This window comes from Lolium perenne, chromosome 7, assembly GCF_019359855.2.
Source record: "Lolium perenne isolate Kyuss_39 chromosome 7, Kyuss_2.0, whole genome shotgun sequence".
NCBI classification, from domain to species: domain Eukaryota; kingdom Viridiplantae; phylum Streptophyta; class Magnoliopsida; order Poales; family Poaceae; genus Lolium; species Lolium perenne.
In genome coordinates, this window is record NC_067250.2 from 125,722,363 (window position 1) to 125,794,451 (window position 72,089).

General features: G+C 43.5%; 1 protein-coding gene and 1 long non-coding RNA gene across 11 annotated transcripts; both read left to right on the top strand.

The window, feature by feature from the left end:
• The first annotated feature begins 36,092 nt into the window (after window positions 1–36,092).
• Window positions 36,093–37,218, top strand: LOC127318434 (uncharacterized). Its single transcript, XM_051348918.2, has one exon. It carries the CDS (start codon window positions 36,117–36,119, stop codon window positions 37,020–37,022), a length of 906 nt encoding a protein of 301 aa, XP_051204878.1. The 5' UTR covers window positions 36,093–36,116; the 3' UTR covers window positions 37,023–37,218.
• An 8,587-nt stretch (window positions 37,219–45,805) lies between these two features.
• LOC127318552 (uncharacterized) lies at window positions 45,806–51,828 on the top strand. 10 transcript variants are annotated; one of them, XR_007861914.2, is made up of 5 exons: window positions 45,806–46,783; window positions 47,782–47,969; window positions 48,286–49,035; window positions 49,371–50,083; window positions 50,931–51,828. It is a non-coding gene; the product is annotated as an uncharacterized lncRNA (long non-coding RNA). The 10 variants fall into 10 exon arrangements; XR_011747880.1 differs by lacking the exon at window positions 45,806–46,783 and having other exon boundaries at window positions 46,810–47,969; XR_011747884.1 differs by lacking the exons at window positions 45,806–46,783; window positions 47,782–47,969 and adding an exon at window positions 50,619–50,694 and having other exon boundaries at window positions 47,976–49,035.
• The last annotated feature ends 20,261 nt before the right edge of the window (window positions 51,829–72,089 follow it).

The window sequence follows — 72,089 nt, forward strand, 5'->3', positions numbered from 1 at the left end:
CGTGGTGTCGGTGGTGGTGGAGAAATCCGGCGGAGCTTCGCTTAAGCGTGCGGGATGTGGTGGAGGAGAGAGACCGCTAGGGTTTGGGGAGAGAGGGGGGTTGGGCGCCGGCCCTCTAAGGGGTGCGGCCAAGGCTGAGCCAAAGAGTGGCTGCCCCCCTCCCTCTCCTCCTCATTATATAGGTGGAAGCCCCAAGAGTTCTAGTCCAAGTCTTCGAATAAGACCCAACACTAAAACCTCCCATATGTGGGAAACCTACTCAAGGAGGGAATCCCACTCAAGGTGGGACTCCCACCTTTCCTTGAGGTGGGGTGGCCGACCACCTCTAGGTGGAGCCCACCTGGGACTCCTCCTTTAGGGTTTGGCTGGTCAAGCTTGTGGAGTCCTTCCGGGACTCCACCTTCCATAGTGCGTTTCTTCCGGACTTTTCTAGAACCTTCTAGAACCTGCCATAAATGCACCGGATCATTTTCAAACTTGGAATATGACTTCCTATATATGAATCTTATTCTCCGGACCATTCCGGAACTCCTCGTGATGTCCGGGATCTCATCCGGGACTCCGAACAAATATTCGAACTCCATTCCATATTCAAGTTCTACCATTTCAACATCCAACTTTAAGTGTGTCACCCTACGGTTCGTGAACTATGCGGACATGGTTGAGTACTCACTCCGACCAATAACCAATAGCGGGATCTGGAGATCCATAATGGCTCCCACATATTCAACGATGACTTTAGTGATCGAATGAACCATTCACATACGATACCAATTCCCTTTGTCACGCGATATTTTACTTGTCCGAGGTTTGATCTTCGGTATCACTCTATACCTTGTTCAACCTCGTCTCCTGACAAGTACTCTTTACTATGAAGTGGTATGTGGTCTCTTATGAACTCATTCATATGCTTGCAAGACATTAGACGACATTCCACCGAGAGGGCCCAGAGTATATCTATCCGTCATCGGGATGGACAAATCCCACTGTTGATCCATATGCCTCAACTCATACTTTCCGGATACTTAATCCCACCTTTATAACCACCCATTTACGCAGTGGCGTTTGGTGTAATCAAAGTACCTAATCATCCATTAATCAACAAGCTAGTTAAGAGGCATACTAGGGACTTCTTTGTTGTCTACATATCACACATGTACTAATGTTTCGGTTAATACAATTATAGCATGATATATAAACATTTATCATAAACATAAAGATATAAATAATAACTACTTTATTATTGCCTCTAGGGCATATCTCCTTCAATAACACATATGCTTTATTACTACCGTTGACAAAATTGTTTCTTGTTTTCAAAATAAAAGCTCTAGCACAAATATAGCAATCCATGCTCCCCTCTTCGAAGGGCCATTCTTTTACTTTTATGTTGAGTCAGTTTGCCTACTTCTTTCTATCTTAGAAGCAAACACTTGTGTTAACTGTGCATTGATTCTTACATGTTTACCTATTGCATTTGTTATATTGCTTTATGATGACAACTATCCATGAGATATACATGTTACAAGTTGAAAGCAACTGCTGAAACTTAAATCTTCCGTTGTGTTGCTTCAATGCCTTTACTTTGAATTTATTGCTTTATGAGTTAACTCTTATGCAAGTCTTATTGATGCTTGTCTTGAAAGTACTATTCATGAAAAGTCTTTCCTATATGATTCAGTTGCTTAATCATTGTCTTTACCATTGCTTTGAATCACTTCATTCGTCTCATATGCTTTACAATAGTATGATCAAGATTATGTTGGTAGCATGTCACTTCAGAAATTATCTTTGTTATCGTTTACCTACTCGAGGACGAGTAGGAACTAAGCTTGGGCATGCTGATACGTCTCCAACGTATCTATAATTTCTTATGTTCCATGCTTGTTTTATGACAATACCTACATGTTTTGTTCATACTTTATGTCATATTTATGCATTTTCCGGAACTAACCTATTGACGAGATGCCGAAGTGCCAGTTCCTGTTTTCTGCTGTTTTTGGTTTCAGAAATCCTAGTAAGGAAATATTCTCGGAATTGGACGAAATCAACGCCCAGCATCTTATAATTCCACGAAGCTTCCAGAACACCGAAGAGGCGCCAGAGGGGAGCCCTGGGGCCACCACACGTGTGGGCGGCGCGGCCCAAGGGGGGGGCGCGCCCCCCTATTGTGTGGAGCCACCAGACCCCCTCCGACTCCGATTCTCCGCCTATTTAAGCCGTCCTGACCTAAAAACTTTGAGGGAATAAGCCACGGTACGAGAAACCTTCCAGAGCCGCCGCCATCGCGAAGCCAAGATCTGGGGGACAGGAGTCTCTGTTTCGGCACGCCGCCGGGACGGGGAAGTGCCCCCGGAAGGCATCTCCATCGACATCACCGCCATCTTCATCACCGCTGCTGTCTCCCATGAGGAGGGAGTAGTTCTCCCTCGAGGCTAAGGGCTGTACCGGTAGCTATGTGGTTAATCTCTCTCCTATGTACTTCAATACAATGATCTCATGAGCTGCCTTACATGATTGAGATTCATATGAGCTTTGTATCACTATTAATCTATGTGCTACTCTAGTGATGTTATTAAAGTACTCTATTCCTCCTCCATGATGTAATGGTGACAGTGTGTGCATCATGTAGTACTTGGCGTAGTTTATGATTGTGATCTCTTGTAGATTATGAAGTTAACTATTACTATGATGGTATTGATGTGATCTATTCCTCCTTTCATAGTCTGATGGTGACAGTGTGCATGCTATGTTAGTACTTGGTATAATTGCGTTGGTCTATCATGCACTCTAAGGTTATTTAAATATGAACATCGAATGTTGTGGAGCTTGTTAACTCCGGCATTGAGGTGCTCTTGTAGCCCTACACAATTAGTGGTGTTCATCATCCAACAAGAGAGTGTAGAGTGGTTTTATTATGTGATCAATGTTGAGAGTGTCCACTAGTGAAAGTATGATCCCTAGGCCTTGTTCCCTAATAGAAAAGCTACACCACAAAGATTCCTATCTCCCACGTCAACTGCACGCCAGCAAGCATTTTCTGGCGCCGTTGTCACCGTTTGTTTACTATTCCACTGCATGTTTACTCGATGCCATATTTTATTCAGATTGCTATTACCACTCATATACATCCATATTACTTGCATTTTACTATCTCTTCGCCGAACTAGTGCACCTATACATCTGACAAGTGTATTGGGTGTGTTGGGGACACAAGAGACTTCTTGCATTGTGATCGCAGGGTTGCTTGAGAGGGATATCTTTGACCTCTTCCTCCCTGAGTTCGATAAACCTTGGGTGATCCACTTAAGGGAAAACTTGCTGCTGTTCTACAAACCTCTGCTCTTGGAGGCCCAACACTGTCTACAGGAAAAGAAGTGTGAGTAGACATCATTGTTCTCCGAGCTGGTGCACTTGTTTCCCTTTTTCGCCGATACCACCGATGGATCGGGTTTTTTTGCCCGCACCATATCGTCATACGCCCTTTCAATAGAACACCTATAGTCAGATGGCGGTGATGGTACAGGTCATATAGATTCTCAATGGTACACACAACTTTCATCGGACCTAGAGTCTTCTCAAAAGGTATCTCTGACACTTTCTTAGCAAAATGGGCATCCACCTCCGACTTAGAGGTTTCGATGCATTCCTCTATAGTTTTTTCCCAAGGTAACTTCTCAATAGGCGACAGTGGTTTCTCCTTTCTAGGTCTCTTCTAGGTGGCGTATCATCCACTTAACGAGCGTTGTCTTCCGCGGAGGATCTCGAGTTGGTGGACTCTCGCTGGGGTCCCTCTCAGGTAGGTGTGGAATTTGCTGGTCATGTGGACTGCTACCAGGAGGAGTCGATGGCCATTGCTGCTCATGTGGAATTTGCTACTCATGTGGACTGCTACGAGGAGGAGTCGGTGGCCTTGGCAAAAGGACGATGTATTTCTTGGACATAGCCTTGATATATAAATATACACCTCGCCGGAGTTTGTTAAGGACACTTCGTTGTCTCTTATTTATTTAGACTCAAGTCCCTCACCGACATCGTTCATAAATTGTTAGACGAAATCATCGTCATCTCCATTGGGTTCTCCATAGGGTTCCGGTCCACGGGCACTCTCATATATCATTTTCTGCACCATTTTGCTCCTCATCTTAGATGAAGGTGACGTCCTCCATAGCTCAACGTCACTACAAAATTAAGTGTAGTTATTTGATTCATCATGATATGATCATAACAGATTGCTAGATGGATAACAATTCAAGTGAAGAAAGCAATAACCAAACACAAGATTAAGAGAGTGTGCGAGGCCTTTCACATATATACTTAGGAGTAACATATATTATTGCAATTGTACAACAATGCTAACGATATGAACCCACTGAAGCCCAAGTCTTTATATTTTCTAGGAGCTAACACGTGCGGGGCAAGACTCTCAACGACATCGCCGAGGTGCTGAGGGTGGCGCCCATCGACGCAGTCCCCGCTCCCCGGATGCTCCTTCTGCGGACCGACCTCGCGATCTGCCCCACGACACACCCAACCACCTCTCTCTTCTCCTCTCCGGCGATGCGCGCCCTGCCTCCGCGACTGCCTCCTCGTGCTCTCTCGCTGCGTTTTTATTTCTTTCTTTCCAAACACCACCGTTCCTCCTCTCACCACTACCTCCCTCGACTAGTCTCACACAAACACTCGGCGCTCCTCCTCGATGTCACGACGGCAGGGCCCCTTTCACCACGGCGACACCAACATTAACGACGACGGCGGCAGCGGCCTGTCTTCGTCGTCCTCGGCAACAGCGACGGTGGTCGACCACGCGGAGTGCACGGCGCGGTCATGCCGGTCGTGCGTGGCGGTGTCGCGCTCGGGTGCTGCCCATGTGCGGAGGCTGCGACACGAGCGAGGCAGATAGGGTGTGGCTGGAGCACAGCATTGGCGTCTACGGCTTGGGAGTTTGCGACATTTCGTCGAACACCCTAGGGTCGGTGTCAACGAAGCCCCGGAGCGCGGCGTTTGCGTCTGCGGTGTGGGCATATGCGGCGTGGGCGTCTGCGGCGTGGCTGGCGTCGGCATGGCGAGGAGGCGTGGCGAGGCGGCGTGGCCGGCGTCGGCGCCGGACTACTGCGCTTGCCGGCGCGCGACCTCCGGAGGGAAACAAGGGGAGAGGAGCGGGGGCTAACCTGCACCGGCTAGCGGGGGAGTGGCGGCGACTTGGCACCGGGGAGCGGATAGCGGTGGACGACGTGGCTGCGGATGGCGGCGCGACATGGCTACGGAGGCGCGCGGGCGAAGTGTCGTGAATTTTGCCTTTTTGCCGCCGCTAAGTGGAGAGAACCTTTGGTGGGTGGAACCGGTACCAAAGGTCATTTTTTCTATTTTCTTTTTCTTTTTTTGTTTCTTTTCTATTTATGTTTCTTTTCTTTTTCTTTTTCTTTTTCTTCTTCTTTTTCTTTTATGTTTCTTTTTTCTTTTCTGTTTCTGTTTCTTTTTCTGTTTTTATTTCTTTTTTCTTTTTTCTGTTTCTTTTCTATTTCTTTTTATTTTCTATTTCTTTTTCTATTTCTTTTCTGTTTCTTTACTTTTTCTATTTCTTTTATATTTCTGTTTCTTTTCTTTTTTTGTTTCCCGCACGATGCCGCGCGGGAGGGTGATACGTCCAATTTGCATCACTATTTTATATCATAATTTGCTGTTATTCATTGATATATTTCATATTTGGAGATGATACTTATGTTATTTCATCTATTTTGCATGTTTCATGACTATTGGAGGATCGCGCACCGGAGTCAGGATTCTGCTGGAAAAAGCGCCGTCAGAATGCAATATTTCGGAAGATCAACAATTGACGAAAGTTATATGAAAAATCCTATTTTTCCAGAAGATGACGAGAGCCAGAAGGAGGAGCCGAGGAGGGCCACCATGGGCCCCCCTCACAGGCCGGCGTGGGCCCTGCCCTGGCCGCGCCGCCTTGTGGGGAGGGCGCCCATAGCCCCCTCTGGCCCCCTCTCCTTCGCGTATTTCTTCGTCCCGAAAACCTAAGCTCCAGGGGGTAAGTCGCGAAGAGTCACAGCCGCCTCTGCGGGGCGGAGAACACCAGAGAGAAAAGAGCTCTCCGGCAGGCTGAGATCCGCCGGGGAAATTCCCTCCCGGAGGGGGAAATCGACGCCATCGTCATCGCCATCGAGCTGGACATCATCTCCATCACCATCATCATCATCTCCATCATCATCACCGCCGTCTCCACCGCTGCACATCGTCACCGCTGTAACAATTTGGGTTTGATCTTGATTGTTTGATAGGGGAAACTCTCCCGGTGTTGATTTCTACTTGTTATTGATGCTATTGAGTGAAACCGTTGGACCAAGGTTTATGTTCAGATTGTTATTCATCATCATATCACCTCTGATCATGTTCCATATGATGTTTCGTGAGTAGTTCGTTTAGTTCTTGAGGACATGGGTGAAGTCTAAATGTTAGTAGTGAAGTATGGTTGAGTAATATTCAATATTATGATATTTAAGTTGTGGTGTTATTCTTCTAGTGGTGTCGTGTAAACGTCGACTACACGACACTTCACCTTTATGGGCCTAGGGGAATGCATCTTGTACTCGTTTGCCAATTGCGGGGTTGCCGGAGTGACAGAAACCTAAACCCCCGTTGGTATATCGATGCAGGAGGGACAGCAGGATCTCAGAGTTTAAGGCTGTGGTTAGATTTATCTTAATTACTTTCTTGTAGTTGCGGATGCTTGCAGGGGGTATAATCACAAGTATGTATTAGTCCTAGGAAGGGCGGTACATTAGCATAGGTTCACCCACACAACACTTATCAAAACAATGAAGATTAATTAGCCGTATGTAGCGAAAGCACTAGACTAAAATCCCGTGTGTCCTCAAGAACGTTTGGTCATTATAAGTAAACATACCGGCTTGTCCTTTGTGCTAAAAAGGATTGGGCCACTCGCTGCAATTATTACTCTCGCACTTTACTTACTCGTACTTTATTCATCTGCTACATCAAAACCCCCTGAATACTTGTCTGTGAGCATTTACAGTGAATCCTTCATCGAAACTGCTTGTCAACACCTTCTGCTCCTCGTTAGGATCGACATTCTTACTTATCGAAGATACTACGATACACCCCCTATACTTGTGGGTCATCAAGACTATTTTCTGGCGCCGTTGCCGGGGAGTGAAGCGCTATTGGTAAGTGGAATTGGTAAGGGAAATTTCTACAGTTTGTGCTGATTTTATTTCTGCCTGCTGCCATAATTCATTATGGAGAGATCTTCTCTTGAGTTTTTATTTGGAAAATCTACTACTACTGCAAAGGTAGTGGATGAGGCGCTAGGTGAGGAAGAAATACCATACAAAATACCTATGAAAATTATTGAACGTGTAGTGGATAACCGTTATACAGGGGATGGAACTTTCCACCCTGGAGATCATTTACTGTTCTTACATGAATTATGCGGTTTATTCAAGTGTGCAGGTATTGCTATGGATGAAGTGAGGAAGAAACTATTCTCTATATCGCTGTCTGGTAAAGCGGCGCATTGGTATAAATTACTGGATAATGGGGATTCTCTTGAATGGAATGATATTGTGCCCCGGTTTTATTCTAAGTTCTATCCCCAAGTGAAATTCACAAAGATCGGAACCGCATATATATTTTTTGGCCTCATGATGGAGAGAGTATTGCCCAAGCGTGGGGGAGATTGAAGTCTTTAATGCTCAAATGCCCCATTCATGAGCTTCCTGGTAATGTTATTATTGATAATTTCTATGCAAGACTTTCTTTTCAAGACAAGACCTTGCTGGATACTTCTTGTTCTGGATCATTCACGCGCAACAAAGAAGAGTTTAAAAGGGACCTTCTTAATCGGATCCAGGAAAATACTGAAGGATGGGAGAACGACAAAGATAGAGAATCAGGTATAAATTATGATTATAAATGCATTGAAGCTTTTATGGATACTGATAAATTTTGTAATATGAGTGCTACTTATGGTCTTGATTCTCAAGTTGCTGCAAATCTTTATAAAGATTTTGCCTCTCATTATGAATTGCCTAAGAAGAACTTTGATAAGTATCATGAACCGTATAAAGATAAAATTGATTCATCTATAAATAAATGTGTTGTAGTTGAAACTATTGATCATGTTATTCCTGAAGCTTATATTGAAAAAACTCCTTTCCCTGCTAAAATGAAGGAGTACTCGGTTATAAATAGTGCGTTTCATAAAAGTGAAAAGAAACCTATAGAACAAATAAAAGTTGAACCTGCTGTTGCAATAGTTAAAGATCTTGTGACTGAAAACGTGGAGGATGGTCATATTATTTTCTGTGAAGATGCTTCTAATATTGTTTCACATCCTAATAAGTCTAAGAAAGCTAGTGTTCCTATGCTATCTGTTAGAATTGGAGATCATTGTTATTATGGTTTATGTGATATTGGTGCAAGTATTAGTGCTATTCCTTATGAGGTTTACACGGAGATTATGCACGAAATTGGTTCTTGTGAACTTGAAGATATTGATGTGGTTATTCGGCTGGCTAATAGAGAAACTATCTCTCCAATTGGTATTGTTCGAGATGTGGAAGTTCTATGCGGTAAGATTAAATATCCTGTTGACTTTTTGGTACTTGGTTCTGCTGCTAGTAAATATTGTCCTATCATTTTTGGTAGACCTTTTCTAAATACTTGTGGAGTTGTTATAGATTGCAAAAAAGAGAAAATTTTGACTAAATTTGCTGGTGAATCTTATGAGTTTAACTTCTCTAAATTTGCCAAAACTCCTTATAAAGCCGATTTGCCTAATAATGATTTTAGAGTTGAACAGTGTGCATCTATTGCTCTTGCTCCTAATAATCCTTTGCAGCAACATTTGGAGAATAGTGAGAGTGAAGTTTTTAGGGAAGAAAGAAATGAGCTTGATGAAATTTTCCTTCGTCAACCTATTCTTAAGCATGATTTACCGGTAGAAGATCTGGGTACAACACCACCACCAAAGGAAGATCCTCTCTTTGATTTAAAACCATTGCCTGATAATCTTAAATATGCTCATATTGATGATAAGAAAATATATCCTGTTATTATTAGTTCTAAGCTTTCAGAGTTTGAAGAAGAAAGGTTATTAGAAGTATTGAAGAAACACCGAGGTGCTATTGGCTACACTCTTGATGACTTGAAGGGGATTTCTCCCTCTATTTGCCAACATGCCATTAATATGGAAGATGATGCGAAGCCTGTTGTTGAACCTCAGCGTCGTCTAATTCCTAAGATGAAGGATGTGGTAAGAAATGAGGTATTAAGACTTCTTGAAGCTGGTATTATATATCCTATTGCTGATAGTAGATGGGTTAGTCCTGTGCATTGTGTTCCTAAGAAAGGAGGAATGACAGTTGTGCCTAATGATAATGATGAGCTCATACCTCAAAGAGTAGTTGTAGGGTATAGAATGTGCATTGATTATCGAAAAGTTAATAAGGTTACTAAGAAAGATCATTACCCTTTGCCTTTTATTGATCAAATGTTAGAAAGGTTATCTAAAAATACTCATTTTTGCTTTCTTGATGGTTATTCTGGATTTTCACAAATTGCTGTTAAAACTAAGGATCAAGAAAAAACCACTTTCACTTGTCCCTATGGAACTTATGCTTATAGACGTATGCCTTTTGGTTTATGTAATGCCCCTGCTACTTTTCAAAGATGCATGTCTGCTATTTTTCATGGCTTTTGCGAGGGTATTGTAGAGGTATTCATGGATGATTTTTCTGTCTATGGGAATTCTTTTGATAATTGCTTAGGAACCTTGATAAAGTTTTGCAGAGATGTGAAGAAACTAACCTTGTTCTTAATTGGGAGAAATGCCACTTTATGGTTAATGAAGGAATTGTATTGGGACATAAAATTTCCGAGAGAGGTATTGAAGTTGATAGAGCTAAAGTTGAAGCAATTGAGAAGATGCCCTATCCGAGGGATGTTAAAGGTATTCGTAGTGTTCTTGGTCATGCTGGGTTTTATAGGAGGTTTATTAAAGACTTCTCCAAGATTTCAAAGCCTCTTACTAATCTTCTTCAAAAAGATGTACCTTTTGTTTTTGATGATGATTGTAAGGAAGCTTTTGAAACTCTAAAGAGAGCCTTAACAACTGCTCCTATAGTTGAACCTCCTGATTGGAACTTACCATTTGAAATTATGTGTGATGCTAGTGATTTTGCTGTAGGCGCTGTTCTTGGACAGCGAGTAGATAAAAAATTGAATGTTATTCATTATGCTAGTAAAACTCTTGATGCTGCTCAAAGAAATTATGCTACTACTGAAAAAGAATTGTTAGCTGTAGTCTTTGCTTGTGATAAGTTTAGATCCTATATTGTCGATTCAAAAGTTACTATACATACTGATCATGCTGCAATCAGATACCTAATGCAAAAGAAAGATGCTAAGCCAAGGCTTATTAGATGGGTACTTCTGTTGCAAGAATTTGATTTACATATTGTAGATAGGAAAGGTGCTGATAATCCTATTGCTGATAATTTGTCTAGATTGGAAAATATTGCTTATGATCCTGTTCCTGTTAATGATAGTTTTCCGAATGAACAATTGGCTGTAATAAAGGTGAGCTCGCGAGACAGTCCTTGGTATGCTGATTATGCTAACTTTATTGTTTCCAAGTACTTGCCTCCAACCTTTTCAGCTCAGCAAAGGAGGAAATTCTTTTATGACTTGAGGCATTATTTCTGGGATGACCCACACTTATATAAAGAAGGAGTGGATGGTATTCTGTGAAGATGTGTCCCCGAATATGAACAACAAGAGATATTGAGTAAATGTCATGGTAGTGCTTATGGAGGACATCACGCCGGAGATAGAACCGCACAAAAGGTTCTACAATCAGGTTTTTATTGGCCAACTCTCTTCAAGGATGCAAGGAAGTTTATTTTATCTTGTGATGAATGTCAAAGGGTTGGTAATATCTCCAGACGCAATGAAATGCCTATGAATTATACTCTTGTTATTGAACCGTTTGATTGTTGGGGATTTGACTTCATGGGACCCTTTCCCTCTTCAGAAGGTAACACTCATATACTTGTTGATGTCGATTATGTTACTAAATGGGTGGAAGCCATACCTACAAAAAGTGCTGATGGTGAGACCTCTTTAAGAATGCTTTTAGATATTATTTTTCCTCGATTTGGAGTTCCTAGATATATTATGACCGACGGAGGTTCTCATTTTATTCATGGTGGTTTTAGGAAAACTCTTGCTAAATATGGTATTAATCATAGAATTATCAAATAGAGAGAATAAAGCTATCTTGCAAAAGACTGTTAATAAAACTAGAAAGAATTGGGCTAGTAAATTGAAGGAAGCACTATGGGCTTACAGAACTGCTTATAAAAATCCCATGGGTATGTCACCGTATAAAATGGTTTATGGAAAAGCTTGTCATTTACCTTTAGAACTAGAGCACAAAGCTTATTGGGCTGTTAGAGAACTAAATAAAGATCCTAAACTCGCCGGTAAGAAGAGGTTGCTGCAATTGAGTTCTCTAGATGAATGGATAAGTGAAGCTTATGAAAATGCTAAACTCTTTAAAGAGAAAGTTAAAAAATGGCATGATAGAAGAATTATCAAAAGAGAATTTAATATTGGGGATAAAGTCCTATTGTATCGGTCTCGTCTCAGATTCTTTGCAGGGAAATTACTCTCGAAATGGGAAGAACCATATGTTGTTGAGGAGGTGTATCGTTCAGGAGCAATTAAAATTAGCTCTCTCCAAGGCAATGCCACACAAGTGGTGAATGGACAAAGACTCAAGCATTATATCTCAGGTGATTCTTACAATATAGATGTTGATGTTATTCGAGTAGAAACACCGGAGGCCTTCATTAAAGGTCAAATTGACAGTCCGGCAGAACTCGACTTTGAATAGGTAACAATACTGGTAATAAAAAGTTCGCAATTTACTTTCTGAACAATGTTTTTGGTATTTTTGGAAAATATGAAAAATTACGAGATCGAAACAGAGTGGAGGAGACGCACGAGTGCGTGCCCCCATAGGCCGGTGCGGGCCCCAGCCTGGCCGCGCCGCCCTATGAGCTGGCCGCCTCGTCGCCCCTCTCCGACTCTGGTTCGACCTGGTACTTTCCTTTTGCCGTGAAAATTCCTGCTATATAATCCCCCGGACCCCTGGAGGTCCGTATATCGTTTTCTCGACGTGTTTTGTTTCGAGTTGTTTCTGCCAAGATTTGCTTCGGATCTAGAGCCATCATGTCTTTGTCGGAAACTCCGAAGGACAGCTCCTGCAAGGACGTTGACAACTTGTACATAAACGAGCTGAGGATGCACCCCAAGGAGTTGCTGCTCGTTGATGGAGAGCTGCAGATCAAAGATGTCCAGGGTCCTAAAGGAGAAGGAAGCTTGGAAGACAGGATGGAGAAGCTAGAACAAGAGGTTTTCAACTACAAGAAGATGGCTGAGCATGAGGTGGACATCTTCCACAAGATTGTGTCTGAACTTATTGATGCACACGAGAAGGAGACTGCAAAGCTATGGGGCGACATCCTCTCACTTCACGACACTGATACGCATACAGCACGCGTCCGTTGGGAACCCCAAGAGGAAGGTGTGATGCGTACAGCGACAAGTTTTCCCTCATTATGAAACCAAGGTTTATCGAACCAGTAGGAGCCAAGAAGCACGTTGAAGGTTGATGGCGGCGAGATGTAGTGCGGCGCAACACCAGGGATTCCGGCGCCAACGTGGAACCTGCACAACACAACCAAAGTACTTTGCCCCAACGAAACAGTGAGGTTGTCAATCTCACCGGCTTGCTGTAACAAAGGATTAGATGTATAGTGTGGATGATGATTGTTTGCAGAGAACAGTAGAACAATTGCAGTAGATTGTATTTCAGATGTAAAGAATGGACCGGGGTCCACAGTTCACTAGAGGTGTCTCTCCCATAAGATAAATAGCATGTTGGGTGAACAAATTACAGTTGGGCAATTGACAAATAGAGAGGGCATGACCATGCACATACATGATATGATGAGTATTGTGAGATTTAATTGGGCATTACGACAAAGTACATAGATCGCTATCCAGCATGCATCTATGCCTAAAAAGTCCACCTTCAGGTTATCATCCGAACCCCTTCCAGTATTAAGTTGCTAACAACAGACAATTGCATTAAGTATGGTGCGTAATGTAATCAATAACTACATCCTCGGACATAGCATCAATGTTTTATCCCTAGTGGCAACAGCACATCCATAATCTTAGAGGTTTCTCTCACTCCCCCAGATTCACGGAGACATGAACCCACTATCGAGCATAAATACTCCTTCTTGGAGTTACTAGCATCAACTTGGCCAGAGCCTCTACTAATAACGGAGAGCATGCAAGATCATAAACAACACATAGATATAAATTGATAATCAACATAACATAGTATTCTCTATTCATCGGATCCCAACAAACACAACATATAGCATTACAGATAGATGATCTTGATCATGTTCGGCAGCTCACAAGATCCGACAATGAAGCACATAAGGAGAAGACAACCATCTAGCTACTGCTATGGACCCATAGTCCAGGGGTAGACTACTCACTCATCACTCTGGAGGCGACCATGGCGGCGTAGAGTCCTCCGGGAGATGATTCCCCTCTCCGGCAGGGTGCCGGAGGCGATCTCCTGAATCCCCCGAGATGGGATTGGCGGCGGCGGCGTCTCTGGAAGTTTTTCCGTATCGTGGCTCTCGGTACTGGGGGTTTCGCGACGAAGGCTATTTGTAGGTGGAAGGGCAGGTCAAGGGGCGTCACGAGGGGCCCACACCATAGGGTGGCGCGGCCAGGGCTTGGGCCGCGCCGCCCTATCATCTGGCCGCCTCGTGGCCCCACTTCGTTAGCTCTCCGGTCTTCTGGAAGCTTCGTGTGAAAATAGGCCCCTGGGCGTTGATTTCGTCCAATTCCGAGAATATTTCCTTACTAGGATTTCTGAAACCAAAAACAGCAGAAAACAACAACTGGCTCTTCGGCATCTCGTTAATAGGTTATTTCCAGAAAATGCATAAATATGACATAAAGTATGCATAAAACATGTAGATATCATCAATAATGTGGCATGGAACATAAGAATTTATCGATACGTCGGAGACGTATCAGCATCCCCAAGCTTAGTTTCTGCTCGTCCCGAGCAGGTAAACGATAACAAAGATAATTTCTGGAGTGACATGCCATCATAACCTTGATCATACTATTGTAAGCATATGTAATGAATGCAGCGATCCAAACAATGTAAATGACATGAGTAAACAAATGAATCATATAGCAAAGACTTTTCATGAATAGTACTTCAAGACAAGCATCAATAAGTCTTGCATAAGAGTTAACTCATAAAGCAATAATTCAAAGTAAAGGAATTGAAGCAACACAAAGGAAGATTGAAGTTTCAGCGGTTGCTTTCAACTTATAACATGTATATCTCATGGATAATTGTCAATGCAAAGTAATATAACAAGTGCAATATGCAAGTATGTAGGAATCAATGCACAGTTCACACAAGTGTTTGCTTCTTGAGGTGGAGAGAGATAGGTGAACTGACTCAACAATAAAAGTAAAAGAAAGGTCCTTCAAAGAGGAAAGCATCGATTGCTATATTTGTGCTAGAGCTTTGGTTTTGAAAACAAGAAACAATTTTGTCAACGGTAGTAATAAAGCATATGTGTTATGTAAATTATATCTTACAAGTTGCAAGCCTCATGCATAGTACACTAATAGTGCCTGCACCTTGTCCTAATTAGCTTGGATTACCGGGATTATCGCAATGCACATGTTTTAACCAAGTGTCACAAAGGGGTACCTCTATGCCGCCTGTACAAAGGTCTAAGGAGAAAGCTCGCATTGGATTTCTCGCTATTGATTATTCTCAACTTAGACATCCATACCGGGACAACATAGACAACAGAAAATGGACTCCTCTTTAATGCATAAGCATGTAGCAACAATTAATTTTCTCATATGAGATTGAGGATATATGTCCAAAACTGAAACTTCCACCATGGATCATGGCTTTAGTTAGCGGCCCAATGTTCTTCTCTAACAATATGCATGCTCTAACCATTAAATGAGTGGTAAATCTCCCTTACTTCAGACAAGACGAACATGCATAGCAACTCACATGATATTCAACAAAGAGTAGTTGATGGCGTCCCCAGGAACATGGTTATCGCACAACAAGCAACTTAATAAGAGATAAAGTGCATAAGTACATATTCAATACCACAATAGTTTTTAGGCTATTTGTTCCATGAGCTATATATTGTAAAGGTAAAGAATAGAAATTTAAAGGTAGCACTCAAGCAATTTACTTTGGAATGGCGGAGAAATACCATGTAGTAGGTAGGTATGGTGGACACAAATGGCATAGTGGTTGGCTCAAGGATTTTGGATGCATGAGAAGTATTCCCTCTCGATACAAGGTTTTAGGCTAGCAAGGCTATTTGAAACAAACACAAGGATGAAGCGGTGCAGCAAAACTCACATAAAAGATATATTGTAAACATTATAAGACTCTACACCGTCTTCCTTGTTGTTCAAACTCAATACTAGAAATTATCTAGACTTTAGAGAGACCAAATATGCAAACCAAATTTTAGCATGCTCTATGTATTTCTTCATTAATGGGTGCAAAGTATATGATGCAAGAGCTTAAACATGAGCACAACAATTGCCAAGTATCACATTATCCAAGACATTATAGCAAATTACTAGATGTATCATTTTCCAATTCCAACCATATAACAATTTAACGAAGAAGAAACTTCGCCATGAATACTATGAGTAAAGCCTAAGGACATACTTGTCCATATGCAACAGCGGAGCGTGTCTCTCTCCCACACAATGAATGCTAGGATCCATTTTATTCAAACAAAACAAAAACAAAACAAACCGTCGCTCCAAGCAAAGCACATAAGATGTGATGGAATAAAAATATAGTTTCAGGGAAGGAACCTGATAATGTTGTCGATGAAGAAGGGGATGCCTTGGGCATCCCCAAGCTTAGACGCTTGAGTCTTCTTGATATATGCAGGGGTGAACCACCGGGGCATCCCCAAGCTTAGAGCTTTCACTCTCCTTGATCATGTTGTATCATCTCCCTCTCTTGATCCTTGAAAACTTCCTCCACACCAAACTCAAAACAACTCATTAGAGAGTTAGTGCACAATCAAAATATACATGTTCAGAGGTGACATAATCATTCTTAACACTTCTGGACATTGCACAAAGCTACTGAAAGTCAATGGAATAGAAATATCCATCGAGCATATCAAAACAGGCAATGCGAAATAAAAGGCAGAATCTGTCAAAACAGAACAGTTCGTAAAGACGAATTTTATTGAGGCACCAGACTTGCTCAAATGAAAATTCTCAAATTGAATGAAAGTTGCGTACATATCTGAGGATTACTCACGTAAATTGGCATAATTTTCGGAGTTACCTACAGAGAATTTGGCCCAGATTCGTGACGGCAAAGAAATCTGTTTCTGCGCAGTAATCCAAATCTAGTATGAACCTTACTATCAACGACTTTACTTGGCACAACAATGCACAAAATTAAGATAAGGAGAGGTTGCTACATTAGTAAACAACTTCCAAGACTCAAATATAAAACAAAGTACTGTAGTAAAAACATGGGTTGTCTCCCATAAGCGCTTTTCTTTAACGCCTTTCAGCTAGGCGCAGAAAGTGTATATCAAGTATTATCAAGAGACGAAGTGTCAACATCATAATTTGTTCTAATAATAGAATCAAAAGGTAACTTCATTCTATTTCTAGGGAAGTGTTCCATACCTTTCTTGAGAGGAAATTGATATTTAATATTACCTTCCTTCATATCAATGATAGCACCAACAGTTCGAAGAAAAGGTCTTCCCAATATGATGGGACAAGATGCATTGCATTCAATATCCAAGACAACAAAATCAATGGGGACAAGGTTATTGTTAACGGTAATGCGAACATTATCAACTTTCCCCAAAGGTTTCTTTGTAGAATGATCAGCAAGATTAACATCCAAATAACAATTTTTCAGTGGTGGCAAGTCAAGCATATTATAGATTTTCTTAGGCATAACGGAAATACTTGCACCAAGATCACATAAAGCATTACAATCAAAGTCATTGACCTTCATCTTAATGATGGGCTCCCAACCATCCTCTAGCTTCCTAGGAATAGAAGCTTCGCGTTCTAGTTTCTCTTCTCTAGCTTTTATGAGAGCATTTGTAATATGTTTCGTGAAAGCCAAATTTATAGCACTAGCATTAGGACTTTTAGCAAATTTTTGTAAGAACTTTATAACTTCAGAGATGTGGCAATCATCAAAATCTAAACCATTATAATCTAAAGCAATGGGATCATCATCCCCAATGTTGGAAAAAATTTCAGCAGTTTTATCACAGGCAGTTTCAGCAGTTTTAGCAGTTTCAGGCAGTTTTTCGCGCTTTGCATTTGAAGTAGAAACATTGCTAACACCTATTCTTTTACCATTATTAGTAGGAGATGCAGAAACATGTGTAGCATTAGCATTACTAGTGGTGGTAATAGTCCAAACTTTAGCTATATTATCTTCTTTTTCATTTTCTTCTTTCTCCCACCTAGCACGCAATTCGGCCATCAATCTTATATTCTCATTAATTCTAACTTGGATGGCATTTGCTGTAGTAACAATTTTATTATTATGATTTTCATGAGGCATAACTTTCGATTTCAAAAGATCAACATCAGCGGCAAGACTATCGACTTTAGAAACAAGTATATCAATTTTCCCAAGCTTTTCTTCAACAGATTTGTTAAAAGCAGTTTGTGTACTAATAAATTCTTTAAGCATGGCTTCAAGTCCAGGGGGTGAATTCCTATTATTGTTGTAAGAATTCAGATAAGAATTACCATAGCCATTGCCATTATTATAAGGATATGGCCTATAGTTGTTACTAGAATTGTTCCGGTAAGCATTGTTGTTGAAATTATTATTTTTAATGAAGTTTACATCAACATGTTCTTCTTGGGCAACCAATGAAGCTAACGGAACATTATTAGGATCAACATTAGTCCTATCATTCACAAGCATAGACATAATAGCATCAATCTTATCACTCAAGGAGGAGGTTTCTTCGACATAATTTACCTTCTTACCTTGTGGAGCTCTTTCCGTGTGCCATTCAGAGTAATTAATCATCATATTATCAAGAAGCTTCGTTGCTTCACCAAGAGTGATGGACATAAAGGTGCCTCCAGCAGCTGAATCCAATAGGTTCCGCAAAGAAAAATTCAGTCCTGCATAAAAGGTTTGGATGATCATCCAAGTAGTCAGTCCATGGGTTGGGCAATTTTTAACCAAAGATTTCATTCTTTCCCAAGCTTGTGCAACATGCTCATTATCCAATTGTTTAAAATTCATTATGCTACTCCTCAAAGATATAATTTTAGCAGGGGGATAATATCTACCAATAAAAGCATCCTTGCATTTAGTCCATGAATCAATACTATTCTTAGGCAGAGATAGCAACCAATCTTTAGCTCTTCCTCTTAATGAGAAAGGGAACAATTTTAATTTTATAATGTAACCATCTACATCTTTATACTTTTGCATTTCACATAGTTCAACAAAATTATTGAGATGGGCAGCAGCATCATCAGAACTAACACCAGAAAATTGCTCTCGCATAACAAGATTCAGTAAAGCGGGTTTAATTTCAAAGAATTCTGCTGTAGTAGCAGGTGGAGCAATAGGTGTGCATAAGAAATCATTATTATTTGTGGTTGTGAAGTCACACAACTTAGTATTTTCAGGAGTACCCATTTTAGCAATAAATAAAGCAAACTAGACAAGTAAATGCAAGTAACTAATTTTTTTGTGTGTTTTTGATATAGCAAACAAGATAGCAAATAAAGTAAAACTAGCAACTAATTTTTTTTGTGTTTTGATTTAGTGCAGCAAACAAAGTAGTAAATAAAGTAAAGCAAGACAAAACAAAGTAAAGAGATTGGGATGTGGAGACTCCCCTTGCAGCGTGTCTTGATCTCCCCGGCAACGGCGCCAGAAAAGGAGCTTGATACACGTACAGCACGCGTCCGTTGGGAACCCCAAGAGGAAGGTGTGATGCGTACAGCGACAAGTTTTCCCTCAGTATGAAACCAAGGTTTATCGAACCAGTAGGAGCCAAGAAGCACGTTGAAGGTTGATGGCGGCGAGATGTAGTGCGGCGCAACACCAGGGATTCCGGCGCCAACGTGGAACCTGCACAACACAACCAAAGTACTTTGCCCCAACGAAATAGTGAGGTTGTCAATCTCACCGGCTTGCTGTAACAAAGGATTAGATGTATAGTGTGGATGATGATTGTTTGCAGAGAACAGTAGAACAATTGCGATGATTGTATTTCAGATGTAAAGAATGGACCGGGGTCCACAGTTCACTAGAGGTGTCTCTCCCATAAGATAAATAGCATGTTGGGTGAACAAATTACAGTTGGGCAATTGACAAATAGAGAGGGCATGACCATGCACATACATGATATGATGAGTATTGTGAGATTTAATTGGGCATTACGACAAAGTACATAGACCGCTATCCAGCATGCATCTATGCCTAAAAAGTCCACCTTCAGGTTATCATCCGAACCCCTTCCAGTATTAAGTTGCTAACAACAGACAATTGCATTAAGTATGGTGCGTAATGTAATCAATAACTACATCCTCGGACATAGCATCAATGTTTTATCCCTAGTGGCAACAGCACATCCATAATCTTAGAGGTTTCTCTCACTCCCCCAGATTCACGGAGACATGAACCCACTATCGAGCATAAATACTCCCTCTTGGAGTTACTAGCATCAACTTGGCCAGAGCCTCTACTAATAACGAAGAGCATGCAAGATCATAAACAACACATAGATATAAATTGATAATCAACATAACATAGTATTCTCTATTCATCGGATCCCAACAAACACAACATATAGCATTACAGATAGATGATCTTGATCATGTTCGACAGCTCACAAGATCCGACAATGAAGCACATAAGGAGAAGACAACCATCTAGCTACTGCTATGGACCCATAGTCCAGGGGTAGACTACTCACTCATCACTCCGGAGGCGACCATGGCGGCGTAGAGTCCTCCGGGAGATGATTCCCCTCTCCGGCAGGGTGCCGGAGGCGATCTCCTGAATCCCCCGAGATGGGATTGGCGGCGGCAGCGTCTCTGGAAGGTTTTCCGTATCGTGGCTCTCGGTACTGGGGGTTTCGCGACGAAGGCTATTTGTAGGCGGAAGGGCAGGTCAAGGGGCGTCACGAGAGGCCCACACCATAGGGTGGCGCGGCCAGGGCTTGGGCCGCGCCGCCCTATCATCTGGCCGCCTCGTGGCTCCACTTCGTTAGCTCTCCGGTCTTCTGGAAGCTTCGTGTGAAAATAGGCCCCTGGGCGTTGATTTCGTCCAATTCCGAGAATATTTCCTTACTAGGATTTCTGAAACCAAAAACAGCAGAAAACAAAGAATCGGCTCTTCGGCATCTCGTTAATAGGTTAGTTCCAGAAAATGCATAAATATGACATAAAGTATGCATAAAACATGTAGATATCATCAATAATGTGGCATGGAACATAAGAAATTATCGATACGTCGGAGACGTATCAGACACCACCAACAAACTCCAAGCTCAACTCTATGACGTTCAGAATCAGAACTGTGAGTATGAAAACAGGTTTATACACATAAGCTATGCTGCTAGTTTCAGGATTTCCGAGACCAAGATGTCGTTTGTTGATGGAGAGCCTCTTCCTTGGAAATCTGATGATGGGAATTCATCACCACCACCGCCGAAGGAGTAATTCATCATCGGTATTGGCATCCCCTTGGTTTGTTCCAAGCTTGGGGGAGTGCCGCGGTATCACATCATCACTACCTTTTACTTTTTACTATCAAGTAGTGTCATATCATGAGTAGGGAAGTTATCATATAAGATGGGTTGCAGTGTGGAAGTATCTCTCCTTTAGTTGGTTGTCTATGTATCCCTTGGTGTGAGTTATCGTTATGAAATATTAATGAGAAGTCTTATCATTTACATATTGCACATCTTATTTTAGTTTGCAATCCCTATTATATGATTGATCTTGTTATTAGTATTGGTATCACTTTGGGAGCATTGAATAAATCTATTTGGTTTTGGCAAACTTAGCATTGGTCAATAGCAATAACACTTTGAGGTTTAAGTAGAAAAGAGAAATACATGTAGTTGTTTCATTGTCTTCCTTTCTTGTTAGCTCATAGCTTATTATTCTGAAGATAAAATTGTTTGTGCTTACAAGGAAGATGCATGATTGTTTCTATCACATGTATATTTGTTTGTTTCCCTCAACTCTTGTGCTTGCTAATTAACCTTGCTAGCCAAAAACCTGTACTGAGAGGGAATGCTTCTCGTGCATCCAAAACTCAACCCAAACCTATGCCATTTGTGTCCACCATAACTACCTACTACATGGTATTTCCTGCCATTCCAAGTAAATACTTTGTGTGCTACCTTTAAATAATTCAAAATTTATTATCTCTTATTTGTGTCAATGTTTTATAGCTCATGAGGAAGTATGTGGTGTTTTATCTTTCAACCTTGTTGGGCAACTTTCATCAATGGACTAGTGGCTTCATCCACTTATCCAATAACTTTGCAAAAAGAGCTGGCAATGGGGTTCCCAGTCCCAAATTAATTAACCTAAATAGACACTCCTCCATGGTATGTGATTGTTGGACGGCACCCGAAGGATTCGGTTAGCCATGGCTTGGGAAAGCAAAGGTGGGGAGGAGTGTCATCATAATAAAACTAAAATAAAAAGGCACTCCTTCATGGTATGAGATTGTTGGCAGGCACCCGAGGATTCGGTTAGCCATGGTTTGTGAAAGCAAAGGTTGGAAGGAGTGCCAACCCAGAATAAAACTTTATGGGAGCCGCTCTTCGAGAGTTTGTCTGGCAAGGGGGTTAGAGTACCCGCTACCAGTCGTTGACAACAACAAACACCTCTCAAAATGTTACTTTCATTCTCTTTATATGATTTCAAAACTGAAAAAGCTCTAGCACATGATTTAATCCCTGCTTCCCTCTGCGAAGGGCCTGTCTTTTACTTTATGTTGAGTCAGTAAACCTATTTCCCTCCATCTTAAGCAAGCATTTGAGTTGTTGTGATCAAACCATTATATTGTGATTTACTTCATCATGTCTTTTACTCTTCCTTGTTTAGTACAAGTTTTATCCGAATGAATATAGCTTTGAAAGTTATCAATGATTATGAGGAGATTATTATGATTGAGTATGCAAGTTGTGCCATATAAACTTTAACATAAGAGCGATGCTCGATAGATAAGTATAACCTGTTAACTGTTCTTTGACCAAGAACGAAGTTTGCCATCACCAACTATGATTTCTTATGCACCTTTATTTGTGATTACCTTATACTTGTTTCAAGTTCGATTATATGAGGAAGTTGTTTACTGGAATGTCTTGTATGAATGAATATGATGCTTCTTGTCCGTATTTTATTTATCGACTCTTCACTCCATAAACATGTGGTCCTGTTTACCGAGTTCAGTTTCGCTTGGGGACAAGCGAAGTCTAAGCTTGGGGGGAGTTGATACGTCCAATTTGCATCACTATTTTATATCATAATTTGCTGTTATTCATTGATATATTTCATATTTGGAGATGATACTTATGTTATTTCATCTATTTTGCATGTTTCATGACTATTGGAGGATCGCGCACCGGAGTCAGGATTCTGCTGGAAAAAGCGCCGTCAGAATGCAATATTTCGGAAGATCAACAATTGACGAAAGTTATATGAAAAATCCTATTTTTCCAGAAGATGACGAGAGCCAGAAGGAGGAGCCGAGGAGGGCCACCATGGGCCCCCCTCACAGGCCGGCGCGGGCCCTGCCCTGGTCGCGCCGCCTTGTGGGGAGGGGGCCCACAGCCCCCTCTGGCCCCCTCTCCTTCGCGTATTTCTTCGTCCCGAAAACCTTAGCTCCAGGGGGTAAGTCGCGAAGAGTCACAGCCGCCTCTGCTGGGCGGAGAACACCAGAGAGAAAAGAGCTCTCCGGCAGGCTGAGATCCGCCGGGGAAATTCCCTCCCGGAGGGGGAAATCGACGCCATCGTCATCGCCATCGAGCTGGACATCATCTCCATCACCATCATCATCATCTCCATCATCATCACCGCTGTCTCCACCGCTGCACATCGTCACCGCTGTAACAATTTGGGTTTGATCTTGATTGTTTGATAGGGGAAACTCTCCCGGTGTTGATTTCTACTTGTTATTGATGCTATTGAGTGAAACCGTTGGACCAAGGTTTATGTTCAGATTGTTATTCATCATCATATCACCTCTGATCATGTTCCATATGATGTCTCGTGAGTAGTTCGTTTAGTTCTTGGGGACATGGGTGAAGTCTAAATGTTAGTAGTGAAGTATGGTTGAGTAATTTTTTTTTTTTGACCCTGGACTGTGAGGCAAAGCCTCACAGTATTTTTTCTTTATTTAACAAGCAAAAAGTCTGCAATATATACAAAAAAGAAAGGAAGCTAAAACTACCAAACCATGTACTAAGCCTCTAAGGTAGAGACTTTATCCAAGAAAGAAAACTATCCCTGTGCTTGACTTTAATCCTATATTGTAACAAAGTGATTTCATGAATAAACTTGCTTCTCCACTTAGTGAAAGAGCTCCTCTCACTTCTGAATTTTTTTTCATTCCTGATTATCCAAATGTTCCAGCAGGCAACCATCATGACTTCCATAAAGAAAGGATGTCCAAAGCTTCTCCTTGCCTGGTCTAACACCTCTTGCATCTGATCATGGGGATGCCATTCTATCTGCAAATAATTCCATATTCTCACACTGAAGTTACACTCAAAAAACAGGTGTATTCTATCCTCATAGATCCTTCCTGGGCATAAAACACAGTGGGTATCATCTGTCACCTTCCAATTCCTTCTTTGCAGCAAATCCCTGGTATTCAGCCTGTCCACCAGTAGCAACCATGCAAAAACCTTTGTCTTCATCATACAACCAGACTTCCACAACCACTTATATACCCTGGGCACTTGTATATGTGAATGTATATGCTCATAGAAGCTTCTAGAAGTATATTTCTCACCCCAACAGTAGTTCCAAACATCCTTATTCTCACTTAATGGATTATTCTGCATAATGATTTGCAGCTCCAAAAGCTCCTGATAAGCCTGTGTTGAGAGAGGTGTATGAAACAGATTCCCCAAGTCTTGGGCCTGATACATATGAGCCACTGAACAATTGTCATTAATCACAAAAGAATATAATCTTGGAAATCTTCTATACATTGGCCTAGAGGAATTCTGTAACACCCAATTATCAGACCAGAAAAGTAATGTATCCCCTTTGCCATGATGCACCCTAGCCACCCCTCTGAAATTATCCACTTGCTTAATCACATCTTTCCACCAAAATGATCCACAAATATTCTCAGCATGTGGAATTTTGTCCTGATAATAAGCATCCCACACCAGATTCACCCATGGCAAATCTTGCTTATTGTAAAATTTATCAAGAAATTTAATCAGCAGTGCAGCATTTTGCTTCTGGAAGTCCACAATCCCCAGACCACCTTTAAGTTTCGGTTTACACACCATTTCCCAGGCTGCCAGTGACTGTTTTGGTTCTCCATCCTTATCTCTCCATAAACATTGTCTAAGAATTCTATCCAACTGTTTAGTTAGACCCACTGGCAGTTGCAGGGTACAAAGGAAATGTAATGGCATGGAGGCCAGAGCAGAGTTTATCAGCTGCAAACGAGCACCTTGAGATAAAAAGCAAGAGCTTGCTGTCAATTTCCTTTCCAGCCTACATACTAGAGGTGACAATTCTGTGATCGTCGGCTTCGTTGTACCCAGGGGTAAACCTAGATATGTGAAAGGCATTTTACCCACTTGACACCCAAATGCCTGAGACAAAGGTTGAGTAATATTCAATGTTATGCTATTTAAGTTGTGGTGTTATTCTTCTAGTGGTGTCGTGTAAACGTCGACTACACGACACTTCACCTTTATGGGCCTAGGGGAATGCATCTTGTACTCGTTTGCCAATTGCGGGGTTGCCGGAGTGACAGAAACCTAAACCCCCGTTGGTATATCGATGCAGGAGGGACAGCAGGATCTCAGAGTTTAAGGCTGTGGTTAGATTTATCTTAATTACTTTCTTGTAGTTGCGGATGCTTGCAGGGGGTATAATCACAAGTATGTATTAGTCCTAGGAAGGGCGGTACATTAGCATAGGTTCACCCACACAACACTTATCAAAACAATGAAGATTAATTAGCCGTATGTAGCGAAAGCACTAGACTAAAATCCCGTGTGTCCTCAAGAACGTTTGGTCATTATAAATAAACAAACCGGCTTGTCCTTTGTGCTAAAAAGGATTGGGCCACTCGCTGCAATTATTACTCTCGCACTTTACTTACTCGTACTTTATTCATCTGCTACATCAAAACCCCCTGAATACTTGTCTGTGAGCATTTACAGTGAATCCTTCATCAAAACTGCTTGTCAACACCTTCTGCTCCTCGTTGGGATCGATATTCTTACTTATCGAAGATACTACGATACACCCCCTATACTTGTGGGTCATCAGAGTGAAAAGGCGGAAAATAATGGGCGGGAATAAAATTTTATTACGATTGAACTGAAATTAAAGTACATAGCTCAACTGAAAATTATGATACATGGCCAGATTCGAATGTTGGAGTCACTCAGTCATACTCGTGCCTAGCCCTATAAATGTCGCCACTGTAGTCGTCGTAGTCGCCGACATCGTCGTCGCTGGCATCGGGGTCGCGGTAGTCGAACCTCGGCGGGTGAGCACGCGTGGGCTGGGACTGAGGGTAGCGCAGGCGGGGGCCACGATAGGCCATGATGCTTTGGAGAGTCCGGCAGCGCCACCACAGCCGATGGCCGGCCTCGTTGAAGTTCGAACGAGGCGGGCCGTCCTACTCATGCCTGGCAAGCACACTCTCATGCCGATTGATGAAGAAGCCGTCCCAAGTCGGGCTGTAGTCGGGATGCCACTAGGGATTCCTCCGCTGCTCTGGCATGAGCTTGAAGTACTAGTGGTTTGTGATGAACATCTGGCGCGCCACACCTAGAGGGATAGGAGTGACCGGTACGCCTCCGACACTCAGCAACCAGCCGGTGGGGACACGGTAGCCCGGCGGGCAAGGGTAGTTCGAGGCGCAAAGCGCCTCCACCTCCCGGGGGTTTTAGAGATACAATGGAAGCCATGGGAGAGAGTGATGAGGTTTGCATATATGAGTCTAGATGTGATATGTAAATGGAGGCCAAGCCTACATATATATAGTTAAAAATGGCGGGAAGACGAAGGCGGGAAGCGGTGGAAAGCGCGGGAAGAAAATAGGCTGGAACGCAGTGGCGCGGGAAACTTTCATGCCGGGTGGGGGCTCAAACCGGGACAAAAGATGGGGGGCTTATCTGGGGGAGGCTTATCTGGGAGGGCCTTATCTGGGGGGGGGTGGCTGACGTGCGGGCAACCATTAGTCCTGGCTGGTGGGTACAACCGGGACTAAAGGTGGTTTTTGTGTCATCTAACAAAACTGTTGGTGGGATAAGGACGCATGGGTAACCTTTAGTCCGACTGGTGGGTGCAACAGAGACTAAAGCTGTCGGCAGGATAATGACGCGTGGGTGGACGCACTGCTCGATGAGATAAAGCATGTAGCGCACAACGCCATGTTGGAGGATCAAGACAAAGTTGAAGCGTAGCCGTGCCTATAAAAGGAGCATCGATACGCCATGGCAAGCAGTTCAACAAGACAACCTAGAAGGTAGGGCGAGTTTCATCCGCATGGATGTAGGAAAGGGTTGGGAAATCTCCCGTGGCAGAACTTCTCGAAGATGTCGTTGGTGCACATGTCCTACGACATCTTTGGAAGTTCCGCCTCGGAATTCTTTTCCTACAAGCCCGTGAAAGACTCCATCTCCTCTAACAGTGTTGGGGAAAGGGTTGGGAAATCTCTCGTGGCGGACCTTCTCGAAGTTGTCGTTGGTGCTCACGCCCTACGATATCTTCGGAAGCTCCGCCTCGGAAAAATTTCCATGCAAGCCCGTGAAAGACTCCATCTCCTCTAGCAGTGTTGGGGAAAGGGTTGGGAAATCTCCCGTGGCTGAGCTTCTCGAAGATGTCATTGGTGCTCACGCCCTACGGCATCTTCGGAAGCTCCGCCTTGGAAAAATTTCCCTGCAAGCCTGTGAAAGCTACTTAACTAGTAAAACAAGCCAACCATCTCCATTGTTAATATCTTACATAAAGTAACATCATTACACAAAAATAAATGGGAAAGTGATTTCCATATTGAGATACACAAGTTATGATCCCTATCTAGTCTTCTGAGTTTTCTTCGTGTGTTTCCCTTTCTTCTGATTGCGACGCAACCATGGACAATCTTCATTATTTAACATGATGCTTGGGTCAGTTTTCACCTTGAAGGATGGAATATCATCAAACTTATTATAATCGTCTGACATGTTTGTCTTGTCCTCTACTCCCATGATGTTTCTTTTTCCTGAAAGAACTATGTGGTGCTTTGGCTCATCGTATGATGTGTCCTCTTGCCTTTATTTTCTTTTTTTCCAGTTTGGTAGACATGTCCTTCACATAAAAAACCCGAGCCACTTCACTGGCTAGGAAGAATGGCTAGGACGAATGATTCTTGAGATCCATTGTAGTCATTCCGTACTGCGGGTCTACTTGTACCCCATCTTTCAGGTTGAACAATTAGCACCGGAACAAAGGGACCTTGAAATTAGGTCCATAGTCACGTTCCCATATCTACTCTATGTACCCATAATATGTGACCTTCTTCCCACTGTCCTCTGCTGTATCAAAGCGGACACCACTATTTTGGTTGGTGCTCTTTTTATCTTGGGCGATCGTGTAAAATGTATTCCCATTTATCTCGTACCCTTGAAAAGTCGATATAGTCAAATATGGTTGCTTGGCCAACTATAGATGTTCTTCACCAGTGAAATTAATGAGACGTGTTTGCAACCAACCACCAAAAGTCTTCATATGTTCTCCATCAATCCAATCTTCACGTTGCTCCGGGTATTCTGAGCGTAAAAAATTCTTGTGTTCCACTATGTACGGAGCCACCAAGTTGGAATTATGTAGAAATGTGTAGTGTGTTTGAGTGAAAGAATGTACGTCCATACACATTGTTGCTTTTTTTCCTAGCGTGCCTTTTCCACACAGTCTCCCCTCATAGCGCGATTCAGAAACACTGATCGGCTTAAGGTTAGGAATAAAGTCAACACAAAACTCAATGACCTCTTCTGTTCCAAAGCCCTGGGAGATTCTTCCTTCTGGCCTATCACGGTTATGTACGTATTTCTTTAGGACTCCCATGAATCTCTCAAAGGGGAACATGTTGTGTAGAAATACAGGACCGAGAACGCCAATCTCTTCGACCATGTGAACAAGGAGATGCGTCATAATATTGAAGAAGGATTGTGGAAACACCAACTCAAAGCTCATTAGACATTGCACTACATCTTTCTGTAAATTTTGTAGAGTTAGTGGATTGATCACCTTCTGAGAAATTGCATCGAGGAACGCACATAGCTTCACAATGGGTACCCGAACATTTTCCGGCAGAAGCCCCCTCAATGCAGCCGAAAGTAATTGTGTCATAATCACGTGACAGTTCTGAGACTTTAGGTTTTGAAACTTTTTCTCTGACATGTTTATTATTCTATTTATATTCGACGAGAAGCCAGACGGGACCTTGATGCTACTGATGACTTCAAAAAAGATCTCATTCTCTTCTTTGGTAAGAGCGTAGCTGGCAGTACCTTGATACTTCTCTGGATTCAGTTTGTTTCCTCCGTGGATACATTGTTGGTCATGCCGTGCATCCGGTGTATCTTTTGTCTTCCCATACACGCCCAAGAAGTTTAGCAGGTTCACGCAAAGATTTTTCGTCACGTGCATCACGTCGATTGCAGAGTGAACCTCTAGGATTTTCTAGTAGGATAGCTCCCAAAATATAGACATCTTCTTCCACATGGGTATGTGTCCGTCAACATCATGCGGAACAGATTGTCCGCCAGGACCCTTTTAAAAGATCACTTTTAAATCCTTGACCATATCATATATAACATCCCCAGTAGGGTGGGTAGGCTTCGTTCGGTTATCTGCCTCATCTCTGATATGCTTTCCGCTCTTTCTTACGTGATGTTGTTTTGGAAGAAATCGACGATGCCCCAGGTACACATTCTTGTTTCCCAAATATATACTGTCAGTCTCACCTAAACAGTGTGTGCATGCATTGTATTCCTTGTTTGACTGTCCTGAAATGTTACTAAGAGCAAACCAATCATTGATGGTTACAAACAACAACGCTCGTAGGTTAAATTCCTTTTGTTCTTGCTCATCCCACACAGGTACACCTTCTTCACGCCACAACTGTAAAAGTTCTTCAACCAATGGCCTCAAGTACACATCAATGTCGTGCCGGGTTGCCTCGGGCCTTGGATAAGCACTAGCATCATAATGAACTTCCGCTTCATGCACAACCAGGGAGGAAGGTTATAGATACATAGAGTCATTGGCCAGGTGCTATGACTGGAGCTCTGCTCCCCGAAAGGATTAAAACCATCTGTACTTAGACCAGATGTTAAGTTCCTTGCGTCATCTGAAAATAACTTGAACTCTCTGTCGATTTTTCTCCACTGCGACCCATCAGCGGCGTGTCTCAGCATCACATCTTTCTTACGGTTCATTTTGTGCCATCGCAAAAACTTGGCATGCTCTTTGTTTTGGAAAAAACGTTTCAACCGTGGTATTATAGGAGCATACCACATCACCTTCGCAACAACCCACTTCCTGGGGATGGACTTGACAAGGTATTAACTTGTCAATGCCTACGGGTTGTAGACTAGGGTTTAGATAGAAGTAGAGGGCAAGTAGATCTCGAAGGTTTCAGCCGAAAAGTACTCGACGATATGAAAACTAGGGTTTGTGAGACAATGATTCGATGCTTTCTTTGTCCCTCGACTCCCCCTTATATAGGAGGCGGAGCCGAGGGATTCTTGATGTACAAGTTACAGAGTTCGGGAAGGTTTCTAACTCCTCCCGTAATATTACAAGTGTTCTTTCCTAATAAAACTCTAGCTTTCCTTAACTAACAAGTTGGGCTTCCGAATTCTTCTTATCCTTCGGGTCGTGGGCCTTCAATAAACCCCGGGTACCATCTTCGGCAGGCCCATTGGGGATGCCTATGTCAGGACTGGCCCTCAACATCGCCAGGGTCATCTCGCCTGATTTTATACCTCAATGCACCACATACCGGGCATGCATTCAAATTCTCGTACTCGTCGCGGTAGAGGATGCAGTCATTAATGCATACATGTGTTTTCTGCACCTCTAATCCTAGAGGGCAGACAACCTTCTTTGCTTCGTACGTACTAGAGGGAAATACGTTCTCCCCTGAAAACATCTTATTTATTATTTTCAGCCACTTTTCAAATCCCTTGTCAGAAGTACCATTATATGTCTTCCATTGCAGCAATTCCAGTTTGGTACCCAGCTTTTTCTGGCCATCTTCGCAATTTGGGTACAACAGTTTGTAGTGATCCTCTAACATTTTCTCCAACTTCAACCTCTCCTTTTCACTTCCGCAGTTTATCTTCGCATCAAGAATGGCCCGACCCAAATTGTCATCGGGCTCATAAAAAATAGGCTCATAAAAAATGGGCTCTTCTTCAGCTTCGTCTTCCCCCATTCTACTATCACCGTCATCAGTGAATATAGGATAGTTGTCACTATCATCTTCTTCTTCTTTGTCTTCCATTATAACCCCTCTTTCTCCGTGCTTGGTCCAACAATTATAACCGGGCATGAAACCATTCTCAAGCAGGTGGACGTGAAGGGTCTTTGAGGTAGATTAATCCTTCGTATTCTTACAGGAACTACATGGACAACAAATGAAACCATTCGACCGCCTGTTTGCCTCAGCCACGTTGAGAAAATAATGCATGCCAGTAACAAAGTCAGGATGGCATCGGTCGCCGTACATCCATTGTCGATTCATCTTCATTATATAAGTATATCAAAAATCATTAATTACACAACATCATGGATATATGAGTGACCAAATTAATTAATATTCAAGTTCATCACATAAAACTAAGTTTTTTTTATATAAAAAGAAGAGGCTCACCGAGGTGGTGTCGGATAGGGGACGATCCACGGCTGTGAGGACGTGGATGGTACTAAAACCAACAAAGCATACTTTAATTTGAGCTCAAATTGCATATAAAAGAATAAAATCCCTAAGTTAGGTATTTCATCGAACACCTTGCTAGCACTAGAAAAATAATACGAGTTAAACTAGCAAAGAAATGAGCTAAATTAGGAATTCCGGAAGGAAGGATGATATTGCTAACCCTTAGTTAGGTGGGTGCCGTCAATCTTGATAAAATGGTAGAGAAAAATGGAGATTTGTTGGAGTGTGAGAGGTGCAAAATATTTGGAAATGTGAGAGTAGAAGAAAAAATGAGATGCGGGGATCGGGCTGAAGAAATAGGGCAGGGACCCTTTAGTACCGATTCTTCAGATGAACCAGTACTAAATGTGCAGCTCTGGCCCCACCTCCGTCTCAAAATTGGACGGAAATCCTTTCGTACCGGTTCGTAACACGAACCGGTACAAAAGGCTATCAACGAACCGGTATTGATGTTTGTCGGCCGCCTGGGCAAAGCAACCGGTACTAATGCACTCTTTAGTACCGGTGTATAAAGGAACCGGTGCTAAAGGCTTAGACGAAAGCCCATTTTTCTACTAGTGGATGGTGCAGCATTCTATACTAGTGGGACTGAAGGAGGGGCAAAAACACCTAGGTCACCATGTCATCGCGTGGCCTATTAGAAAAATAGGTTTTTCAATGGGGAGACTTCCACAAAATTATTGTTCGCGGCAGTTCAATCAATAACTTTCACCACAGAAAAGATAATGCATTTGCATATGCGAGGACCACTGCGCTCCTTTTCGCTGGTTTCATTGCTTTTTGTTTATAGATAAGAGTTTCTGGATTGTTTCTTACATCGGGTGAGCTCCCTCGCCCGCGCCTTTCCATAAGAAATGATCCAGTGACCAAACTCACGACACACACACACACACACCTAATCTTTGTAAACGGAAAATGAGTCACCAAGAGTACGACACGAAAGTTTCAGTGTATCCCAACAAAAGCGTAGAAAATTGCCGCGCCAAGAAAAGTTTAGAAAGCAGAAAGTTTCTTGTCTATCTACTACACTTCAGGAGAACCATTAATTACTTCGGTGACTGGCATGCATTATTTTCCCTGAAATGGGATCGGACGCAGACTCCATTGTTACTACAGTCATGGTCACTCGATCCACCTTGCAAAATTAGGTCCAAGCACTAGTGACGATTACCACTATTCCTCTCACGTCTTTTGCAAAATCCTGCAACACAAGAGAGAACCAAGCGTGCACGGACAGGTTATATGATTTGATTAGGTGAAGTGGTCAAAGCACTGATACGCTCGTCGGTGTTTTCCACTTGTACCACTTTCACGGAGGATATGCCGCTCCTCTTTTCAGTAGCAAATCAGTGCAGAGCCGGGCGACGAAAGAGGCGCAACCCAACTAGCATTACTTCGTCGGTTATTGTCGAAGCGCTGCACCTTTTCTGCCTTTGTTGTCTTTTTTGCATCTTGTTTCCTTTTAATAGTATATTTTTTGCTAGATATATACCACATATTTTGAAGTCTCCGTCATCCAAAACCAACACAACGTTGTCCAAAACAGTCTAGTAATATAGACCTTGGACTAGAACAACGGCTTCAGAGTTTAGGGCCCAAGTTACCCAGGTTTAGAGTTGGCGCATGAAATCGACACTCTGTCCGTAATGAGAAACGTAAACTCTGATCATAACTGAGGAAACGAAACACGGGATTTTATGCATCTATTTGTGGAATTCTCACAACAGTAAAAATAATGGAAAGTATAAGAATTTGGCTCCGCTCATCTGCCATGTGGGTAGGGCATGTCACTGTTCTACCATATGGCTACCGCTACAGACCCCTCCTTCCTTCTATCTCTTACACGTCTGTATACATTGATGTACTCTCCTTATTTATTGCATAGTACAAATATACACAGCATTTCAACTTAATGATGACAAATTATGGATACAAATATCAACCAACGAAAAATATGTAACAAAAAGTACTTATGCATTGTGTGATCTGTGAGTCGACCACCATCCACCCCGTTGGAGATATCCGGCGTATTATTTTTCTTTTTTTGAGGGCCAAACAAATTCATTCATTCATCATGAGGTACAGTAAGTTTACAATCGGTAGCTATGGCCTCTTCCACACAGTCTGAGAAGTTTCTATTCCAGCAGAAATCTAAACCAGTAGACATAGTATATCTAGCTATTACATGTGCTACATTGTTTTGATTTCTTTTTGCATACATACAACTCCATTGTATCAGGTTTGACGCATACAAATTGAAATCATGTAGAATACTTTTGAGTTGAGACAAATGTTGTTCTTTGCTTTGGATAGCATGTGTGATAGTGGTACAGTCAGATTCAAAAATCACAGGCTTGTTGCACCATTGGGCAGCCAAACGAGCTCCCTCTTTGGCAGCCAGAGCTTCAGATTCCTGGGCATCACAACAATTTTGAAAATTCTTGCCTGCAGCAAGCACAGCTTGACCCGTATGGTCCCGAATTACTACTCCAATCGAAGCTTGTCCTGTTTCAGCAATGTAAGAGCCATCAACATTAACCTTGAGCCATCCCTGGTCCGGCGGCTTCCATTTCTGAAGGTCAGTCTTGTTTTTCTTTGTTTCCTTGCAGGTATCTGGTAGGTGGTTCCACATTGGTTTCTTCCCTTTTGAATCTAATGGCATGTTTTTTGAGGTAGTACACAGGTTAGCATGTAAAGAAATTGCATAATTCAAGAGGAAATGTACCGAATGTTTCATGGTGGCCTTCCCTTTATCATGTATAATATCGTTCCTTAGGTGCCAACATCTTCACAGCAACATCATGATAGATTGCTGCATTTCCTTGTTTGTCTTGTCCAGCAAAATCAGTAGCCAATCCTCACCTGTTTTAACCATGTCTTCTTCCCTGGGCAATTTCCAATGTTTTCGCATCTCGCATCTTAGGGCTCTAGCCTTTGTACATTCAATGACCGCATGAAAGCTGTCCTCCACCCTGTTGCCACAAATCTTGCATGTATTTTGAACCTCCAGGTTTCTTCTCCATTTATTTCTTTGCGTCGGCAGGTTATCATTTGCTAGCCGCCAATTGAAGAAACCAACTTTATTTGGGACTGGGGCCTTCCAAATGTTCCTCCAAAGTTTTCTTTCTCCATTTGGTGCATTACTCCCTGTAGTGGCATCTTCTCTTTTCAGCCTTGTGGCTAGGCAGTACGCGCAATGGTATCTTCCATATCATGATCTGGAATTTTAATCTTCAAAACAGCATCGTGTGGTTGGAATGTGTCATTGATCAGCTGGTTATTCCATCCATTTGTTCCATCTCCAAACAGGCTTTTGACCCACTTTAATCTAGACGTTTTTTTTTCGTATTCTTTTTCTGTTCCCACCCCCATGACCGCTCTAATAAAAATGTTGATTTGTAATACAAAATGTTTAGAGTATGTATCTTATTAATATTTACATTAAATTGCACATGTTAATTTGTCCTGGAGAGTTTCTTTTTTTCAACCAGAATTTTTCTCGGAGGGTGTTTCCAAAATATAATAAGTTTTGAAAAACATACGCTTCGGACCTAACGTGATGTTTTGTTGGTTTCATACATTACACATTATTAAGGAGCATATCAACCGGAAGTTCAATTCGGCTCAGGGTGCGTATGCTCTCTACTTAAAAATTATATTTCGAAATCTCGAAAAAAATTACAAAAAATTCTACATGTACATCCTCACAATATACGTTTATTCGTCAAGTTTCGCGAGGAACCAATATTTTTTGTGATCTATGTAAAAAAGAGAAACTTTATCTTCTGAAAATCATTATTTTTAAAATTGAATTTTGTCTTTTTTACACATGCCGCACGATAATGTTTTCTGTTTCAATTTTTTTTGAAATTTCAAAATGTTTGTAACATGTATTTCAAAATAAAGAGAGCATATGCTCCCATGTGCCAGAACACCACTCCCACATATCAACATCCAAAAAAATAACTTGCTCTCGAACTTGGTCAAGTATATCCGATCTAACTTCTGGCTCTGCATCTTTTTTCTCCGAATTGGGGACATAGCCTTGGCATATGCATCAATAGATGCACACATTCTGCGGATGCGGATTTTCTAACGGCACCGGTTCCTACCGGTCTCAATCTAACCGGTAGTAGCCTCGCGATTTGTGCAAATATTTTTTTTAGTTTGGTGTCTATTTTGTTTTGATATCGTACATATATGATATTTATTAGATATGAGTGAAATTGTAGTCAAATCTTGTTATTTCAGCGACATTATACATATATTTTAAATGTATTCAAATTCATTTAGTTGTTTTTTATTTAAATACCGCGCATCCTAATTTATATAAAAAAAATACGAGATTTTGTTAAATTTATTTTACCAAATATATGTCATATGAAGATGATACACGCTAAATATGGAGAATGGCACTAACACAAATCGCGAGGAAATAGAGGGTGGATAGCTGTCGGGTAGGAGCGGTGCCGTTAGAAATGACTTTCCCCACATTCTGCGTCTACTTCTAAAATGGAGTCCAAACAAGCAGGCATACACTTTTTTTTTTAGATGAAGCATGCATACTCTGGACGGAGAGTCACAACTTAGTTAAGTTTTTTTTTTTCACACGAAGCTTGAAAGCTACGGGTTCCACGACCGTAAGATGACAGAACAAAGTTTGACGGCCTATATAAGCCCCTCGTCGACACTGCATTAAGATCCACGCGTACGAGGAACAGCAAACTAAGCCATGGGCACGTTCCTAGGCCATTTCGTCCCTGGTCTGGCCTTCGCCATCCTCGGCATGTGGCACATGCTGAACACCATCAAGGCATACAAGCTCAAGGGCACCTCCGGGTTCCGCTCCGCCACCTGGTTCCCCTTCCCCTCGCCGCTGCCCGGCCTCAAGCACCTCGAGCTGTACCTCCTGCTCGCCTTCTCCGCCCTCGCCATCGTCGACCAGCTCGTCGACCTCCCCCTCCTCGCGCTCTCCCTCCAGCCGGACACCCTCGAGCACGCCACCATGTACCTCCACCTCGGGGTCTACGCGTCGGTGGCGCTCGCGGCCGACGTCGCCGCCTCCCCGTCCTCGTCCCCGCACCACGGCGCGCTGGGCGACGTGGTGACCGCGCTCGCAGCGTCCGTGTTCGGGCAGGAGCTGTTCCTTCTCCGGCTGCACTCCGCGGACCACGTCGGCCTCGAGGGCCACTACCACTGGCTCATGCAGCTCATGGTCACCGCGTCGCTCGTCCTCACCTCCGCCACCGTCGTGCTGCCCAGGAGCTTCCCCGTGGTGGTGGTGCGGTCGGCATCAGTGCTCTTCCAGGGCCTGTGGTTCGTGGTGATGGGCTTCGTGCTGTGGGTTCCGTCCCTCGTGCCGACGGGGTGCCACGGCGCGGAGGGGAGCGCGGCCATGCACAGCGCGGTCGCGTGCTCCACGAAGGAGGCGGCGCGGAGGGCCATGGCGATGGCGAACCTGCAGTTCAGCTGGGTGCTCGCCGCAGTGTGGGTCGTCACGGCGTACATGTGCCTGAGGGTGGACGGCCGGTGCATGGAGTATGTACAGATTCAGGCGCCAAGAGCCGACGGCCGTGTGCTCACCGGCGACGGGGATTCGTCGCAGAAGCGTGTGTTCCCCGTCTCAGAACATGTGTAGAAAATAACCTGAGATGACTTGAACTGGACCGAGACGTACGTTGGGCCCCCGGATCCATTGACATTATCGTTTAGGCTCTGTAGACTGTAGTAGATGCCCACAATAAACTCGGATGTGAAGCCATCAGGTTTTGCAATATGGTGACGGTGAAGCTGGCGTTTCAGAAAAAACAAATGAACTAGCCCATGTCTTTTCATCGTTGATTAAGTGGTAAAAGAGCTCCCTCAAAAAAAATGTGGTGAAGAGCCCAACAGATTACATAAAAAACCGTCCGAAAATCGATACAGAGTACAACACACCACTCGTGCCCCAAGACCGCGATCCCACATGAGTTGACGACCAAGTCACTCGAGCAACCAAAACCGGCACTCAAACACCTCAACACAACACGGCGGACACGAAAGATCAGAGCCGTTGCTCCTACAACCAAGCTGGTACAGACATCGGCGAAGCTAGCAGAATAAATCAATGAGTTCATCTCTACAAAACAATGGGATTTAACTGAGTGATAAATGGTGCTAGGTAAAAAGTTTAGTCTAGATTAGCACAAATCTATTGGGTTCACTTCAACCCAACTCTTACATGCTAGCTCCGCCACTGGGTACAGAGGCCGTGCCCCCACACAAAGCCGATGTCAATTCATCCAAGCAACCAAAGCTAGCACTCTAAAACCTAAACACAACACGACGGAGGTGATAAACCGGATTGGCCACTCCGACATCATGTCATCCATAGGGCCACACATCGCCTAGCCAAAGACTAGAAACAGATATCGCAGACTGGATGCACAGACCAACCACCAACCTAGGTGGTGAAGAGGTTCCACAACGGTGCCTCCAAGGAGGGAATCGATGATTGGGGGTGTCGCGATTGCTGACAATAACGGAGACCGGTGCTAAGTTTTCACCAGAAAGTTACCATGCCTAGAGTCTTGTCCGCCTATTCGACGTAGCTGAGGCTAAGCAGCAGCTCGCCGCCAACCACCTGATGGGTTTGTTGCATAGAAAAATAAAATTCTTACGATTGCAACAGCATAACACCAACATCGAATCTAGTAGATGCTAGCAATGGATTAAACCGTGGTTGAGATAAACTCACCCTCGAAGACACAAAGCAGGATTTTTCGTTCCCGCACAAACGTTGTCGTTGAAGACTCAATGAAGACGTACGTAGTCGACATAGTCGTTCACTTGATGATCTCAATATCGTGTACAAGGCGTCACAACCGGCGGCGCCTCACTCGGTCACATGTACGATTCGCCGATGTCTCCTCCACGCCCTCGGTCCAACGAGGCAGCGGAAGAAGGGATCCGTCGAACACTCCAACACACACTTCAACTAGGTGTATGAATTACGAACTAATATTTCGGCAGAGTTTCGCTAAGCAATGTTGATGGTGGAGCACCAACTATGAAAAGAAGGGAGGGATCAAGTGTGTGTGTAGAGGGAGGAGAGGGGCTCTTATATAGGAGAGGAAAGGGCATCCCCTTAAGGGGGGTGCGCCAGCTCAAGGAGGAGTTTCTCCTCCTCTTCGTGCCCCTCTTCATGGTGGTAACTACCTCATCAACATGAGTTACCCCCATTCATTCCATTTTAATTTTGCATGACATTTATGTTAATTAAAATCCACACTAATTGAATTAATAAAACATTTTATTTATTAATATTTTAATTCAATCAATTAACAAACATTAACAAATACCCCTTGAGTTATTTCGATATGCCGAAACATTTTCGGTTTTTTTCTGAAACAACCCCTATGTTGTCCTATCATTCGATTGGAGTATCGTATCCACACAAAAATAACGACGAACCTTAAGTGTGTCACCCTACGGTTCGTGAATAACGTGGACATGATCGAGATTCCTCTCCAATCAATAATCATCAGCGGGATCTGGAAATCCATGATGACTCCCACTTACTCGACGATGAACTAGTGATCGTGTGAGCTATTAACGAACATAGTTAATTCCTTTTGTCTCACGATATTATTACTTGTCCGAGATCCGATCATTTGGTATCAACCATACCTAGTTCGATCTCATTCCCGACAAGTCTCTTTACTCGTTCTGTGATAAGGCATTCTTGTGACCTAGTCACATGATTGCAAGCGGTGTCAATGCAATATCACCGAGAAGGGCCCAGAGAATATCTTCCTGTCATCGGGTCAGACAAATTCCACTCTTAATCCATGAGGCTCAACTAACACTTTCAGAATACCCAAATCAACCTTTGCAACCGCCCTGTTATGGAGTGACGTTTGATATCATCAAAGTAATCTTCCTGTATTAGTGATTAACATGATCTCATGATCTAAGGATTAGAACTACTTCGTATGAGCTTAATATAGCAATAAAACTTGATGACTTGATCGCATGCTATACCTACTTGAGTGTGTGTTCATCACATCATTCTTCTAATGATGTGATCCCGTTATTAACAACATCCAATGTTCATGATCAGAAAACCTTGATCATCAGTTAATCAACGAGCTAGTCAAGAGAGAGGCTTTACTAGGAACTCTTTTTTATTTATTAAACACACATGTATTAACGTTTTCAGTTAATACTATTATGGCATGAGAAAAAACATCTATTATAAACATGGAATAGGATAATAACCACTTTATTATTGCCTCTCGGGCATATTCCCTTCACCACCAACGCGCTCCACTGGTCCTTCCATTCGGCGGATAATCCAAGACGATGCCCCATGAGGCAAGACACGCATGAGTGTCGCCCTCGCCCAATCCCACATGGGATCTGAGGTTTCCCTAGAGAATCCTAGGTGGAGGAGAAAAACACCGCTAGGATGACGCCTTAAAAAAAAGGACATTGTCGTCGGTCCTTGCCGAACCACCATCGCTAACGGCCCGTACTAGCAAAGAAAAGGTGCAAATTAGAAAATACATAACGGCAACTTGGGGGAGACTGGCCGAAAATTATATAGACACAGACGGTCTCTTAAGTTAAAACACCCTCCACTAGCCTCGGCCCATTGACTTTCATCATCAATGGTTCTTTGAATTTTGAATTCATTTCTGAACACATAGACATTGCCCTCACGCCATATAGCCGAGCTTGTCAATACATTGATGGTGTTTAGCCTTTTATTCTCTGCATTGCCTTGCATTAAGCTTTAAAATTTGCATCAGAACATTCTACTACAACTTCGGCGGAGAAATTGGTAGAAGATCAAGTATAAGAACATTCCACTCTATGGAGGAGCGAATTCCTAATTCCACCATAGTTCCATAGGATTTCATCAATTATACAATAATCACTTATTTCCGAGCGAAGAGAGTACACGCCAGCCAACATATATCACAAAATAGAGAGCAGCAAGTTTTTTTTTAACAAATAGAGAGAAGTTAATCATTGCGACTACTCTTTTTTTCCAACGATTTCCGGCGAAGGCAGGAGCACGAGCACCCCTCAGTGGAGCAACGCCTCCATGTATATGAAAAGTGTCCACGAGGACATGACCCATGCAAATGCTATACACCGACCAGGTTGGCGCGTACCGCGCGCCGCACACCCTCGCGCACCGTACGGGCCAGCCCAGTTCGGGTGTTGCCCTTTTTTTTGAATCGTTTTATATGTTCTGTTCTTTTTTTCCTATTTCTTTTTTAGAAATTGTTCAAGTTTAAAAAATATTCGAATTTGAAAATTGTTCATATCTAAAAAATGTTCGAATTTGAAAAAATCAAATTCGAAAATGTTCAGATTTTTTAAAAATGTTCAGATTTAAAAATTGTTCAAATCTGAAAATGTTCAAATTTGAAATTTGTTCAAATCTTAAAAAAGTTCATATTTTTCGAAAAATAATTTTTACAAAATGTTCAAATTTGAAAATTGTTCAAATCAGAATGTTCAAATTTTAAATTTGTTCAAATCTAAAAATGTTCAAATTTTTAAATTGTTCAAATTTGAAAAATGTTCAGATTTTTAAAAATGACTTTTGAAAAAAAATTCAAATTTGAAAACTATTTAAATCTGAAAATGTTCAGATTTTTTAAAAGTGATTTCTTTTAAAAAAAAAGAAACAACTAAAAAAAAACGTCTTACCTGATGTTGGGCCGCGACCCAGTTAGAACCCAGACCGCGCGTGGGTGTGCGGCAGCCGCATCGGCGTCGACCAGCTCGGTGGATAGCACCTCCCAGGCCCAGCGGAGCAACGCCTCCATGTATATGAAAAGTGTCCATGAGGACATGACCCACCCTAGCCTGTACAACGGGTCGGTTGGGGATTTGAGATGGGCCGTTGGCATTCGGTAAATTGGGCCGGAAGAAACATGTCATCAAATATTTCCTGGCCCGCCCAAGTTCTCCTGTTGTTTCTTCGATTGTCTTCACGTATCCGCTGTTTCGCCTTCAGTAGTTCAGTTAGGGTGTCTAATTGCGTTAGAATATAGGGGAGGGTTTTAATCTTGCTAACTTACGGTTAGGAGTGTTTAACTTTACTGTTGCAATCTGCCTGTCTGTCATTTGTGGTTCCCACTTTGTATGCAAGGATCATGAGTCATGAGCTAGGATGCTTCCAGATGCGCCACATGATGAGATTGAACAACAACCTAATCCCTTCTAACTCCCAGCTCCTGAAGTCTTCATTTGCCATGTAAATTCTTGTTTGAGAACCTAGAGAGGTTAGACTTAACTCTAGATATGTTTAGGCAGACGTCTAACATTCATCAACTTTCTGTTTACTTTGGATGCATCTAATCTTGAAAGAACTTGAGTTTGGGCAATGTTGAAACAGCCAGCAGACAACTTATTCCAGTAGCCCCATTCTTTAATGTAAATTAATAGGGTTGGAGCCATCAGATCTTCAAAATTAAGCAAACGAAGACTGCTAGGTAGTTCAGTGTGCTAATGATATGTTTGTCCAGTTATTTTTGTGCTAATCAAAAGGTCTGTTATGCCTCTTGCAACAGATGAACATTACGAAGCTTCAGCTTTATCCAACTGTACCAGAGCACTTCTATTACTCGTGCTTTTGAATTTCTGACTGCCTACACAGTATTTTCAATCTGTAAATATTGTGAGTTTGAAACACTAGCATTCAATCTTTCCCAGTGGGCATGTAATAACTAAATAGATAATCTATGGTAGACAAATTAGTAGGTTCATTTCAAGGTAGTTTAGTTGTTTCAGTGTTCCTGCTTTTATTAATTGAATTTTTGTGTGTGAGATTTTGAGTTTGCGTGATACTGTTGTGAAATGATAGAAATGATCTCGATCTTGAAATATATATGAAATAGATGCTCAAATGTAGTTTATAATTGCATAGATGTTGAAATTCGGACTCAATTATGGGCTCAGTTTTAATTTATCTTGATGGTTTAAATTATCATGGTTTCTCACTGGTAAGGATGTTTGCACATGTGGGTTGTGTTCAGTGTGTAAATACTCATAAAGGAATTCACATGCTTATTTGATTATAGCTGAATAATTCTAAAAAAAAGTTCATTATCTCGAGATAAGATGATCCAGTTTGTAGGTTATTGAGCTTTAGAACTTTTAGGGTGCGTCTCTGCATTCAATCATTCATGCTGCATGGACCACATCGTTTTGTTGGGCACTTTTAGAAACACCACTTTTACCATAGACCGCAACAATTTCATTTACTTCGTAGGTCTATCATGTCCATCCTGCATGGTAGAGAAGTCTGCTTTATGTATCTGAAGAACTGTTATTAGACCCTTTAGAGGTAATATTGGCTCTTCTATTTGGCAGCTTCTCTGAAGTAGGATGCTAATTTTGATAACCCAAGATAGATGACAGCAGAAATTCAGTAATGTTCCAAAAGCATGAGTGCATGTCATATACTAATAGGAACTATTCAGCTCTCATCATGCAGGTATAGTGTCAGACCTTGCTATAAATATGCAGCTTCAGGTAGTTTCTATGGGCTGTCGTGCTTACCAATCCAAATAATCACTGAAACATCCACTGGATGATCTGGTATGTGCATAAAATGATGAAAACCAACCAAAACTCTGGTTTTGCGTCGGCATATGTGTTCCACGCTTGTGGTACTCTGGATGCTGCCATGTACTATTTGCTACAAACAAAAAGATGATAATTTTGCTATATATGTTAAATAGTAGAAATGCCCGTGCGTTGCTACGGGGCAACAACACATGTAAACAAATTAAAATATAATTAAAATACAAACATAATATCGTTAACCTATGAACATCTCGAAAATGGTGAAAATACAAACATCAACCATCACTGAACATGCCAAAAAGATGACACACAATTAGTCTTAACTCCAACACATAAATAGATTCAAAGTAAGAGTTGATACACAAGAACATAAACTAATTCAGCCTACGAAGTCTATGGACCACACTTTTGGGGTGTGTTCGGTTTGGGGATGGGGTGGAACGGAATGGAACCGTTCCGCACCTAGAGCCCGTTCCTGCGTTCGGTTGCAAACTGGAATGGAATGAAGTGGTTCCTCCAAATGGAATATTCCCCCTAGATCCGGAATGAAGTGGTTCCTCCGATTCGGCCGGACGAGGTGGAACGAGGCAGCTAATCGCTCTCCCTCACGCGTAACCCCTCTACCCACCGCAGCGTGCTCCTCCCGCCGTCGCAGTTGGCATGCGCTATCCCCTCGACGGTCGGCGCCCTCGCCTCACCCTCCTCCGTGCCCCCTCACCTCACCCTCACCCGCGCCCTCGCCTCCCTCAACTCCGGCATCTACCGCGGGGCCGCGCATCGGCTGACCACGCGGCGGGCGAGTTTGCGGGTGCGCGCGGACACCGACGACGGGTGGAGGAGGTCGCCTGGGCTGGTGGCTAGCTGGGACGGCGGAGGACGCTGCTCCTCGCGCCCCCTCACCTCACCCTCCGCGCCCTCGCCGTCGAGCTGCCGCAACAGAGGTGGCCCGCAGCCGCTGCAGACAGACGCGGCCAACAGAGCCAGCGGCGGCCACCAGAGGCGCCGGCCCGCCGGCGACATCACTCCCTCATCGAGCTCGCCGCGGTTAACGCCATCGCCACCCTCCTCTGATTAATTTGGCTATAATTTAGGCTCTAATTAATTAATTTGATTAATTGATGTTTAGATTAATTTGTTTCGGTTCCGTTCCACCTCTTCCAACTCAACCGAACAGACTAATGGAATGATTACATTCTTGTGGAATGGAATGGAATGAAATGGAAACGTCCTAAACTCCTTGAAGAATATGTACTTTAGGTGCACGCCTAAACTTCTCGCCCCAAAGCTACCTCCGGTTCCATGAAATGCTCAAAGCATGCTGACCCGCACCTGACCCTTGGCATTTTTTGCGTTTGCTGCAACTGCAAAGTAAACATGCACGAGGTCTAATAATCTGAAATAAAATTATCATTTAAAATTCTTCGGCGAGGTTTTTTGTAGCCACTTAAATAAATACTGTCTAATGCCCAGCAATGTGAGCGTGAGTATAAAAACACACGATCTAAAAAAAAAACACACAATTTTGTATTAAATCAGCGATCCTTATTTTAAATTGGAGGGAGTAATTATTTAAACAAATTAACCTGAAATGGACACCACAGATCCTTTCTTTAGGAGGACGGACACCACAGATCTGAAAAAAGGAAGTCATTCTACTCTTATTAATTCTGGCCCCTCTCTCTATCGTCAAACACCCACTCTCTGATCTGGCTTCTCTCTCACCGTCTCACATCACACAGCACAAGACGTCACTGCCTCCCGACGAAACTACCATTCCCCTCCCTTCCTCGCGTTCTGGTGCGGTGAGGAACTCCCACTCCCCATGTCTCCCGGCTGCTGCCGTGATAAGCGCCCTCCCTTTCCACGACGAATGCCGTTCCTCTCCCTCTCTGTTGACGGAGGCAGATGAAATCGTCTCCACTGGATCCTCGGCAGCGGCCACTGCCCGCGCCTTGGAGTTGGAGGGCTACGCAGCAGCTCCTAGACCTGGAGTGGATGGCCGAGGCCCCTTTATGCCTCGCCTACGGCTGGAGGGACGGCGCCGTCCCAACCCACCGGCGTCGCCCTGGATCTTCTCGAGGTCGACCGTACAAGGATTGGGGTGCTGCCGCCCCACGGGGCACGGGCTATCCGGCAACAAGGAGCGCGACCGCGTCCGCCCGCGCTCCGTCAACAAGGAGCTTCGGTACGTACGCTCACGGGTACCCCTACTCGGCATACTTCGTCGGCGGTGAGCAATCCGAGATCCCCATAAGGATAGGTAAATTTTGTGGCAATGTTGTGTGAGGCTGTACATCTTCAGATGCTTCTCATTTATTTATTTCCAGTTATTAAATGTTGCGCTAGGTGCTATTTTGAATAATAATATTGTTCATAGTAATTTATCATTTATCTGTTACTTTGATGTAATAACAAGAACAGTGGAGAGTGTTGTATGAAGGTATTGATTTGAGCACAATGACCTGTGTGATTATCTTTGGATCCTTTAATTACTGTCTTGTAGTCTAGATTTTGTAGATCTAACAACAAAATGAAAGATCTTGACATGGTTCTCATTCTTATAAGAGGAAGGGGCATTTGATTTAAATATGGCATATATGAACATAATTGGTGTTGATGAGTTGGGCCAGCAACTTGACTATGCTTTGTGGTGACAATGCAGGATGATTTGAACGGAGAAGCGGGTGTTATATATCTTGGATCCAAATACTATGAAAGCAAATATGGGGCATTATCCCTTTCGCATATAATATTGGTAAGGATGGCAAGTACTTTGCCCGTGGGTAAATATTTGCTCTTTACTGAAATCGCTAGGGGCTGCTTAAATAATTTTTGACATGTGGCTGCTTAAATACTTGACTTCTACATTATCGTGTGAAGCAGCTCATTCTGCTTAAATACTCGACGGCTCCATCTGCAAGGTAACAACATAGTAATCAAATGTTTTGCGAACTGTCACATGGTAGCTATATGGAAGAAAATGAATGAACTTACCAGAGATGAAATCGATTCGTGGACGGGAACTTTGAAATTTCCACCATAGCTGATTGCATAGGTAGAGGTTTGGTCGCTGTGCTGATTGTCTGGGACTGGGAGGAATAGGGCGAGCACAAGGGGTAGGAAGCGGAATTTGGGAGTATTCTGTCACCTTGTGAAATGCCAGGTGATTTGCCTACAGGTTGCAAAGCGAAATTTGGGTATTGGGAAAAATTTGGCAAGTATATTATGTGGGTTTGTATAAGGATTGTGATTGGCTAGGTGTAGAGCGGAAATTGGGCAAGGGGCGGAATTATGGGAGTCTAATTATTGAAAATCATATTGCATAAGGAAGGTGATCTTCTCATCTTAATTATGGAGAGCTTATGATGGAATTTTTGTTTCCTCCTAATCCTACCACATGTTGGCATCTTTCTTGCATCGTTAGCATTAATCGCACTATCAATCAAATTGTTGCTTGCCAAAAATAGCTCCCACAAGAATGACTGTTGATTTGTACATGTTGAGCCCAAATGTTGTGTCCCTGTCTGAATTTCGCCATCTACAGATTTCCCTCGTATAATTATTTCTGGTCCTTCCATGCAACGGACTGAATCAAAGAGTGAAATGCTATTGTTAATTAGACCAGTACATAATTACCATCGCTAACTTCCCCTGGCATTTACTATTGCCTGTTCGAAATTTACTCTTCTTTTTCTAAGGTGATTGTTTACGTCTCTTTTGCTATGATATAGGTGGGTGATGGCGGTGTAGGTTATTCTTAAGTATGGGAAGAGCGACAAGGACATCCACAACCTAAGGCAGGAGATCGAGGTACTGACTGCTGGTTCAGTTTCAGATCAACTTCTCTAGAATTCAGGTTTAATTTTTAGAAGATGTCCTCAATGTATGTTTTGTATTGGGGTGGCTGGGCTGGGCTTCCAATTCGTCATGGGAGGTGAGGGTAGTTCGAGAGTCATGGCCATGGTCTACTGAAATCTAAACCAAGACATGCAACATATTTGAAAAAGGCCAAATGTTGCACTGAGTTGTTTGATTAATCTGAAGTGCGAGAGTCATGAGATTCATCATGTAGGGAACAAGTGATAATCACATAGCGACAAGTTTTATTTCTGATGTGAATGAAGCCATGGAGCTTTTGAGAACCCTATGATGGCATTCAAATACAATGGTCTCACCATATGAAGTGATATTCTTAGCCCTATCCTTATGACTTTCGGAAGATCATATGCATAAATTGTTACATAAGCTCATATTTTTTTCTGATTCAGACATCTGCTATTTATAATATCGTTGGATATTCCATAGTGCCTATGCACATATGTGATATTCAATGCTTAAATGTAAAAAATCACTACATGTCTAATTCCTTGGTCTAACACTTTTTTTGGGTATGGTCTTGGTCTACCACTACATGTCTAATTCCTTGATCACCATCATTGCTTCTTCTCTCTACATATTTGAGCATGTTTGTTCGATATTTCTTTTCTTTTTTGGGTATGGAAATGGGTTGTCTACGCAGCCTGCAAGTTGTGTTAATTATCAGAACTGCAGCTGGTTGTTATATGTCTCCAATAAGATATATGCCGATAACTTAACTTAATTAACGACCGTTTCTCCCCGGTTGCTGATATATACTGCGCTTAATCATTTTAATTTCCCCCTCTTGTCTATCCTTCTACCTCCCATTGTTTTGCAGCCATGTTCTTTGCCTAGGATTATGTTGCATTTGGCACCTTCCCTTCTTCCTACCTGTAATGTCACTGATGCCCCTCTTATCCAGCCGGCTAACTTGATGTTGGTTGTTTCAGGAGTTGCCATGTTCGTTTCTTTGAGATTTCTCTGCCCGAGCTGAAATATATGATATTTAAGAGTATGGATGCTCTAGGTACAGTCTCAATGGTGTAAAGGGATTAATTGCTGATGCTGATTATGCTGTTTCACCTGTGTTCATGATGTGGACATATCCAAATATTCGTTGCCAGCAAGACCCCTTCAGGTATCCCTCTCGGTTATTTGGCATCTTTAAGTTAGCTCTGCAGCATTTCACTTACTGCCTCTAATTATGCTATGAAATTAGGATGTGTTGAAAACATTTTAAGTTGTAACCACAGTATCTTTAAGTACCCCTGCAGCCACTCACACTATTTTCAGTTGTAACCACACGTATTGGTGATTAGTCACAACACCACATCACCTCGTATTAGTGATTCTCCACACCTATTAATACCTAAGGAACATAAAAGCAAGATTCTTCTTCTTACAAATAATATCATTTTGTCAATTCTTGCTGGCAAAATGGAATTCTGGACCAGCACCACATCAAAGTGTGAAGGCAATACTGGACACACAATCTGGAGTAACACAAGTGAGCAACAAAGCTGGCAGGTACACCCTCTGTCCCTCTCGGTGTAATTCAAGATGTGCATGCACACGTTTTTTGGCATTGTGAAAATGCATTGTTTAACCTGTCCAAAGGCAATAAATACTTGCTGCGCCATCGAGCAAAGGTATTATTTCACATCATGTTTCATGATTTGTACTACCTGTTTTATGAATGACATATCAGCTGTTTATTTGTGTAAGCACGAATATGCAAGCAAGTTGGTATCAAACTAAATACCAATGCATCTCAGTTTATTTTCGAAAACAAGTTAGTGTGACATGTGACCAAATTTGGTGGTGTTATAAGCCTACCGCAGCATTTGGAGCGTAAAATTAATTGCCACTGGACCATTTAAGGTAGGCATCTGAATTATAGGGTTTTCAAGTAGTGACTATTTTTATGCTATTATACCTTTATGTAACATCTAACGGAACACTGTACTATTTTTTCTCATGCGTCTATGGGCGCTTGAGTCGGAACTATCTTGTTCTTTCAGTCAAAATACATCTTACACAGAGAAAGTATTTGCACATCTTATACTTCTTCAAGTTGTAATTACATTTTTTGCGATTAACCATGACTCTATGCTTTTATGTTATTTGATCACCACAGGGTGGACATTGGTATTCAAGATCCATTGCTTCTGGATATCCAACTCCTTAACCACCATAAATTCAGAGTAAGGATCTAAACGCTCACCTTGCCGCTACTCAAGCATAAATATAATTTGTGAGCATCGTGCATTTGTTTATATGCTAAGTTCTAGAATTGGCAGACTAATGTCCGGCTTGCCATACATCCGCACAAAGGCCATAGCATCCATGTAGCGACGCCTCTTGTCACGTGGACCACCGATAGATGTTCCATACAACCCTACATGCCTCTTGTCACTCTGTTATCATTTTCCTTAATCTCTTCCATCCGAATATAAGTTGACCTCATCTATGAAAGGTAGTCATAGAGTTGAAAAGTAAAAAAGATAGTCAGGAATTTGATGACTGGCTTGTATTGCAGACATATATGCAGATAACAATAAACTGAACAAATGATAAGGCTGATGTCAACATGGAAGAGAAGTGAAACAGCAAACGGCCTACAGGTTTACGCCTTAGTGATAGCTGCAGTTGTATCACTATTTTTAATCTATCCGAACAATTTTTGCCTTAGACATATTGTTCTACTACTGTATTTACCATTACCTTCTATATGTATATATGCTACTCGTAGTAATGGTAAGGTAGTTTAATTTCTACTATTTTCGTGTCTAAATATATTTATTCTCAAATCTTAAGTTTGACCCTAGTTAAGATCCAACAATACAATACAGTACACATGCAACAGTATAGTACAGCTAATCAGGCATCTAAATTTCTGTTCTTAAAATGTAGAACCCGCGCAAATCAATTGGCAACATCGGCTGGTGCGTACTAAAATGATGTTAAAACTCAGATCCAAAATGTCGCCTAAGTTAAAGTACTGATTTGGACCATGAAAGCAAGTAAATGGGGCTAGCATGTTTGTTACTTGGTACACATTAGACTACAGCAGCACAGTTGGATGGGGAGAGGGTGATGGTGCATCAGTTTGTATTAGAGGTGTGATTACATACCTTGAACTCGCTGGAATTTTCTGCAGATCCAAGTTGTGACCTCCCTTGAAATTTTGTTTGAAGACTGGGCAGGTTGAAATCTGGATACACGAGATCTCTCGCCCCAGCCATGCTTGAGGTACCTTTTATATGGCTGCTTCCTTATCGCAATTATGGGAAATGCTTTAATTACCATTACCATAGCGTGATACCTAGGGGATTATGGGTAATGTTTTAATTACCATAGCATGATGAATGGGTCGAGTTAATTTCAGCCTGCCGAGATACTATTTAGGGCGAGTTGATTTTCTCATTGAATTTATGAATGCAATATAAGGGTTTATTAATTGTGATGATTTGATGAACGAAATTTAGATGTTTATTATTTGAGATGATTTATTAAAAATGCAGGGGTAGGGATATCGTCAATTCATGAATATTATTGTTGAACAAATTCAACTCTCCAGTAATATATGACATTTTATTGAAATTTGTGCACTATTATAAGACAGTTTTTTCTCTACCATCAAATGTTGAAATAGTGAACAGAGGTGGTATTTTCGTAAGGTTAAATTTCACTTTCAAAGCATATTATAGTAGTGAACAGAGGCGGTATTTTCGTTTTCAAACTGTGATTAAGTCGACATTCCAGACCGAGAATTCGTGATTCGCAGATGTGGTTCTTCTATTGATTGGTTCGCTAGGAGAAAGACCGAATCATACTTGAAGAGAAAAATAAAGGAGCTTAAGGTACTCGATCCCATGTGCTTGATCCAAAGTGCAAAAATAAAGGAGAAATACTGAATCATACATAATGACTGAATATTGTGCTAGCTATTGGAAGACTAACATTATATCACCTCCTCCGTTGTCTTTGATTCGACCGGAAATAAGTTTCGCAGTTGTACATATGCAACTCTTCCACGTGAGTAAAATGTGATTCTAAGAGCTGCAGTATACTTACAGATTTTTGAACATGACTGCAGTGAGCCTGGGACTCGCCTCAGTGCCATCACCCTTTTAGAGGTGTGGCGACTAACAAGATATTGACTCAGCATGGTGGTAGAGGTAGATTGAAGATGAAGATGGATGAACTCGAAAACAATGAGCCTGGTAAGATGGATAAACTCTAATATTAACCTGGAGGTGTATTTTATATGATTGGGAGAGCGTGAGACTGGTAAGTTTTGAGTCATATTGTTGCCTTCCCAGAAAAGGAGCTATCTATGGTAAGATGATAAATTCGTCATTATGTTGCCTTCCCAGAATTTGAGCCTAGTCTATGGTAAGATGATAATTAGTCATTATGTTGCCTTCCCAAAGTATAGAGCTTTATTTTTAGGAGATTTCGAGAATTCGAGACATGTCGAATTTGATATAGGTGGTGCTTTCGATGGATTGGCCAAAATCACCAAGTATAGAGCTTTCTTTTTAGGAGGAAACCAGATTTTATGCCTTTTGTCAGGTTTCTATTTAGGTCAGATGGATTTTATGCCTTTTTGTTTACACGTTGGATATCCTGCTTTCAAAGCACTATTGATCGTTGTTCCTTTCTGTCCACTATTCTGCAGGTTTCCTATTTTATAGGTTTCCAGTTCTATAGGTTTCCTATTTTTGTTTACACGCTGGACATTTAGGTAAGATGGTTATGATGGCAATAAACAAAATGCCTCTGATTGTAAGATGGTTATATGGTAAGATGATTATGTCTCCGATTTTTTTTGTCTGTCCGGTATGCTAACGCACGGGAATGGTTCGGTAGGATTAGGATGTAGCGATGCGGCCCATTATGGCCCGTTCGGGATTAGCGATAGGATTAGCGATGGTTGACGAAAGATGATGGCAGAAAACGGAGGAAGTTCCTCCTTTTTATATAGTAGAGATGTGCTCAGCAGTGGATGTATTACACAGCACCACATAACACTGTCATCTCAAAATGAAGCCTTGTATTCACTATTGGCCCCACTACATTTTAGTCGCGAACACACCTGTACAGTTTTAGGTGAGATGTCAAGCTACTGCCATGCAACAAAAAGATCAATTCTGGAGTAATCAACATCCTCACTATATGATTGTTGGAGTAGCCATGCAAATAAGTCTCAGGGGGAAAGATAGAAAGCTAAGCCTAGTGAAACTGACATTTTCTGACCAATTATTGTCCCCTCTTTCAATTCAACCATCCATCATAAGTGGTCTTTTCAAGGAATTATTGATGGGCTTGCTCGACTGGGACTTGCCGCTTCTTGTTAAAACCTCCATTATATGAAGCATTTTCTGAATTTACTTAATATACTATTGCCAGTAACACTTTGTACGCATCTCTGCTGGCTGCTGAATCCGAACTTGTGCATTTCCAACGGTGTCTGCGCTGAACCATAGCTCGATCTTTTGTAAAAGGTGCAATGTCTCTTAAATATTTTCTGTCTGACTTCTAAAGTTCAACACGAAAGGTTTTTCTGCATTCCGTGTCATAGAGGACACGTGACATGGGCTAGAAAAACACTAGATTACCTGTCAAAATCATGGTTGCCAAGTGCCAGCACATGCATAAGAAGAGACATGCAGGGAGATTTTGAGGATCCTTGCCGTGTTGGCAAGTGGCAATCTGACTACATGACACCGCGATGACACCATCAGAAAGAATTTCCTTTCGCCTCCATTTTGTAGGCACATAAGAAAAAAATCCCTGCCGATTCAGCGAGCACTGCAAGACAACACACTTTGCACCAATCGGCTCATCCGTATGCAACAAAAAAGCACAGGGCAAAGAAAACTGCATATGTATAAATCGAATTTTTTTTACTGTGCTTTCCAGGTTCAGCTTTAGATGTGTTTATCAGGATTATGGACGTTTACATACTGTTAATCACCAAATGCCTGAATTTGTTTTATCACGTTTGGCCACGAACGAGGGCTCCTTCTGGAATGGTTCTGAAGAACCCTGAATTTATGCTCCGTGCAACCGAAAATCGAAATGGCCATGGAAACCCAACTGTAATAGATTTCGATTGTGACAAGTTACAAGATTCGGTGGTCCCTGCGACCTTCACATCAGCTTGCAAGCATCTAACCATTTGTGGACAGACACGAATATCGGTTGGATTAATTGAGCAATCAGAGACCTGGGCTCATGCTTTCAAACTGTTAAGTACCTTCCAAGCACTCGCTTTCATGATCCCGTTCACGGCGGTGTCGTACTCGTAAGTACATGAAGATCACACGTTTGTCATGGCTGAGGTTTTTCTCTCGGGAGAAGAAACTCCACCTTTCGAAATTAGAAGAAACAGAGTATCATGCAGACATGTACCTTTTTTTTTAGACGGAAGGCTCGAGCAGAGCCCGGCTTTAAATTAATAAAGCCCCAACGGCAGAGTACAAAGCCCACAACACCAAAGTCATACAGCAACAACCGGGCAAGACCACCCCCAAACTGAAGCACAAACACGCACACACACACAAGGCCGGAGGGTGCCCCGACACCACCGAAGCCTAACGCCGGAGATACAGAGCCACCAGAGTAGGGTCGCTAGGCGCTATCACGATCTCTGATGGTCGAATGGAGAGTGCGGATCCGGGTCACCGCCCACTCCACAGCTTCGCGGTCCTTCTTCCTAGCCACTAGCTTCCACACCTGCAAGTACATAGACATTTTGTATAGGGCATCAGCAGGTTGGCGGGGGAAGACCCCGTCAATCGAGAATTTGTTTCTAAGATTCCAAAGCGTCCAAAGCAAAGCAGCACACGCCATCCCAAGGACCCGCTTGGATTGTCCCCGTTGAGCGTGGAGGAGCCTAAAGATATCCGCGAAACACGAAGGGTTCCAAGTGCGGCCGAGCAGTTCCCGAACTGCACTCCACATGAACCGAGCAAGGGGACAGTCGAAGAAGATGTGATTGTTATCTTCCACTTCCCCACATAAGGCACAGAGACCCAGGGACGGCCCCCTGCGCCGCCGGATGTTCTCATTAGAAGGAAGGCGCTTCCTAGCTAGTTGCCAAAGGAAAATCCGGACCTTTAAGGGGGTCGAGAGCTTCCAAAGGTCGCTAAAGAACTTCGACGGGGTTCCCTGGCAAAGTCTGAGGTACAACGAGCGCACCGAGAACCTCCCCGAAGGTTCTAGGGCCCAAGATACCTGATCTGGAAGGGTCGAGGGAGGTGGCACCCGAACCTCCCGAAGAAGATTGGCGAGGGCCACCCGGTCTCCCTGCCCAAGCTCACGGCGGAGCGGGAGGTGCCAAGAGCTACCAAAGCGGGCAGCGGCAACCGAGATGTTTTGGTCCATGGCAACGGCGAAAAGCGTAGGGAAGCGGTCGCAAAGGGGTCCCGACCCCTGCCACCAGTCTCGCCAGAAGCTCGTCGTCTTGCCATCACAAACACTGTGCTTCGCTCCCAGGCGAAACAAGTGCTTAAGCTTTTGAATAGAGTTCCAGAACTGGGAACCTGGGCGATGATCGTCCAACATCAGATCATTATCCCTAAGGTACTTGCTTCTGAGGATATCCGCCCAAAGACCTTGCTCCCCAGAGTAGATCCTCCATATCCATTTGACCAAAAGACAGGCGTTCATGAGACGCGAGTCAGTAATGCCCAGCCCCCCAAGGCTCTTAGGCGTGCACATCGCCGACCACCTTACCCAGTGATATTTGCGTTTAGCACTGTTGGCTTCCCAATAGAAGCGGGCACGGTGGTGGTCTAGCAACCCATGCGTCCCGTCACTAAGAAGACAGATAGCCATGGCATGAAGCGGAATGCTAGAAAGACAAGCGTTAGTGAGCGTCAAACGCGAACATCAGCTTCCCCATCCAGGGGTCAGTACGCTTGCCCACCTTAACCGTCAACGGACCCCAATCCGCCGCAGAAAGGGCGAATGCAGACATGTACCTGATGACTTGTTGAAGGAGGAAGGCCACCAACCCCTTAATTTTTTCTTTTTGGGATTTGCTCTCGAAAGGTAAAAAATGGCAAAGACGAATGTCCATCAAAGACTCCAGATGAGTGGATCTTTTTTCCTGATTGCCACATTGTTTTCGCCACTAGGTTGTAGCAGGTTTCAGGGAGCTTCGACATCCGGTCAGGACAAAGAAAAAAATCGCAGATAAAACACCGGTTTAACTTGGATTGCATCATCGAGTAGGACTCACATGTTTATTGAATGAAATCTCTGTCGATGTTAACGCCGTAGAATACATTGCATGGTCCATTAGTGGTTTCGTATTGCATCTGTTCATCAAACTTAAGATTCAGAGGACGACAAAATTGAGATGAGATTGTGCACTATAATCGGATATTCGGATAGCACATGGAAAGATAGACAGGTGCCGAGATGCGAATGTTTCACTTTTACTGTTTCGTCGCAAAGAGACGGATTCAAACGGTACAGCGCAAGCTCGTGAATGCGGCTAGTTGCAAACTTGCAACGAAGAAGGAAGAGCGGGTAGTCCACAGTCCACACACAGTTTGAGATTCAGAGAACTCTGGGATTCGCTCGTGTGCCCCTGTATTCCTCCCGAAACTTGCATTTCCGAAACGACTGTAATTCTCAAAAAAAAGAAACGACTGCCTCCTCTGTCTCTAGCACCGCGGGTTATTATATCGCTGCATGCTAGTCCGAGCATGACCTTGGGGGCATTCAGAGATGGGAGGTTTTAGTCTCAGGAAAACGACACCTGCTGATCGCTGCTGCGGCTGAACGATAATTGGACCTATATATTCGAACGAAACAATGGGACGGCACCTCCTCCCCAGCCCATAGAATTGGCGCCCGCGTGGGCTCGTCCAGTTCGAACTGTTAACATAAAACCACCACATTTCTAGCTAAATGTCGATTTTGTTATCATTTTATATTTTGGAAGCAAAAATATTACCACATTTTGCTAAGATTTTCGTAAAAAAACATTAATTGTTAATTGATGCAGGCAGGTGGGACCCACCCATTAATGTTGTTTTGTTGATGTGGACTGGGACCCACTTGTCTACTCACATTAATAAAATGAAAATACCTACAAGAAAAAGGGGAAAGGAAGTCTGAAAAAGGGAAAAAAGAAATCCCACACTTGTTGCCTTCCCGCACACCATCCTCAACGCTGTCGTGCTTCGGCTAGGCAGGCTCCTGGTTGACCCGCGTCGCGCTCCTGGCCTGGACGACCGAGGCGCCCTGACCAGGTCCAGTGGTGGCGCCGGTGTTGGAGAAGGCGACGGCATGCTCAACGTCGAGCGTAGAGGTCTGGATAGGGCGAATCGACGGCGGCGGCAGAGGCCATCACCGAGAAAGACGAGGTCGAGGGCTACAATTTGATGCTCCTCACTTTGATGTCAGGGCAAGGTGGTCTCCGGGTTGGTACATGGAAGCGGCATGGTGGTCTCCAGCGAGGGGTTGAACAGCGGCCCCGTGGTCTCCGGTGAGAAGATGGGCAGCGGCCTCGGTCGTGTTCTCCGGCGACGGACAGAGCAGCCTCCCCCGTGGTCAACACTAGATATTTTTGTTTTAATGAGAATTTTTATTTTTTTTATATGGGCTGGCTTATTAATATTGCCACATCAGCCTTACATGTGGGCCTTTCATGTTAGAATGACAGTCAATTCGTGTTAATACCAGTTTAGTGTATTTTACGAAAATTTTGGCAAAATATGTTAGTTTTTCGCTTCCAAAACATAAAATGATACCAAAATCAGCATTTAGCTAGAAATATAGTGGTTTCATGCTAACAACTTGTCTTGTTCGCATTGGAAGAGCTAGCTCATGAGATGAAAAATCGGCTCCTTGGAAGATATGGGAACTTGAGTGATTAGGATTGCACTGAAGTTATGGGAACTTCAGTTTTAGCAGGAGGGTCAGTGGCCGGGGCCTATGCACCGGCACCGTGCCCCATAGAAATCTGCGGCCGTGGCAAATCTGGCCTATAGCAGGAGGTGTCATGTGCGGATGTACCCATGTTTTTGCGTATCCGGAAGAACAGCCGCAGTGAAGCCATGAATCGTTGCAGATTATTTGGAGGGTCCCAAATGCACGGGCAATAGTGGTGGCAGACAAGCGAATGCCAGATCCGTTTGTTAACTCGCAGTTATCCCTGCCGATGCCCACACGCAAAAGCAATTCGGTCACAAGGGGATGCATGCCCTGCTGCATTGTACAGTTGACTAAATTTCTTCTTTCTTAAATCTATGCCATGCACATCATATTTAGATATCTACGCTGCCTCCCCGTGGCTGTACGTCCATGTATGTGTTCGAGGTCGTCTAGGGCTCCCGAGTAGTTCTCACCCCCCCCCCCCCCCCCCGCCCCCTCTGCTCTCAAGCGTGAACAGTTCCTGAGTGGCTCTCGCCACCGCCCGGGCCTCTCCGATGCCCTCTCCGCCGGATTAGCCGGTCGGAGATGGGCTAGGAGGGGCGCCGGAGTAGATAGGTTTAGGGTTAGCTTAGTTTTGGGCACTATGCCCGGTAGTTGGAGCAGAGCTTGGGATCATGGCAGCCAGATCCAGAGCTTGGTAGGGTGTCCCTCTCTGCTGCTTGTGCTCCTCCGGTCGGAGCTGGCAGCGGAGAAGGAGACCACAGTCTCCTTCAATAAAGGTTTGGCCGTCTACCACATCAAGATGCGCGAGATCCTCAAAGCGGAGCTCCTCCTGGCCGGCCGTGGCGGCGAGGAGGAGGGGCGCCGGGTTGAGGGCTGCAGTTCGGTGGAGTTTCTCCTGGACGGCCGTGGAGGCGAGGGGGAGAAGCTCTGCTGGGCTTCATCTTCGGCATCGATGGTGTGGAGGTCGAGCGGATCTGGCGGCAGCCGATGCAGTGGTGGCTCCCTCCTCTCTCGTCATCGTGGTGGTGGCGGAGGAGAGGTTGAGTCGCGCGTTGTTCATGCATGCACGCTGCGTCCGCAGCAGGGGAGTTTGCAGGCTTCTCGTCGGAGGTTTCTCACGGCACCGCTGTCGCCGTATCTGATGGCCGAAGGGCGGCCCCTCCACCCTTGGAGGTTTTCTACGGCGCCACTGTCGCCGTCTACCTTGGCCGTAGGGCGGCCCCTCCATCCTGAGACGGCGCTTGTTCGTCGTCTGCAGGACTTCTTCAACCTCCAATCATCTAGACGGAGGCTCAACAACATCGTTGGAGTTAGCTCCCGCCTCCATGCCCCAAGTGGTTTCGTTCCCGGCGGCGTGGAGGTTGGCTCCGGCGAGTTCGACGGTGGTGGATCTGGAGCTGGCCTTGATCGCGTTTTCTTTTACCGGTCAAAGGTCCTTAGTGCAAAAAGTTTGAGTCGGTTTGTAATTTTTCTTTTCTTCATGACCCTTTGTGTAAATGTAACTCCACCGCTAATAATGAAGCTCTAGGTCCTTGGGACCTCTCCTGTTCAAAAATAAAAATGGGCCCTTGTCCAAGACGCCCTGGCGACGAGTGGCTGGCCTGAGTCTCTCGGCGGCTCGTCTGTGAGATCAGTGTCTAGCGTCCCAGCGTCATCGGCAACACGTGCATGGTGCCGTTCAAGGTAGACCAGGGCATGGCAGCACGGCCAGGCTAGCAAGAAAGAAGTCAAGGTTGGAATCGAAGTATTGTCTTTTTTATCTTTTTTTTAAATGGGGGAATATCGTCCCACCTTCTGCATCCAAAGGATGCACACGGCTTTTTTATTAGATTATTCATAAATCTTACAAAAACAATACAAAAGATCAACCTCGAAGCCACCTCACTATACCTACGGTGGGATGAAGGGGGTGACAATACACCAACACACATCATCCAAAAACTAAATGCCTTCCCAAACCGCCCAATAGCAGGTGAGAAGCACATCCAGTCAAGCAGACTCTCTGCGCATGCTAACGCACACGCCACAGAAGTTGCTACCACCGTCTTCCTCGACTCCATCTTCAAGAGAGATCATCGCATTAACATTGCAAGACCTGCCGTCGATGCCACCATGACGCCAGACGGCTCCACCATCCTGCACGCATACATCATCCCGCATCCGTCGTCGATACCCTGTAGCACCATGCCACCGAAACTCAACGCCAACAATGTGGTAGATGAATACCACTCCACCAACATCCGCCATCATCCAACAGCTGCTCCAAAAACGATGCCCCAAGAGGTAGAACGACGCAGGGCGCGCCGCCATCGTCCGATCCGAGAGACCCAGATCTAGGGTTTCCCCCGGAGCAACACGAGTGTGTAGATGCAGGCTGCGACAACGATGCCTCCAAGAAGGTTGCGACGTGTAGCGCCGCCATCGCCCGCCAAGACCGAAGTCGGAGCAAGGTTTTCACCGGCAGCCGCGCATCCCCACCTCATCGAGCGTAGTGCCGAGGCAAGCAAGATACCGCCTCCTTGAGCCACCACCACCGTCCCTCAGTTGTCGTATCCGCAGAGGACACCGTCGCGCCGCCGCTGACAGATCCAGGCCCGGCAGCCTAGATCAAACCCGCAGCGAGCCGCCGCCCGCCGTCGAGCCACCCTTCCTCGCAGAAGTCGGCGGAGCAGCAACCACCGCCCTTGCCGCCACCCGCCCGCGCCGCCCGGAGACGCGCAGCCACCACCGGCGCCCGTCACGTCACCGCAGCAGGACACGCCCGACGGACGAGCCACGCCCTGACCTAGATAAGACATCCCGCGCCCTCCACCCGAGCCCGAGGACGAGAGGACCTCGCCGCCGCCGACGCCGACCGGGCTTTGCCCGGTCGCGCCCTCACGCAGCGGCGAGGGAGGAGGGGGGAGGGAGGAGGGGAGCCTGGAGGCGGCGCAATCTAGGGTTCCCCTGGTCGCCGCCCGGGGGCAACGCAGGAGGAGGAGGAGTCTCTTTTTTTTATCTGAATCAAAATATTGTCATTGGGTTGAAGATCAATTCATATGGATAGACAGGCCTGGCCCGACCCATGGTTTGTCGTTTGGGCAGGGCTCAGGCCTCGGTTTCCCGTCCAAAGCCTGGCCCAAAAGCCCAAGTGGGCTTGACATAGTTGTATGCTACGCATAATATTTTTAAATATAGGCTATTTTATAAGGAAAATGAATTTCTGACATCAAATAAGCTTATTTTCATTGTTTTTTATTGGTCGGGCTAAGCTTGGACACGTTGTTTTTATAGGTTGGGCTTTATATACGTGTATATTCCCCTATCCTAACAATATTGCAATATTTAACTTTTTTAACAAAACATACTTTCACGCGCTGCGATGGCTGTGTTGTCATGTTATCTTAGCCGCCACACAGACCTTCCAACTTCAGAAGTCTTTGAATGTGCTCTAACATGTTAAGCAGATCCAAGTGATCCCGGTGAGGCACGTAACAAGCACTGTGAGTGAAGTTCATATTCAGCATCATCAAGACTTTGAGGTAAGGTCATGTGTTTGGTCTATTTGTTGTGGCACTATGGGATGAGTTTAGTCTGGTGGTCCTCTTTGAGTACTGAGTCTATGTCTCCTAGGTGAAAAAATAGTTCATCTTCAATACCTTGTGTGGGGATTAATCAAACTTCTCTTTGGCTGAGAACCAGTGATAAGACATGCGTGGTTCGATCCGTTCAGGACAACACTTGTGTGTCATTCTCTTTCTGGAGATGTCACATTTAGGAACCTTTCTCATAGTATGGGTCTTGCCAATAAAAACACCATCCAATAAGTTTGGAGGGTCTGTACTTCAATGTTATCTTGCATATCTACAATAGCTATAACTATATGACAACCATTAAATAAATGTGTTGAATGTTATATCTATCTAATAATGATGATGCAGTTCTGCTATAAAAGTAAAACTGTTATAGGATGCACCAAAAGGAAGGGAAATGGATAAATAGCTACATGTTAAAGTGTGATCACTTTTGTTGATTGTGTAATGTGAATGGGTACAATGAGCGACTTGATGGGGCCGGGGGTGTGGGGGGTGAATATGAGCTAGTCAATTTTTAGAGTTTTTCATTTTTTTTAGGCAATGCAAGAAGATAAAGGTGATTTCTTTAACAAGCAGATGATCCTAAATGATGCAACAAGGAACAACATACACATATGGATAGCAACAAGTAAATAACAAGGTAAAGGGGTCGAGATGTACAACCGGGCCAAATGGAGACGAGATGTGCTGGTGTTTCCCGTAGTTCCTTCCCAAGAGAAATATGTCTACCTTTGGGAGTTTTGGTTCCACAAAGATCACCAACCGGCACAAAGGCATCACCTTCTTTCCCGGGTGAGCTCACCACCAAGGTATGCCCACTTCTCAACTAAGCAAGGCCAGTCGAGGCGGCAAACCTTCACACAAGGTTGAGGCAAGGCTCCACCAGGTTGGAGGCTCCCAACATCACCTAGGGCTAGTACAACATCAAGCTAGCGTCTAGGCCGGCGAGCTCTTCTTCAAGGACCTCCACAAGAGGAGATCTAAGGTTCCACCATCCACTAAGGAAAGCAAGGGGGAATTTAGAATTTCTTTGGTAGGTGTGTAGATCTAGCCCTCCTCCTTCGATTCTCAAGATATGAGTTGAGTTGGTTGGCTAGGGAGAGGGATCCACGAATTTGAAGCTAAGGAACAATGGAAGAGAGATGGGGTCAAAGGCTTGGGTGAGATTTGGGGAAGAACTTAGTTCTTTGAGATCCAACTGTTACGCAAAAAAACTACTAAAATTGGAGCTTCATGTTGATATAGGCGGTAGTACTGCTGGGCCAAAAAGCTTCCAAGGTCACTTAAGAAAAAGTTTCGGACGGAATTGGCACGGTACTACCCTACCACCAAACGCCAAAATCCTCCAGTAACATTCGGCATCCAAAAGAAGAACTTTCGGAACTTGATCGATAGTAGGGCGGTACTACCAATGGGCGATAGTACTGGCCAACTTCCGGCAAAGTTCCGCGAGAGCCAAGATTGCTCACAGTACCCTTCCACTAGTACAGAATAGCCAACTAGTCGCGTGTCATTTTTTGCTACCAGTAGCGGGCCAGGGCCCCCTACTGGTACCTCGCCAATGGTAAGGTCTTACTAGTTGCGCGTGTACCCTTGCACACGACTAGTATGGTAGGTACTAGTCGCGTGTGGGCATGGTATGCTGCCAATAAGTATTAGTCACATGCACCGGTCAGGTCCGCTGCTAGTGTGATTTTTTCACAATTTTTTTTTAAAAACTGGGACCAATGCCCAGCTGTCCATGTGATTTTACACAAAATACCCTAAAAACTAAAAGAAAGCAATCGAATCCATGTCGCCTCCTTGTGGCATTGACAAGAGGAGGTGGCCAGTAGGAGGTCGTCGGAGCCGGCGTCGGTGGTGGCGGAGCACGGCATTGGAGCAGGTTGTCGGCGGAGGCGGAGCAGGGCACCGGATGTGGGGGGGGAGCAGGGCGTCGGATGTGGGCGAAGGAGCAGGGCGTCGGAGGTGCTCACCGTCATTGGAGAGGAGGCGATCGCCATCAATGGAGAGGAGCTAGTCGCCGGAGGTGATCACCTACTAGTCGTGTGCGCTACTCTCAGCTACGCTACCGTTACACGTATACCATTCGCATGCGCATTTTCGGCTCAAGAATACTAATACATGTCGCGTGCGTTTAGACTGGTGCGATGCCAATGAGCATCCCTATAGCGTTTTCCCTACTAGTGTTTGGTACTCTGAAGTCCATTTTCTGGACAAGGGAGGATGTTGGGCAGTACTATCGGTGGCTGGTAGTATATGCCCGACAACTTCCGGCCACTGCCAAGTGTGAAGGAACCAAAGGACCACGGCAACAGCCGAGGAGACCTAGGCGGTAGTACCGGCCGAAACAGCCAAAACTTCCGCCCTCTAGTTTTAAGTTCATCAGTGTTCTTCTTGGCAATATCCATAGCAATAATCTCGCTAAGAACTTCATTTGAGGTCATGGTGCGGAACTAAGACTTTTGTTTGATAAAGTTCAACCCTGTTTCCTCATAGGGAAAGAGGGCACTGTAGAATTTCCTCTTGACCCACTTGTCATCCGCATGACTAGCTCCAAGGTCTCTCAAGGTCACAACAAGAGTGGTAATGCTCCGGTACAAGTCTTCAAAGGTATCCCCTTCAATCACGACAAAGACATCCGCGTTGATGTTGACCTCATCGAACTTTGAGCTTTGTATGCTCTCATTGCCAAGGAAGAGATTCTCAAGTTGGTCCCATGCCTCCTTAGTGGTCTTGCATGAGCGGTTGTGAGAACGGTCCTTGAGGATCACCACCAAATAGATCATGTGAAGGGCGATGGTGTTGAGTTGGTCACCAACCACCTCCCTCCGCGTCAGATTTTCGGGGTTGTACTGCTTGAAGCCCTCCTTGATTATCCTCTAGAGTTGATTTGAAGAGTTGTGAATTTGTTATTGCATCAAAATTGCCAATTTGTAAAACAAGATGAATCAAGAGCGGGTGGCGGATGAGATGAATCATATGAATTGGAGGATTAGGAATATATTTATTTGGTGGTGGCATCATATGACTATCATCTGAATCCTTCTTGTCCTAGGATCTTCCTTTCCCTTAGGAGTGGAAGTGTCTGTGTCTCCCACCTTTTTCTCTTCAAGAGGCGTGTCCTTTGCAGGGACAACCTCAATGAGTGGATTATGAGCGGATTATTTGGAGGGGAGGTCCCGACACTAGGAGTGTGGGATTTTCTTTGGGAGCAAGGAAACCTAGAAGCAAGGATTACATTCGCCATGAAAGGATAACTCCAATTGGTTGGCTAGGGAGAGAGCTCCACGAATTTCAAGATTAGGAACAATGGAGGAGAGAGAGGGGAGAGAGACAAAGTCTTGGCTAATATTTGGGGGAAGAACCCCTATTTATAGGTGCTCTTCAGATCCAACCGTTACACACAAAAACTGCTAAAACATGAACTTCCGGTCGATTCAGGTGGTAGTACTACCGGGCCAAAAGGCTGCCCAACAGTCACTTCAGAAAAAGTTTCAGACAGAAGTTGGGCGGTACTACCGGTGGTCGGTAGTACCGGCCAACTACAGCCAGACGCCATAACCATCCAAGTAACCTCCGGTATCCAAAAGACAAACTTGTGGAACTTGAGTACAAGTAGGGTGGTACTACTGGTGACCGGTAGTACCAACAACCATCTGTCCGAGCCAAGATTTCTACGAGTATCCTTAAATACTCTGAAGTCCATTTTTGAGAACAAGGGGGGATGTTGGGCGGTACTTGAAGGAGATATGCCCTAGAGGCAATAATAAAGTGGTTATTATTTATATCTTTATGTTTATGATAAATGTTTATATATCATGCTAGAATTGTATTAACCGAAACATTAGTACATGTGTGATATGTAGACAAACAAGAAGTCCCTAGTATGCCTCTTAAACTAGCTTGTTGATTAATAGATGATTAGTTTCATAATCATGAACATTGGATGTTATTAATAACAAGGTTATGTCATTGTGTGAATGATATAATGGACACACCCAATTAAGCGTAGCATAAGATCTCGTCATTAAGTTATTTGCTATAAGCTTTCGATACATAGTTACCTAGTCCTTATGACCATGAGATCATGTAAATCACTTATACCAGAAAGGTACTTTGATTACATCAAACACCACTGCGTAAATGGGTGGCTATAAAGGTGGGATTAAGTATCCGGAAAGTATGAGTTGAGGCATATGGATCAACAGTGGGATTTGTCCATCCCGATGACGGATAGATATACTCTGGGCCCTCTCGGTGGAATGTCGTCTAATGTCTTGCAAGCATATGAATGAGTTCATAAGAGACCACATACCACGGTACGAGTAAAGAGTACTTGTCAGGAGACGAGGTTGAACAAGGTATAAAGTGATACCGAAGATCAAACCTCGGACAAGTAAAATATCGCGAGACAAAGGGAATTGGTAATATATGTGTATGGTTCATTCGATCACTAAAGTCATCGTTGAATATGTGGGAGCCATTATGGATCTCCAGATCCCGCTATTGGTTATTGGTCGGAGTGAGTACTCAACCATGTCCGCATAGTTCTCGAACCGTAGGGTGACACACTTAAAGTTGGATGTTGAAATGGTAGTTCTTGAATTATGGAATGGAGTTCGAATATTTGTTCGGAGTCCCGGATGAGATCCCGGACATCACGAGGAGTTCCGGAATGATCCGGAGAATAAGATTCATATATAGGATGTCATTTTATGTGAAATAAAATGTCGCGGAAGGTTCTATGGAAGGTTCTAGAAGGTTCTAGAAAAGTCCGGAAGAAACCACCAAGGAAGGTGGAGTCCACAAGGGACTCCACCTCCATGGCCGGCCAGCCCTAGTGGGGGTGGAGTCCCAAGTGGACTCCACCATAGGTGGCCGGCCACCCCCCCACATGGGAGGTGGGAATCCCACCTTTGGGTGGGAGTCCTAGTTGGGCTAGGTTTGCCCCCTCCTATGGAAGGTTTTGGTTTCGGGTCTTATTCGAAGACTTGGACACCAACACTTGGGATCCACCTATATAATGAGGGGCCAAGGGAGGGGGCCGGCCACCCCAAGTCCATAGCTTGGCCGCCCCCCTTGAGTGGCCGGCCACCCCCTCCCAAACCCTAGCTTTGCTCCTCCACTTCATATTTCCCGCGTAGCTTAGCGAAGCTCCGCCGGACTTCTACACCGCCACCGACACCACGCCGTCGTGCTGTCGGATTCAAGAGGAGCTACTACTTCCGCTGCCCGCTGGAACGGGGAGGTGGACGTCGTCTTCATCAACAACCGAACGTGTGACCGAGTACGGAGGTGCTGCCCGTTCGTGGCGCCGGAACCGATCGTGATCAAGATCTTCTACGCGCTTTTGCAAGCGGCAAGTGATCGTCTACCGCAGCAACAAGAGCCTCATCTTGTAGGCTTTGGAATCTCTTCAAGGGTGAGACTCGAGACCCCATCTTTGCTACCGTCTTCTAGATTGCATCTTGGCTTGGATTGCGTGTTCGCCGTAGGAAAATTTTTGTTTTCTATGCAACGTTATCCTACGGTGGTATCGAGCCGTGTCTATGCATAGATGGTTGCACGAGTAGAACACAATGGTTTGTGGGCGTTGATGCTCTTGTTATCTTTAGTTTGAGTACTTTGCATCTTTATGGCATAGTGGGATGAAGCGGCTCGGACTAACTTTACATGACCGCGTTCATGAGACTTGTTCCTCGTTCGACATGCAACTTGTATTGCATAAGAGGCTTTGCGGGTGTCTGTCTCTCCTACTATAGTAAAGATTCAATTTACTCTTCTATTGAAAACATTAGTATCAACGTTGTGGTTCATGTTCGTAGGTAGATTAGATCTCTCGAAAACCCTAAACCACGTAAAATATGCAAACCAAATTAGAGACGTCTAACTTGTTTTTGCAGGGTTTGGTGATGTGATATGGCCATAATGTGATGATGAATATGTATGAGATGATCATTATTGTATTGTGGCAACCGGCAGGAGCCTTATGGTTGTCTTTAAATTTCATGTTGAGTAGTATTTCAAAGTAGTTGTAATAGTTGCTACATGGAGGACAATCATGAAGACGGCGCCATTGACCTTGACGCTACGCCGACGATGATGGAGATCATGCCCGAAGATGATGGAGATCATATCCGTGCTTTGGAGATGAAGATCAAAGGCGCAAGAACAAAAGGGCCATATCATATCACATATGAACCGCATGTGATGTTAATCCTTTTTATGCATCTTATTTTGCTTAGATCGCGACGGTAGCATTATAAGATGATCCCTCACTAAAATCTCAAGATAATAAAGTGTTCATCCTTAGTAGCACCGTTGCCAAGTCTTGTCGTTTCGAAGCACCTCGTGATGATCGGGTGTGATAGATTCAATAAGTACATATAACGGGTGCAAGACAGTTTTGCACATGCGGATACTAAGGTGGCCTTGACGAGCCTAGCATGTACAGACATGGTCTCGGAACACGTGATACCGAAAGGTAGAGCATGAATCATATGGTTGATATGATGAACACTTTGAGTGTTCGCCATTGAAATCACACCTTTTCTCGTGATGATCGGGTTTAGGTGCGGTGGATTTGGTTCGTGTGATCACTAAGACAATGCGAGGGATATTGTTTTGAGTGGGAGTTCACTTAGGTTTTTAATTATGTTGAATTAAAATTTGAACTCAATTTGTCATAAACTTAGTCTAAACTATTGCAAATATATGTTGTAGAGATGGCGTCCCCAATCAATTTTAATCAGTTCCTAGAGAAAGAGAAACTTAAGAGCAACGGTAGCAACTTCACCGATTTGGTTCCGTCATGTGAGGATCTTCCTCTCTGGCGGAAATCGCAATTTGTGCTTGATGCACCGCTAGGTGACCCTCCCGCAGAAGATGAATCCGATGAAGTAAAAGCTGTTTACGCGACTCGGAAAACTCGGTACTCTCAAGTTCGGTGTGCCATCCCGTGCGCAATGAATCCGATCTTCAAAAACGTTTTGAGCACCATGATCCTCATGAGTTGATGAATGAGCTGAAAGCTATATTCGAGACTCATGCGGCAGTGGAATGCTATGAAGCATCGAAACATTTCTTCACTGTATGATGGAAGAAGGCAGCTCCGTTAGTGAGCACATGCTCGCCATGACCGGGCATGCGAAGAAACTCAGTGACTTGGGAATAGTGATTCCTAACAGATTGGGGATTAATCGTGTCCTTCAATCACAGCCACCAAGTTACAAGAACTTTGTGATGAACTACAATATGCAGAACATGAACAAGGAGTTACCTGAACTTTTTGGCATGCTAAAAGCTGCTGAGATTGAGATCAAGAAAGAGCACCAAGTGTTGATGGTCAACAAGACCACCAGTTTCAAGAAACAGGGCAAGTCTAAGGGAAAATTCAAGAAGGGTGGCAAGAAAGCTGCCACGCCTCCTATGAAACCTAAGAACGGCCCTAAGCACGATGCTGAGTGCTATTATCGCAAGGAGAAGGGACACTGGAAGCGTAATTGCTACAAGTATCTGGCTTATCTGAAGAGCGGCCTTGTCAAGAAGAAGAAAGAAGGTATATTTGATATACATGTTATAGATGTTCATTTCAACGGTTCTCGTTCTAGTACTGGTATTTGATACTGGTTCGGTTGCTCATATTTGTAACTCGAAACAGGAACTAAAGAATAAATGACAACTGCTGAAAGATGAAGTGATGATGCGCGTTGAAACGGATCCAAGGTCAATGTGATCGCAGTCGGCACACTTCCTCTACATCTACGTTCGGGATTAGTTTCAAGCCTAAATGATTGTTATTATGTACTGCGTTGAGCATGAACATTATATCTGGATCTTGTTTAATGCAAGACGGTTATTCATTCAAGTCTGAGAATAATGGTTGTTCTATTTTTATGAATAATATCTTTTATGGTCGAGCACCACAAAAGAATGGCTTATTTCTATTAGATCTCGATAGTAGTGATACGCATATACATAACATTGATGCTAAGCGAATTAAACTTAATGATAATTCTACTTATATGTGGCACTGTCGTCTTGGTCATATTGGAGTGAAACGCATGAAGAAACTCCATCTTGATGGATTACTTGAATCACTTGACTTTGAGTCACTTGATAGATGCGAAGCATGTCTAATGGGTAAAATGACAAAGACTCCATTTTCTGGTATGATGGAGCGAGCCATCGATTTATTGGAAATCATACATACAGATGTATGTGGACCAATGAGCGTAGCATCGCGCGGTGGTTATCGTTATGTTCTAACCTTCACAGATGATCTGAGTAGATATGGGTATATCTATTTCATGAAACATAAATCCGAAACTTTCGAGAAGTTTAAGGAATTTCAAAGTGAAGTAGAAAATCAACGTAACAAGAAGATCAAATTTCTACGATCTGATCGTGGAGGTGAATATCTGAGTTATGAGTTTGGCATGCATTTAAAGAAATGCGGAATACTTTCACAATTGACACCGCCGGGAACACCTCAACGAAACGGTGTGTCCGAACGTCGTAATCGAACTCTCTTAGATATGGTTCGTAGTATGATGTCTCTTACCGATTTGCCGTTATCATTTTGGAGTTATGCATTAGAGACAGCCGCATTCACTTTAAATAGAGCACCATCAAAATCCGTAGAAACGACACCGTATGAATTATGGTTTAATAAGAAACCTAAGTCATCGTTCCTGAAAGTTTGGGGTTGCGAAGCCTATGTAAAGAAGTTACAACCGGACAAGCTAGAACCCAAAGCGGAGAAATGCGTCTTCATAGGATACCCTAAGGAAACTATAGGGTACACTTTCTATCACAAATCCGAAGGCAAAATCTTTGTTGCTAAGAACGGAACCTTTCTTGAGAAAGAATTTCTCACTAAAGAAGTGACTGGAAGAAAAGTAGAACTCGATGAGATTGATGAATCTATACTCGTTGATCGAGTAGCGCAAAGATCGGAAGTTGTACTGTACCGCCTACACCGGCAACAGAGGAAGCTAATGATAATGATCATGAAACTTCGAACGAGGAAACCATCGAACCTCGCAGATCGACAAGGGAACGTGCCACTCCTGATTGGTATGATCCTTGTCTAAATATCATGATTGTAGATAACAATGATGAGGACCTGCGACGTATGAAGAAGCGATGATGAGCCCAGATTCCAACAAATGGCAAGAAGCCATGAAATCCGAAATGGGATCCATGTATGATAACAAAGTATGGACTTTGGTAGACTTACCTGATAGCCGAAAGGCTGTCGAGAATAAATGGATCTTCAAGAGAAAAACAGATCTTGATGGTAATATTACTGTCTATAAAGCTCGACTTGTCGCAAAGGGTTTCCGACAAATTCAAGGAGTTGACTACGATGAGACTTTCTCACCGTAGCGAAGCTAAAATCTGTGAGGATTTTGTTAGCAATAGCTGCATTTTTCGATTATGAGATTTGAGATGGATGTCAAAACGGCGTTCCTTAATGGAGATATTGAGGAAGAGTTGTATATGGTACAACCCAAAGGTTTTGTCGATCCTAAAAATGCTGACAAAGTATGCAAACTTCAGCGTTCAATCTATGGACTGAAGCAAGCATCAAGAAGTTGGAACCGACGCTTTGATAAGGTGATCAAAGACTTCGGGTTTATACAAAGTGTCATGGAGAGGCCTGTATTTACAAGAAAGTGAGTGGGAGCTCTGTAGCATTCCTGATATTATATGTAGATGACATATTATTGATCGGGAATGATATAGAACTATTAAGCAAGTTGTTAAGGGTTATTTGAATAATAGTTTTTCAATGAAAGACCTTGGTGAAGCATCGTATATATTAGGCATCAAGATTTATAGAGATAGATCAAGACGCCTAATAGGGCTATCACAGAGTACATATCTGGACAAGATTCTAAAGAAGTTTAGAATGGACGAAAGTAAGAAAGGGTTCTTACCTATGTTACCAGGCAAGGTATTGAGTAAAACTCAAGGACCGGCTACTACTACAGAAGAAAGAGAAAGGATGTGTAACATCCCCTATGCCTCGGCAAGAGGATCTATCATGTATGCCATGCTATGTACTAGACCGGATATAGCACATGCCGTTAGTTTGACTAGCAGATATCAAAGTGATCCGAGAAATGGAACACTGGACACGGTCAAGAATATCCCGAAGTACTTGAAAAGAACTAAGGATATGTTTCTTTGTTATGGAGGTGACCAAGAGCTCGTTGTAAACGGTTACACCGATGCAAGTTGGAACACTGATCCCGATGACTCTAAGTCACAATGCAGGTACGTGTTTATATTGAATGGTGCTGCGATGAAGCTGGGCAAGCTCGAAGCGGTGCACGGTGGCGAAGTCTTCAACAGAATCAGAGTACATAGCGGCTGTGAGGCTTCATCGAAGCGGTATGGATGAAGAGGTTCATTGTAGAGCTCGGTGTGGTTCCTAGTGCATTGGACCCATTAATCATTTCTTGTGATAACATGGGTGCCATCGCCAATGCACAAGAGCCAAGGTCACACAAGAGGCTGAAGCATATCAAGCTGCGTTACCACTCGATTCGCGAGTACATCGAAGATGGAGAAGTAAAGATTTGCAAAGTACACACCGATCGAATGTAGCAGATCCGTTGACTAAAGCTCTCCCTAGGGCAAAGCATGACCAACACCAGAATGCCATGGGTGTTAGGTATATTACAATGTAATCTAGATTATTGACTCTAGTGCAAGTGGGAGACTCAAGGAGATATGCCCTAGAGGCAATAATTATGTGGATTTTATTTATATCTTTATGATTATGATAAATGTTTATATATCATTCTAGTATGGTATTAACCTAAACATTAGTACTTGTTTTATATGTATACAAAAAAGAAGTCCCTATTATGCCTCTTAAACTAGCTTGTTGATTAATAGATGATTAGTTTCATAATCATGAACATTGGATGTTATTAATAACAAGGTTATGTCATTGTGTGAATGATATAATGGACACACCCAATTAAGCGTAGCATAAGATCTCGTCATTAAGTTATTTGCTATAAGCTTTCGATACATAGTTACCTAGTCCTTATGACCATGAGATCATGTAAATCACTTATACCAGAAAGGTACTTTGATTACATCAAACACCACTGCGTAAATGGGTGGCTATAAAGGTGGGATTAAGTATCCGGAAAGTATGAGTTGAGGCATATGGATCAACAAAGGATTTGTCCATCCCGATGACGGATAGATATACTCTGGGCCCTCTCGGTGGAATGTCGTCTAATGTCTTGCGGGCATAGGAATGTGTTCATGAGGGACCACTTACCACGGTGCGAGTAAAGAGTACTTGTCAGGAGACGAGGTTGAACAAGGTATAAAGTGATACCGAAGATCAAACCTCGGACAAGTAAAATATCGCGAGACAAAGGGAATTGGTAATATATGTGTATGGTTCATTCGATCACTAAAGTCATCGTTGAATATGTGGGAGCCATTCTGGATCTCAGATCCCGCTATTGGTTATTGGTCGGAGTGAGTACTCAACCATGTCCGCATAGTTCTCGAACCGTAGGGTGACACACTTAAAGTTGGATGTTGAAATGGTAGTTCTTGAATTATGGAATGGAGTTCGAATATTTGTTCGGAGTCCCGGATGAGATCCGGACATCACGAGGAGTTCTTAATGATCCGGAGAATAAGATTCATATATAGGATGTCATTTTATGTGAAATAAAATGTCGCGGAAGGTTCTATGGAAGGTTCTAGAAGGTTCTAGAAAAGTCCGGAAGAAACCA

Coding starts and splice junctions, on each gene's coding strand:
- LOC127318434 (XM_051348918.2), top strand. CDS start 36,117: ATGGGCACGTTCCTAGGCCATTTCGTCCCTGGTCTGGCCTTCGCCATC.